The 59,655-nt window shown below is 36.9% G+C and overlaps 1 protein-coding gene across 1 annotated transcript; it reads left to right on the top strand.

Annotated features, from left to right (window-relative positions):
- The first annotated feature begins 21,015 nt into the window (after positions 1 to 21,015).
- On the top strand, positions 21,016 to 49,704 carry LOC107578526 (HMG box transcription factor BBX-like). Its single transcript, XM_016264476.1, has 15 exons — positions 21,016 to 21,328; positions 25,600 to 25,681; positions 31,607 to 31,778; positions 34,044 to 34,301; positions 34,546 to 34,747; positions 36,239 to 36,306; positions 40,271 to 40,351; positions 40,509 to 40,583; positions 40,694 to 40,771; positions 43,052 to 43,129; positions 43,978 to 44,857; positions 47,654 to 47,792; positions 48,672 to 48,820; positions 48,997 to 49,086; positions 49,472 to 49,704. The coding sequence occupies exons 3-15, from the start codon at positions 31,620 to 31,622 to the stop codon at positions 49,702 to 49,704; spliced, it is 2,490 nt and encodes an 829-aa protein (XP_016119962.1). The 5' UTR covers positions 21,016 to 21,328; positions 25,600 to 25,681; positions 31,607 to 31,619.
- Positions 49,705 to 59,655: the final 9,951 nt, after the last annotated feature.

The following is a 59,655-nucleotide window of genomic DNA, read 5'->3' as shown; positions in this document are numbered from 1 at the left end:
CATATGATTATTATTAATTAACCAATCATTATTGCCTCATTGTTTTTATATAATACAATGTAAGTCATGAAAACTAGAATATTAAGTCAGATGCGTTGTTGGTGGTGGTGAAATTATTACCGACATTAAAACAGTCAAAAAAGTTTCACAGGATTATAAACGTAGTTACCTGAAAGTGATGCACGGGCTTCATCTTGGGCTTTTTTATTTTTCTTTTCTTTGCGCCGGACTGCGCTGATGTCTTTTCCCTGATATAGGATGCGTCCGAAAAGTCTAAAATGCTTCGGAGGCAGCAATCTAAGGCAGGAAGGCATCAAGGCACGTCCGAATCCAAATTCTGCTTCACTTCCTGTCTCCGGAGGTACCTTCTTCTGATCGAATTTTGAAGGCAGCATAGATGTATCCTTCACTGCCTTTGATATCCCACAATCCTGTGCATTCCATTCCGTGACAGTTGAGCTAAAAAATAAAGATGGCGTCTGAAAGTTGTGTTTGGTGGTCAGTTTGTGTGTAAATGTATATTTCTGACTAACTTTTTGCACTTTTGATGTTATTTCTAGCGAGAAATCAGTATTATAGTAATTAAATATTCATTTAGTTATCACAAAAACTCGTTCTATTTTGTTGTAGCTCTTTAAACTGTTACACTGCCTCAGAAGCCTGTCCGAAATCAGTTTCATGAGGTGCCTTCATGCAAAAACGCTGCCTGCAAAGTCATTGCCTCATACGGCAGCAAGGCAGCAGGTCAGCTGCCTACGTTTTCGGATGCAGCCATTGTCTAGTTGTCCATTAATTATGATTATCATTTGTATTCAGCCGCAAACTGCGTACTCTGCGTATAGGGAGCGGCAGTACTGTGTGGTTGCCAGGGTGTTGCTAGGTGGTTGCTAGGGTGTTCTAGTTGGTTTCTTTCCCTGCATCTCCTTCAATGTAAGTCTATGGGTTTTTCACCACTTTTTATTGTCAAGGCAAATTTTGCAGGTTCAATCACTTTAAAGTAACTCCTCTCAACAAGCTGAATAATTTAAGGAATCATTCATGTCCATAGCACAAACTAATTACATATCAAAGTTAGGGTGACCATATTTTAGTGGACAGTGGGGGGCGGGGTTTCGCCTAATGTAGCATACATAACGTATACTTAGCAAGGTTTTTTTGTTTGTTTGCTTGTTTTGTTTTTAGAATAAAAAGAAAACAAGTCAATAGAACAGAAAAAGTATAGATAATGCTTGTGTTAGAAGGTCATTATTTATAATAAATAAAAAGAAAATAAGTAGAAAGAATAGACAAAGAATAGAGAATGCTAGTGTTAAAGGCTAATGTAACATTTTCAGTCAAATGTATTTTATGCAATATTTCAAACCTTTAACCCACTTGGGAAAATCAATCTATGGCAACAGTTTAAAAGTAGCCCAATTCTGTGGGAAAAAACGCAAACGCAGCCCTGCATCCAAAAAGAGCTGCAGTAGTCAGATTTGACTGATCACAGCCAGGTCAAGATTAAGGAGAGATGACTGACAAGACCATGAAGTATTTGCTGCTTAACAGATTCTGAGCTCACTGACAAATATCTTATCTTGCAAGATGTGCTCCCTTTACACAGAGTGAGTGTGATCACGAAATCGAAAGTGAAAGTAAACAGCGCAAACGCTCATTCAAAAGAGATTTAAATACTCCGCACACTGAGAGCGGCTCCCTGATGCTCCAAAATTATACACAATATTAGAATGTTTAAAGGAGTAGACATGAAAATCGCGGGAGCGAAACATGTTGCGGGAGCAGGCAGCAATGGTCAGAGATTCAGCGGGATTAAGAAAACATTTTGGGCGATTAAGAAATCCCAGCCAGACGCATTTTTTTAGGTCCAAAAAGAGGACATGTCTGGGAAAAAGAGGACGTATGGTCACCCTATCAAAGTAGTATAGGTCAACTGAAACTGAATCTTCCTAATATGGATCTTCTTGACCTGCTGCAACAGTGCTGACTGAGCATGCAAGCAATCATAAGACAAACTCAGTCATTCTTGAGAAGTGGGACAAAACAGGGTGCAAAATTGAAAAAATAAAACCTTGTACTCAGACAAATGAAACTACATTTATGTATCTTATATGTACTAAGCTACTGAGCTATGCTTTGATAAAACCTCCCGACTTTTCTCATTTTTAACAAAACGTGCTTTTTTACCTTGGACTGTGTAATATAATGTCAGCTTTATATTTAACAGCATGTTAATGTTTTTAACATTTCAAAACACATTCTCGTGTTAGCAAACAGATTACACTTTCACATGTGACCAATAATTCCACAACAAATATAAAATATCATAATGAAATATTATCAAAATATTCAGCTGTCGGAGGTGACAGAACTGATCTGATGGTGGTGACGAAAACCTGAATTTGTAATAATTTTAACTATCAAATACATTGAATCAGTCAATTACTGTATTAAAACAAACAACAAACAGTGAGTATGTTATTGTTTATAAAGCTTTTATTCAAGAGTCACATTTAAGTATTTTGATATATCATTGGAACACAAAATCTTATGGTGGTGACAAATTTGGCATTTCTTTCACAAAACCAATGGAGTTCATGTAGTAGCCATTTTATTTTTTTCTGTTGATGCTAGATGCTAATGGAACCTGTTTCAGGAGAATAAAATTATCTAAATATTTCCTAATATGATTGAACCCTTCTCTGTGGACACACTGTTTTAGACGTAGTGAGAGGACATTAAGAAACACCGATTTGGTATAATAATGAGAAAATTAAATTGAAGGTGATAATTGTGTTAAATACATTCTATTATTAATCCCTCATGACATTTAAAATTGAAAATATTGTTATTTTTTAAAGCTAATAGCAGTTACCCTTGCTGGACCTGTTTTGTCCCACGTCTCCAGAATGACTGAACTAACATTTTCACTTACTAACATAGACAACTCATCTCATATAAGCTAATGAGCAACTCAGCTCACACACTGAGACCACTCAGTGACGGATGCCTCACCTTCTGACATTTATAAGTCCCCAGCAGAACCGTGGGAGTGATTCGCAGTGACAGATTTTCCGCAAAGTGACATTTTTTAATCAAAACTTTCTGCTGACTGGCAGAATGACTCCATCGCCGAGTACATACTTGACAGTGGCCTTCACTTCAGATTCTGTGATGCACACTAACCAGAGTACAGAGAAACAGCAGGGAGACTTACAGCAGAGAAAACAGCCAAGTGAAAGATGTTTGCTCAGAGAACCTGTGAAAACATCTCGTTCGGATTTATTACTACAAAGCGTCTCAGTTCACTAAACAAGAAACCTAAAAGACCATCTGGGTGTCATGTTTATCAAATGTGACTCGGAGCACCCTGTTTTTCATCAGTGTAAATGTCACACCGGACCATGTAAATGATCTTTTCTGGGGCAAGTGTCTGATCTCCTGTCAGTGGTGTTTTGTTAAATGGCACTGTTGACATGGCTGTGAGCTGACCTCGGTAAAGCAGAAAGCACAGAAGCACGCATTAATGCAGGTATAGAGCTCCAGATGCCCTCCAGCTTTTACTACTGACACTCAGTAGAGATGAAAGCCGCCTGCGGTCTTGAAGAGAGAAGGGCTAATAACTGTGCCCTCTGATATCTGATCACAAAGGACAGTTTCACTCTGGCCCCTTCTGCCTTTCATTTCTGTCTCTTTCTTCTTCTTTTCTCACACTTCATGGTGCTAGAAATGAGGGCCATACCAATGGAGCACTGCACGACATCTTGAAGAAGAACGCACATCAGGAATAGTGTGAAAGGAACACTTAGCACACTTATGTAGTGTGATTTCAATGTGCCATCAGATGTTCATGTGTGTAAATAAGTAATTTAAAAATTGTTTTACACTTTTACAACAGTGCCATCTACAGGCAGTTCTAATCATTGAAACACATTCACATTTTTGAATAACACTTACTCTTTTGCTACTGCTCATACTTCCATGCTACAGTCATGAATGATATCTCAAATAATACAGCTTTTTGAAGAGAGATGTGCTTTTGGTTTTCTAATTGATCAATACTGCATGATGGACATTTTATAGACCAAAAATCCCAATGTAGGAGGGACCAGAATGATAAAAAAGACTCAAGGATAAATAAGTAAGTAAGTAAACACCTAGCAGCAACCTAGAACACCCTAGCAACCACAGGACAACATGCTAAAAATAGCATACCGCATAACAATGCCCTAGCAAACTAGCATTATGGAAGCGACTTTTACAGTCTTAAGGCCCATAGACACCAAGGATGATAACTATAATGATAATATAGTTTTAAAAATCGTTCTAAATGTAAAAGAAATGCAGAGTTCACACGACAACTATAACAATAACAGCACAGAGGAATGATATTGTTGGAATTACTTTCAGAATGATTTATTTTTTCCAGCTGATGAATGATTTAAAACATTAAAAAACAATCAGAATCTAACCTGCTTTGAAGAGCGCAAGCATTTAAAGTGGCAGGGCATGGTTATAATAAACAGAGCATTATTATTGGTGTGGACACTAATATAATTACCGTTATCTTTACAGATCCTTCTTGCTGTGAGTGGGTCTTTAAGGTGCGGTAACGTGAACAAAATTTTGGTATAATTTCGACTGTGTAGTGATGTATTAAGCACAGCTCACACAGAAATCACTTTCAATGCAAGCAGCTTTCTGTTGGTCAATGTGGCAAATTTGCCTCATGTGAAACTCAGGATCGTCTGGATTCAAATTGGAATGAATGGATTTCGCTTGTGAAATTTCGCTGAGCAATGGTAAATGTGACCACATCTTCATACTTATATTGTTACACTTCTTTTTGACATATTTTACTCTTTTCTATGTAAATTTTAAGCAATAATTCGATCACTGCACAAAATGTCTTGATAGGAACAGACGTGCTTGTTAAACCATGTGTGTGTTTGTTCGGGGCTCCTTTTGGCCTCAAACATCCCAATGTGTCACGGTGCGTCTTAACGTCTCAGGACACACTAACTCTACCCAGCTGGAAAGGAGACCACGAGGCTGGGGTGCCCCCTCTACTGCACTTCAAAGAGCTATGGTGGGTGAAAGAGACATATCTTTTCTTGCATCCCTTCTTTGAGGAGTGGGTCTTACCACAGGCTGCCTAATATATGAAGACCTGAGAGACGCTGTGTCAATAGTTAAGGTTGGGCTGCCATCTGGAAGGCTTTGGGTTTGAATTCCCCTGCTATGAAGGTGGTGTGTGTCTTTAATATATTAATATGATCATATTACACCAATTTTACAGTCTCCGCACTGGCTACCTATTAAGTTCCGTATCAGTTACAAAATATTATTACTTGCCTATAAGGCCCTTAATGGGTTAGCTCCTGCATACCTAACTAGTCTTCTACCACGCTACAATCCATCACGCTCCCTAAGGTCGCAAAATTCTGGACTTTTGGTAGTACCTAGGATAGCAAAGTCCACTAAAGGAGGTAGAGCTTTTTCGCATTTGGCTCCCAAACTCTGGAATAGCCTTCCTGATAACGTTCGGGGTTCAGACACCCTCTCTCTGTTTAAATCTAGATTAACGACACCTCTCTTTGGCCAAGCATTCAAATAATGCATCTCATAATCTTGTACTGCAGTTATATCTGATCAAATGCACATTATTATTCTTTAGTTTGGGTTAAACAAATCAATTTTGCTTGGTTGGAACAGCAGCTACGCTAATTATGTTTGTATTTGTTTCTCTGTTTTTTGCCACGGGATGTAACTAGGATTTACACTAGCTTCAGTCTGGATCCAGAACACCTGAGAAGAGATGATGCACCCCCTCAGAGGACCTCAGATGATGCCACCCCTGAAACAACATACTGAACTACCACATTTTGCTATAAGTTTGATTGCATCATATAATAATTGCTGTTAATATTATTCATCGTCTGTTTTATTACGTCTTAAATTGATTTTTCTGTACTGCTGGTTCGTCTGGTCAGAGGAGAACTGGCCCCCCGACTGAGCCTGGTTTCTCCCAAGGTTTTTTCTCCATTCTGTCACCGATGGAGTTTTGGTTCCTTGCCGCTGTCACCTCTGGCTTGCTTAGTTGGGGACACTTTATTTCCAGCGATATCGTTGACTTGATTGCAAATGATTGTAAAGATACTATTTAAACTGAACTGAGCTGGATGATGACATCACTGAATTGAATGATGAACTGTCTTTAACTGAAAAATGAGTATTTACTATTGTCATTTTGCATTATTGACACACTATATTCCTAATTAATGCTGTTCAGTTGCTTTGACACAATCTGTATTGTTAAAAGCGCTATATAAATAAAGGTGACTTGACTTGACTTGACTTTAATATACAGTATATGCAATCTTTCATAATGCTTTCCATTTTATAAACTTTAGCAAGAATACACAAAATGTGATATTTATATTCATCAGATATCATTTAGCTAGAGTGTGTGGCAACACAAAGAACGAACAAAATGAGCCATGTTGTTTGATTTGTGAACTAATGGCTATTATGAACAGGTTCTTCTTAATGAGTCAGTTAAAAAGTTTCACAAAACAGCCGCAGACTCACTTGTGGGTTAGAGCTGTTAAGTGACTCCCTCAGACCACGAGTCATTTTACGGTTATGTCCAATTCAAAATGAACAGAAACTGTTACAATAATGTAAATTTAAGTTTGCGTGACTTAAATTTGTGAGACTATAATAATACTGGTCATTGTTTAAAATAGTGAAGTCCAGTAGTAATGTTGAAATGACTAAGAGAAACTATTTGAGATTAACAATGTAAGGTGGGCTTTTCCCCCCCATCTGCCAACTCCATCTGCATTGTCCATGCAGCTGGAGGGAAGAAGTATTCCCACACAGATTACAACCTGACATCTCCGGACACACAAAGCCATTGCTAACGTCTGAGTTTGTGTGTCCTGAGGGACTTCTTAGCACTTTAACATGACTCAGCCTGCCCTATTGGTGTAGTGCAACAAAGGATCCTCTTTGGTGCATTTCCTGAGTAGCAACTCCTGTCAGCCATCAAAGTTGACCCCAAGGAGTAATGAGTGACTCAAACACATGCAGACCCTCTGGAAATTCAGAACTTCACCGATCCATTGACCTCAGATCTGGATTTTTCACACCGTTCTACAATAACAGATTTCCTTTCTTCAAGTGTCAGTCATACAAAACCTTTATACAAGACCATTATACTGTACAGTGGGAACCAAAATTCTTAAAACCACTAGAGAACGTGCATCTATTTAGCATTTTTTTCTAATTCAAACATTTTTTCTAATTCAAAAAACAGTAAAAACCGTAATACTGTCAAATATAACAATTTAAAATAGCGGTTTTCTATTTTAATATATTTTAAAATGTACATGGCAAAGCAGAATTTTCAGCAGACATTACTCCAGTCTTCAGTGTCACATGATCCTTCAGAAATCGTTATTATTGGTGCTCAGTTATTAATAATTCTTCTTATTATCAATGTTGAAAACAGTTGCTTCTTAATGTTTTTGTGTTTTTTTTTTTCAGGATTATTTGATGAATCCAAAGTTCAAGAGAACAGCTTTTATTTGAAATATAAATCTTACAAAACATTATGAATGTCTTTACAGTTACTTTTAATCAATTCAATGGTCTTTGTTGAATAAAAGTATTGATTTCTTTTTTAAATATTACTTGCCCAAAACCTTTAAATAGTCTAACATGGTCAAAAAAAGCAGCAAACACTGTTTTCAACAGTGATGATAGTAATCAAAGTTTCTTGAGCACCAAATCAGCATATTAGAATGATTTCTGAAGCATCATGCGACATTAAAGTGACGGCTGCTGAAAATTCATTAAATTACATGAAATATATTAAAATAGAAAACAGTTATTTTAAATTGTAATATTTCACAATATTGTTGTTTTTACTGTATTTTTGATCAAATAAATGCAGCTTAATCATTCACCGGTAGTGTAAATGTGCTAAAAAGGCAGAATTAGGCATGCCTGTGCTTCATACTCAGGATGCACGCATGAATGTGCACGTAAACACTAGTATTACATAAACGCAGGATCAAATCATCATAGTGCAAGTCTTTTAAAGACAGCAGGACCTTTTGATCAGTAAACACACACATACATTAGGTCAACACAATTGTCATCCCCCTCAGCGTCTTTCATTTACTCTCTTACTATTCATCATCATTAGAAATGGGATACGATACTGTGCTGAGTCCTCTTCGATGTATTGTGTTGACCCAACATAATGGCTTCCTGTTGGTTAACATAAATCTGAGTAAAGATAATGACTCTGATCAATGGGATTGTTTGGGAAAGGCCTAATCAAATCGCTCTGATGCAGTGCTTCCTCTGCAGGAGATCTGATGCTAAACACATTATCTCCCCATTTCCATCAGGCCCAAGGCTCTCCCTGCTGCACACTGTCTGCCAGACGATCAGTCTCTATAGGAGAGCAGAGAGAGAGATTTGAGAGATCTGGTCGTGTCTGTCCGTCTGATCTAAATGTCACAGGCCTGATCTTCTGTCCTTGATGCATCAGGATCTGTTACTGATGTACCTCATATGCAACAGAGTGCGAGTTCTAGAACAGGATTGATTAAAGATTCAAGCCAAGAGTTATTTTTGTACAGATACAGTCTGGGTGGGTTCATCACAGATGCAATGTGAAAAATGTATAAAGATGTGTTTGATCTTTTTTATGTTGTTTGAATGTATTCAAACTCTAAAGTTAGCATTTCAGCTTTTACATATAAATCTATGTCATCTCCATGGACACCTCAAGAATAGTGTAAAGATAAAGTATACTACCACCTGCTGGACATACACCATTACTGAATAGCCCTCTTTTAATATCTACTGTAAGTAATTGTCTGTATAGATGTAGAGCAAACGTAATTGTCCGTTGAACCCCTGTAAACTAAATTCTTTACATGCATTTATTTAAATTACATATCCCTTGATATGGTAAGTATTGTTCTACCACTTCTATAATTATTTGTATTTGTTTTATTTATGTTTTTATATTTTGTGATTATATTTTGGCATTAAAAATTTTATATTCTTTAATTTTATTATTATTTAGTTTGATTTGATATTTTAAAAAAGTATAGTTATTCAATTATTAACAAAAATAAATGTAATCATTTAGAAAAGTGTATTTCTGATGTATTGTAATTCTGCTCAATTTATTTCGCTTCATGATAAAAAAAAATAAAATGTCTTTGCAATAATATAATTTGGAATTGGCACTTCCCTTGCAACCTCAAAGATTGCCTTTAAGGATTAGTTCACTTCCAGAATAAATTTTAAAAAGTCCCCAGGGCTCTACACGATTCCAGTCGAGGAATAAGGGTCTTATCTAGTGAAACGATAGGTCATTTTCATAAAATATTTTATATTTTTTAACCACAAATGTTCGTCTTGCTCTAGCTCAACTTCACGCATTACGTAGACACGTTGGAAAGATCACGCATGACGTAGGTCGGAAGTACTGACCCAGTGTTTACAAAGCAAACGTGCAAAGAAAGTCAAATGCCCTTTACAAAAAAAAAGGCAAAACATCGATGTCGGACGATTTTGAAGTTGGAGGAGAAAATGAAATGGAGTTTTTCGCCCTACCCTACCTTTTTGAAACGAACACACGAAGAGCTAACCGCGTGAGACCTTTCCAAAGTGATAATGGGTGCATTCCAAACGGCAAGTGATAATCCCTGTGCCCTACTCCCTTCGAAGGGCAGAGCCCTTGAAGTGTGTTCTTTGAAGGGTGTAGGGCATTACTGTCTCTTATAAGCATTTGGAACTCCCTTGACGAAGGAAATGACTGAACAAATGTTACCTTGACAAAGCTGCGCATGCCTACAGCATTCAGCACTCCATCAGTTGTTGCAAATAACGTTAAATATTTCTTATTATTATTATTATTTTATTTAAATATCATCAAATTGTGTCTTATTTACTATAAAGGCACAATATGTAAGGTTTCGCCACTAGAGGTCGCATTTTCAAAACAATAACAAAGGCAAAGCTTGATGTCCTTATAATCAGTAAAGCTGTCTATACAGTTTGATGAATGAATCTCTTACATCGTATGTATATCTTCACTTTGTTGTTTATGATGAGAGAATCCTCGAGAAAGCAGAATTCAGTCAGCGAGCGTGCTCACTGAACAAGAAACGACAGTGTTTAAGCGATGACTCATCTGAACGCCTCTGATTGGCCACTGCGTTCATAAGCTCAACAGACTCGTGTGTGATTGGTTAAAATGTGCAGCGCTGGAAAAACACGTAAAAAGAATCATGATGCAACATTGAGCAGATCTAAATATTACATTAAAATGAAGACAAATTGAATTAGCCTATTCTACTTACTTTTGTATGTGAAGTCGAAATCAACCCCAACTTTGCTTTAAAAAGCATTGCAAGATCTCCTAACCAAAGATCACATGATCACAAACAGAAATCACTTCCGTGAAGTGACCATCGCATGTTCCCTTCGCTAATGGACTTCTGGAAGAGCCCTTCATGAAGGGATTCAGACAAATGAAGTGTCCTTCAAGGGGCGCAAAAAAAGCCACTTGGAATTCGCCTTATATGTAGTGCATGAATTTGCGGACGCGCATTGCGGAGGTAGTGCAAGCATTTGTGGGGTTTTTAGGGCCCTCTGGTGGGTTTTTTAGGGCCCTCTGGTGGCCACGGTGGCCCAAATTCAAAGTATCTACTCAGACAGTATGCGATTTTGGACGCACTGTTAGCTAGTGTTTTTTGAACAAATTTGTTGAATGAAAGATTCAATTGAACTTTTTTAAAGACACCTATTTTGTTCCAGAATGAATCTTTGCTTTGAACGAATCGTTTGAGTGAATGATTCGTTGAGTCGAGGTCTGTTCAGTCCCAATTGTTTGATTTAAAAAAATGTGATTTTCGCATGTGATTTGACTCTTTGGACCAATGCATAAAAAATGGTAGGCAGGCTGAATGAGCATGCCAGTTCATACTCTGGCACTTTAGCAAAATAGAATGTTCATGAGCTTTATGGTTTTGTGTAACAGTAAAAATTGAAAAGATTGAAATATGTGAATTTCATTGGTTAAGACGGCAATGTGATGGAAAAGATTGAACCTATTTGTAAAAAAATCCATCTTATGCACATTTCCGAATCTCACCGGAAATAGTAGGTCATCCGGGTACTTTTTTGCCTCCTGTTATATGAGTACAGTGAATTCGGACACACTTCTTTTGAAAGTTTCTCACCTACTATATACTGTAGTGGAGAAGCATGTGATTTCGGATGCAGCTATAGTCACTTACTAACGACATAATGCCAATCAACAATTCATATTTGAGTAGCTACCAAAACGAACCATTGTATAAATTCAAAATTTCTTTTCAAACATTTTGTGAATTTAGCGTAGGTACCATTGAAAAGCAACATCATGCTAATGCTGCGTTCAAGTCCTCCTGGGACGTTCGTACTTACGAGTTGATAAGTCGTAATTACGACGTCAGGTGCGTTCAAGTCAGTTTAGTCGGCACAAGATGGCGGTGTACCTTCTTTTAATAAATTACAAGAAAATACAACAGAGTCTGTTAACTCTGCTTATAGAAAATGAGGAGCAAATAATTCGCATCAGGTGTGTTTTGCGTTTTTAATATTTTTAAAAAGTAATTTATGAAGCCACTTTAATCTGTATCACATAAAAACTTGTTATTAATTGTTATATTACAATCCTGCCACATTCAAAAAGCTTATTTTTTGTAAATAAAAAGCCTGACAATGTCACTGCTTAATACCTATGAGTATTGTGATTTATGTTTTACTTTGGCAATCTTTATAGGACAACTAAACTATCAATTTAAACAAAAATTTACCGTCAACTACAGACGTTGCATCCATCGATTCCGCCATGTTTCTCATTGACACGCCCCCAACTCGGAAACTCGGGGCTTAAAGAAAATTTAGTTTCCCACTCGTAATAACGACTTTGTGGTGGCGTTCATGTGCGTTCAACTCGTAAATACGATCTGTCTGGCATGACTTGAACGCACCATAATACCAGAGGTGGGGACTCGAGTCACATGACTTGACTCGAGTCAGACTTAAGTCGCAAATTTTAGGACTTGAGACTTGCTTGACAAATATTCATAAAAGACTTGACTTGACTTTGACTTGGTATTCATGACTTGACTTGACTCGGACTTGAGTTAAATGACTCAAAATAACTTCTTTTGTTCAATAAATATCTGTCTGTTTTTGAACGCACCGCAACCTAACCAAGTGACCAACAGGCAAGCAGAGAGAGCTAATGTAAGAGCGTGGACACAGTGTTGCCTTCTAAGCGACTTTGTGGTTCAGGTCATACTTAGAAGGGAGAGGTTATTATGTGAGTATAGGAGACATTTTTTTATTTCTTTTATCATTTCTTTTATGTAAAGCACTTTGAATTACCATTGTGTATGAAATGTGCTATATAAATAAACTTGCCTTGCCTTGCCTAGATTTAGCGACTTTTCAGCCCCCTTTAGCGACTTTTTTTTTTTTTTTAAGCACCTAGCGACAAATCTAGCGACTTCTTGGACAACCCTTATTTAGTTTCTGAGACTCGCCGGTACTGCCGCACGAGTGCGAGGTTTTGTTTTCCCACACACCTCTCTCTGCGTCTGCTCTGTTCAGCGAGCGGCTGTTAAAAAAGATATTCTGTCCCTTCGAACTCTGTTTTACATGCAAATATAGCTGAAATCACAGCACGGCCATTGTCTTTATCTTATGTATGTGTATTTGATTTCATTAGACGACGTCGTGATTATGAATCAGGATTTTTGTGCAGATTTACATCTAACGGAGAGCTGGTATGCTTAATGGGCCGCGTTTCAGTCTATTTCATATTCATCCCGTTGTCTTACAACAGAAACAGAAAAATATACCCGTGAAAACAGTTTTATTGAGAATTTGGCTGCATTAAAATACAGTTTGTGAGCAGTGAGCACTGTCAAATTTATTTTTTTGCAAGTGCAATGCACTGTAAATGGTTATTCACTGTTTATAAGGAAATATCTGCTTCTTCTTTTTTTGCAATAGCACTTAGTATTACATCTAACGGAGAGCTGGTATGCTTAATGGGCCGCGTTTCAGTCTATTTCATATTCATCCCGTTGTCTTACAACAGAAACAGAAAAATATACCCGTGAAAACAGTTTTATTGAGAATTTGGCTGCATTAAAATACAGTTTGTGAGCAGTGAGCACTGTCAAATTTATTTTTTTGCAAGTGCAATGCACTGGTTATTCACTGTTTATAAGGAAATATCTGCTTCTTTTTTTTTTTGCAATAGCACTTAGTTTATGCATGTGTACAGGGTCTAATAACTGGTCTTCATTGTTAGACTTTGAGTGAAAAGCCTATGGATAGTTTATGGGGATGCATAAAAGAAAAAAAATCATACAGAGTTGTGAACCCAACCATGCATACACAAACAAACAAAACAATGCTGACCATGTTCTTGCTGCATAACTGACAGATCTTTACACTAGTCGGAGGGACGAATGTCTACCAGTAAGGGACTGTGTCTACTTCAGTGGCTCTGAAGCTCGTTAGTGTTAGATAAACAGGACTGCCAGGGGGGCAGCAAGAGAGACGCACACACAGAGAATCTCCATTTCAAATCTCTCTGCCCACAAGCTCTCCCCTCTCTCCTCTCCTGCCATAAATGACAGCTGCCCCCTGCTGTAAGCGATGGTGTTTATCTGCACAAGACCCACTACAGTCATTAACTAGAACTACGGCATTGCATGAATCCAATCGCACACTGGAGGACCAGATCTCACGTCCCAAACGATGAATTAGGCGGCCTTCACAGCGTGGACAATCATTCTTTTTATGTTAATAAGCAGTGCGACCCCCAGTGTGTCTTTCTATACTGCTTGACCCATCCAGAGAGAGATTAGCCTAAACGAGAGGGCCACCTGGCAGGAAGGCCCCTCAGAGCCCTTAGTACAGAAAATTATTCCTCCACAATCATCCAGAACGCCTTGACCTTCCATTCTAGCCATTTTATCCACCTTATTTTTGACATAAGAATGGGTGCAGCTCTTTGTAATGTGAACGTGCAAGTCTTTCGATGTCAATTCACTTCCACTTATTTTACCTGTACAAAAACGGTCTGTTGTGCTATTTGATATTGCGACCTGGTAGCTGCTATCATATTATTTTAAATCATTATCATAATCATAAATTGGTTTGTAGGGTAAATTGTACCGTTTACTGGACTTTGTTACTCTTCTTGTTATTTACCTAGCGGCTATTAAATCAGAAGTCAAATAGCTTAGTTCTGCTTTGCATAATAAGGTGAATAAGAGCCATGAAAAGAGTTTTAGAACTTTAATCTAGCAAACTGCACATCTCAAGCTCCACTGGATTGATACTGACTATATTCTGCCTCTCTCCCTCTCTGACAGCTCTACCCTACAGCACTAACCTAGAAATCCCCAGCCAGCCAATCACAATCAAGCATGGACTGACTTTAGTTCTGTTCGAATTCTGTAACACTGATGCTTCTTAAATGAACCAAATGTTCTTACACTCCTTCATTTCATATTTTGCCATCTCTATTTTCTCATATCTGTTCTGAATCCAGATCAATTTACAATTCTTTTTTTAATATTTGTCATTTATTAGCATAATGTATTAGCATCGTTATTTTTGTCTTATGATACATACATTTTGATTATGACAACTAAATTCATATGTAAAAACTCACTCGATCATGTCCCATACCTGCAAGGATTTTGTACTGTAACAGTTGACCAGCAGAGGGCAGCAGGTGTCACGGTACAAACAGAAGCTGTTATTTTAACCCTCACTAGAGAGTGCTAATGTACCACGGAAACGACACGAGTGGCAAATATCAACATGCTCAATACATCAGACTCAGTAATGAGACTAGACACCAGCAAGCAAATATACAGGAGGCCGTGAGGCATGCCTAACTGTGAGATGGATGGATTCTCTTCTCCTTATCTTCAGAGGCCAAAGGGCTGGACATCTCTTATGCCTCTTTGCCTTTGATCTACAGATGCGCCAGAATTCACCGGATTATCAGAATTTTCTTATCTGTGTCAAAGAACACCTGAAATAGACATACAAAATAGACATGAAAATGAAACATATGGCCATTAAAATAATAATACAATTAAATAAAACAATAAACCTAAATTTAACCTCCAATGATTTCCCCCTGTATGCATGCTGAAGCTTACAATTTCCTAGTTAAAGAAGGATATACACATTTTTTTTATTAAACCATAGCTTCTATACTGTCTTCTGTATATGTATGGCTCACTTTATAATTTAAACATTTAGCCTATTCGGGATTGAACATTTCCAGATTCCATTAATAGACATAGGATATAGATAAACAATAGATAATTAGAATTATTATTATTATGTTAAATATTTTCATAAAAATGATTGTTAATAATTCAATTAAGTAATAGATAGACATGGCAGGATCATTGTTATTAATAATAATAACTGAAAAAATATGTATAGGCCTATATATTTTAATAAAAATGGTTGTTAATAATAATAGTCATCATCATCACCATCATTATTTAATTAAGTTATAGATAGACATGGTAGGATATATTTATTACTCTCATTGTTCATAGTCAGTGTACTGTTGTAGTTTGTCCTGAGAAACGGAAAGTTATCATTTGTAAACTGAGCACTACTTTTGTCCACCAGACAATCAATGTAGTATGCATCAAGAATTTGATTTAAAGAAATGGCCTCATACTTGATTATATTTGACCCTACAGCAAATCTACAGATTAGCAGGGTTTTCAAATATAAGCTCTACATTTGATTCCCCCAAAATAATCCTTAATATATGCGGTTACAGTATTGCTGTAGTGTGTAATATAAATCCACAGTAATAGGGTCAAAAGTGAGATGTTAGAAACTGAATGTTGGGGCATTACACCTGGCAGCTTGAGTGAGCGTGTGCTTTGAAGATGGTTTGATTACAGTCAATTTTACTGCTCTCTGCTGTTTCAAGCAGGATTTGTCTTCATACAGAAACAGTACATAGGCGTGGTTTTTATAAAATTCATTCCTCCATGTAATTATAGTTTGAAACAGTGAACAGATTGTGTGGAACTCTGCCATGAACTTGTAGGTATTTGGTGGAACCACCACAAAAGATCAAGGAAGCTGGTATGTGATATTAACATTTGAGGTGTTTTATATTTGTTCTGTGATGTTTATTGCTGTTACAATCTCTGTATATTATATTATTAATATAATATTATTTTGGATTGTAGAGAAAGTGCAGAAGGTTTGTCTGTTTAAAATAAATTATTTATGGCTTCCACAAATGAAACATTAGTGTAACATACACGTTACAGAACGCCTATCTTGCTACATGCACTCTTTTTTCACAAGTGAATTTCTGAGTATTCAATGACCTTTCCATGACCATTAGGATTTAAAATAATAATAATTTTTGTTAATGAATCATTCTGACTTTTCTGTGAACTGCTTTGACTGATTCATACAAAAGAACCTACTCATAAGAATGATACAGTTTGACTTGCAAACAGTTATTACTTACAAGAAATATTTAGCCAAGTAAAGGTTTTACAGTAGAGCATAAAATGTATATTCAATACACAAAACACAGTTTTAAAATTCACTAATTTCCAGTTTTTCCAAGACTGTGGAAACTATGTACGTGGGGAAGTTTAGGTCAAGAAATACACAAATAAATTTTGCAATACTGATGCAGTGGTGATGATAATAATAACATTACATTTCAATTACTCATCTAATGCAGCATTTAAATCATTTTAAGCCCTGAACAACAGGATATAAATCAAAAGTTTACAAAGGAGCTGTTTACAGGAGACTATGGACTTCTGAAGCCCTTCTGATCTATTATCACTCAGGACGATGAAAGATGGGCTGCTGAAGGGTTAATAAAGACCACCAAAGCAAACACCTTGATTTATTTCTGAGCCACTTACATTGAAGCAATAATCTGATCAGTCTTTAATGTGATTTTCCTCATCTCACTTGCTCTCTTTCAGTCTCTCAACGGCTCAGTTTAACTAAACGACTATCAACACATACTGTTTTAATGTGATTAAGATGAAACATCAAAATACAGTTGATTTGATTTCACTTTTGTGGGAACAGAATGTCTCATCAAACTTATCTGACCAGGAGGTTAATGATTGGCAATAGATTCACTCACTGGGGCTGATTCTTTAGGTTTGACTGGTAGTTTTGTTTAGTCAGTCCAATTAAGAAAAGCAGTAATTAATAATCATTTGGTTGCATACAGAATGTCACGTTTCGCATTTGTGCGGTTGTGTTGCTGCATAACTCAGAAAAATATGATAAACACATAGTCTAAGTGACAAAGTATTAGAGTGATGCAGGTACATTCAATTTAAGTCACCCTCTCACCCTCCTAGACCTTAACATTACATTATTAAACATGACATAAATTGTAATCATTGTCCATCAGAGAAAATGGCAACAATCTTTGAAAATAAAAGTGTAACTAAATAAATAATCTAATAAATTTGTCAAATTAATAATTATTAATAATTAACCATAACAAGAGTACACATACCACATTTATAACATGCTGGGGAGGGGAAAAAAGGGATTTGCTGGTCTTGGTTGGTTTAATATGGTCTCCCAGATCGGCCAAGCTGGTTCTCAGCTAGTTAAGCTGATTTACACCAGCTAGACTAGTAGAAAAGTGCTCAAAACCCGTTTAAAACCAAAAAGCAGACTAGCTTGATCAGCCTAGGTGAAAAGACGAAGACCAGCATACCAGTTTAGGCTAGTATACGCTTTTTTTTCAGCAGGGACAGGGTTAAATTTCGAATTACACGAAAGTTTGACCGAAAAGTATGAATTTAACATAAAAAGCATCGTGTCGCTCAGACACATGATTCCGCCTCTGTTGACTCCTCTCTTCCTCTTCCTCCTCATCATCATTCATCAATATCAACGTCATAAATAATCATGAACACAAATAGCTTGTTTTATTATAGCTCGTGTGTGACCAGAGTGATATGTGAAGGTGATAATGCGATGTCCACTCTCATGTTAGCACGTAGAGCCATCGCACGAAAAACTCTAAAAGAGGGCAACGATACAGGAACACGGCGCACCAGTATGTGAGAGAACGAGGCTGACACGAATGAACACACGCATGGCTTTATATCGTCTTTTAACCAAAATGAGCTTTCAACAGTCGTATGCAAAGAGTGAATGAAGGGCAAACACATCAATGTTGTTCACTAATGTGTGTTTGCACTCGGTGACTGTTTAGTGTGTGTTGGGATTGTTCCGAAGCGTATGCCACTCGCTCTCTTTTCTCGATGGCGTTTCTATACCGATAAACTCACACCTCCTGCTGATCTAATGAATTATAGTGCACACTTCTTCTGTAACTATTGTGTGTTTTGCGTGTTACATGAATGTCCAGGACATTATGAAGATGTGGTTTTAATCTCTCTATCTCGGAACCGTGCCGAAATGTTTCGCGCAGTCTGAGTGGCTGTCTCGGGCTGTCACTCAAGCGTGCGGCCAATCACAACTGTCCTTACATGAAAACTATATTTTCGCTCACTGCATGTACAGTAGACTGTATGTTGCAAAAAAAACACACACACAAAAAAACATTATTAAAGTGAACGGAGAAAGACACCATCGAAGAGGTGCGAGAGGTGGGCAACGGACGTGTTAAGTCACTTTGGGGGCCTGTTGCAGGTAAGTGGCGACGCACATGCACTGTTAGACTTTATTTTACCAGCGCGACGCCGATCTGACACTAAAATACAACATCCAGGAAGCTCTATAGATAGTGGATCTGTGTTCAGAAAAGCATTCCCAGCATGGTGGTGCCATCCTTTTGAAGTAGGTGCTTGTAGATCAATTAAATGCAGCGCAAAAGTTAAGGTAGAATGGCTTGACTTAAACCCTGATGATAAATCCGGTTTAAAATGAAAGGTGTGTTTTCAAAAAAGGTGTCTGTCTAAGCTGCTGTACCATTTTAGACCAGCAACATACCAGCTATCAGTCGTTCATACAAGCTTAAGATGGTCAGGCAGGTTTTTGCAACATTTCTAGTCAAGTCTAAGATAATGAGACCAGCAACAACAAAGATACAGTCAGTTAGACCAGTTTAAGGTGTTCAATCATCTGTTTGCAACATTGCTAGCTATCTAAGTGGTCAATAAGCTCTTGATCCAGCAAAAAACAGCAACCGGCTGGTCATATGAGTTGGTCAAGCTGTTTTTTGGAATCTGGTGTCCAGTCAACCAGCTAATTATGAAAATGATAATATGACATGTACAGGTTCATCTCAATAAATTTGAGTGTCGTGGAAAAGTTCATTTATTTCAGTAATTCAACTCAAATTGTGAATCACGTTTATTAAATAAATTCAATGCACACACAGTGAAGTAGTTTTAAGTCTTTGGTTCTTTTAATTGTGATGATTTTGGCTCACATTTAACAAAAACCCACCACTTCACTATCTCAACAAATTAGAATACTTCATAAGACCAATAAAAAAAAAAAACATTTTTAGTGAATTGTTGGCCTTCTGGAAAGTATGTTCATTTACTGTTCATGTACTCAATCCTTGGTAGGGGCTCCTTTTGCTTTAATTACTGCCTTAATTCGGCATGGCATGGAGGTGATCAGTTTGTGGCACTGCTGAGGTGGTATGGAAGCCCAGGTTTCTTTGACAGTGGCCTTCAGCTCATCTGCATTTTTTAGTCTCTTGTTTCTCATTTTCCTCTTGACAGTACCCCATAGATTCTCTATGGGGTTCAGGTCTGGTGAGATTGCTTACTACTTCAGTCTGTGTGCATTGAATTTATTTAATACACGAGTTTCACAATTTGAGTTGAATTACTGAAATAAATGAACTTTTCCACGACATTCTAATTTATTGAGATGCACCTGTATAGTCAAGTCTGTCCACAACAGCCCCACACTGTGCACAAATTAACTAGCAGTAACTGTATTATAGCAGATGGTCAATTTTATACAAGCAACAAACCAGCTATAAGTCGTTCTTATCATCTTATGCAGGTTTTTGCAACACGGTAGCTCGTTTCTAGCTGGTCTAAGATGGTCGTTAAGCTGGTAGACCAGCAACAAACCAGCTACCGGCTGGTCATGTGAGGTGGTTTTTGGAACCTTATTACTGGGGAACCAGCTAATTATGATAATGATGATATAATCAAGTCAGTCCGAAACAGCCACAAACTGTGCACAAACTAACTAGATGTGTTTTGGAGCATGATAGCCAGTTTCTAGCTGCTATAAAATGATCATTGAACTCTATAAACAGCAACAAACCAGCTGGTAATGTGAGGTGTTTTTTTTTAGAACCTGATTACTGGTAAACCAGCTAAAACCAGCCCAAGGTGGCTGGCTGATCTTATCTGGTTTAAGGAACATGGCTTCTAGTTTCTAGCTGATATACTGTAAGATGGTCATTAAGCTCTTTAACCAGCAAGAAACTAGTTACCGGCTGGTCATGTGAGGTGATCAAGCTGGTTTTTGGAGCATGATGACTGGTAAACCAGCTAGTTGTGACGATGAAATGATATAAGTCAGTCCAGAACGGCCACAAACTGCACAAAGTAGGTGTGTTTTGGAGCAAGGTAGCTGGTTTCTGTCTGTTCTGATCTGTGATGGTCGTTAGCTGGTCAAAGCTTGTAAACCAGCAGCAAACCACCTACCAGCCAGTCAGAAGGTGGTCGAGCTTATTTCTGGTCGACCAGCTAGAACGCAGCTAACATGTTATAAAACACTGTTATAAATCACATGTATCATATTAGACTGAATTTTCCAACTGGACCCCGACTGGATGATGATGTGACACGGTAGGCCAGCGAGTCCAGCGCTGTGAACATCCACACACTGTGCACACGGGCTTCAGAACAGAGCAGTCAGTGAGAACACTTGAACGCACGGAGGGGGAGGAGGGCTGCGAGAGAAAACAAACCGAGAAAATTGTTCGCCTGAAACGAAAGAACCAATATCAAAGTGGCATTCGGGGCCCACCGTTATTCGTTTTCGGAGTGATCGGTGCGATTTTGATGTAGTTTTGTCGACTTCACGCTGCAGTGTTGCTCCTTTCCAAGCATCCGGTAAAAATAATATAAGTGTCTGTGGGGCTACTGTACGGACGGCCAGTGCAGAACTGTTCTGATGTGTCAATAAGTTTGAGGCTGGAATGAGAAGGCCCTGGCGTTTCGACCGGATTTCAGGGGTAAGTTTGCGTTCACAGATGCCGCGATGACTGAAAACTTGGACATATTTTGTGTGCGAAAAGCCCCGAGTTCCGATTGATCGGGAGCTCTCGCTTAGATAGTGCGAAATTCGTGCCAGTTTGTTGTGCTTCGGCATAAACAACTTCGGCGTTCGGCGTGTTTGGACACCTGCTCTCACCGAACATTAGGGTTTCTGTGAAATTCACGACGATTTAACATGTACGACCGACCGTGCGATTATTGCATATGGGTCTGCTAATGACACGTTCAGGCGAGCTAGAGCAATCTCGCATCACAGGGGCTAGCAGGCTAGCCAGCTACTTTTATACTATCTGACTAAACGGAGCGAAAAACCCGAGCACAAAACCGTCTCATCTGAAAAGTCTGCCCCGAAAACCCCTAGTTTAAGTAATGAAAGCTCGTGGAGGGGGGATCTGTCTCTGAAAATGCCTTGGCGGAGTTTGACAGGAGTGAGATTTATACTTCATCTTCCCCAAAGCAAGATGGACTCTCGGCTGTCTGTCTTGTCAGAGCCCAGATCGACATTTTGCACCGAGATGCAAACCCAGCACAGTTCAAATAAGGGGTCAAATGAGTTATGAAATGAGCTCGATGGCTTAAATAATCGGAAGATATCGTCGATATGGTGCTTTGTGGAGTTCTTGATTCGGTGATCGACAGTTCTGCAGACACACACACGGAGAGAGCACCGCTCTCAGGCTCTACCTGAAAACTAAACGCTGCAATACTGTATATATCGTCCATCCACTCGACGAAACTGTGTCGGTTGTGCTTTAATAAGACCTACGTGAACGAGCCGAAGTATGGCAAGCCTCTTTAACAGTTGTTACAGCTTGCATTTTTATTAATGTTACAAAGGTCGTATTGTTTGAATTCACAAGTAACTGTTCATTAGATGCAAATGCATATGTCAATAAAATGGTGTTCACACTGACAAAGACCTGCAGTGGAAGAGCAACAGGAAGTCGTTCATTCAACATGAGCGTTGATGACCATTGGTGATGGGAAAAGTTGAGAAGAAACGAGCAGCGATGCAGTGCGCCAACTACCAGTAGGAGTTTAGAGTAGGACCGCCGACTGGAAACCATTAGTACAGCGACTCGGTGACCTTCAGCGATTTAAGCGCTCTCAGTGTCAACGACCTTTCACTACTATGTTATCATGTTCAGCAAATCATCAAAGTTGAAAAAAATCGCAGTGAAATAGTAGCGACATATCTTTTCTTCCGTAATGTGACGTGCGTCACAAAAGAAAAATGTACGGACGGGGAGTTGGCTCAATCCGTCGGTTGTTTATTGAATTTTGAGATGTGGTTGTTGCGCTCAAACGGGGAGATAGATGAACATGAGCCTGCAGGGGTGGGTTTAAGCGGACTAAATGATTGGAGAAGTCCAGAATGCGTCGCCGGAAAGAAATATGCCATTTTGATGAACAATCCAGTTATGGTATTTTAATTGAACATTACGAGGTCAGAAAAAAATGAAACGTGCATATGAATTGTTTACACTAAGATCTATAACATGCATCTCGAAAGAGTGAATTTTAATTTCCTGCCGGTGTACCGACGAAACATGCTACCTATCAGATTGTGCTACCAAAAATGTATTTGCATTGTTTTAAGGGTAAGTTTAGGGTAAGCGTATGTGTGGACAGGTAGGTTTAGGGTAGGGGTAGGTATGGACATTAAAAAAAAACTCAAACCACATAAATAAGACCCTGGTAGCACAATCTGATTGGTAGTATTTTTCGCTATCGATTTGTGCTACCTATCGTTTTAATGGGAGGTAGCACAATCTGAGCGGGTAGCACAAATCGTCAGAACACCGGCTTCAATTTAATGTCTTTTGTTGGCTAGCGAGCATCAGCAAGATGGGTGCTAGTTAATCTTTGAAGACAGCAATTTTCAGATGTTTATGACCTCATACAGGGATGATTTAAAAAGTAATTTAAAAACGTATGTGTTGTATGCCAATTAATTGTGTCTGTGGACCCATATAGCCTTGCGTTTGTGGTCTTGGCACAGATTGCCGCACTGCCATATGTTAATGCACAGAAGGACTTTGAATAACATTTTAGCAGTAGTGACGTTCATTACCATGTTAGATAAACCAGAACTAAGAATGGCTACTAACAACCAGCCAGTACATCGACTTATGGAATGCAGCTACAAAGTTGTTACTTTAATCATTAGAAGTGATATATTATTCATTAGAAACTAGTCATTATTCCAATATGTAGTAGTGTCTATTTAGTTGGTCACTAATGCTTATTGCAAGTATTTTCCACTAAATTTAATGGGAATTGTGGTTTAAATATCAGCTATTTGTTTCTGACGTGTATATATTCATATTGTATTTATTCAAGCTTAACTAGTAATGATTTAGTAAGTTGTTTATTTACTAGTAGCTACTTGTCCCTGTTAGATAGTACTAGCATCTATTAATACTAGTATCTTTTAATAAGTGGCTAAATTATAGATACTATTGATTGTTGGAATAAAAACAAATGTCTAATGAATGATTCCTAATATCAAATGAATGAGTTAAATGGTTAAATTGAAAAAGATACTAGTCACTATTGGACTATTTACTAGTAATCTGAAAATTGATGTCCATTTACTTTGTTGCAAGTCATTGTGAGGGTCATTTTTGTACTAGTAACATTAAAAAATAAGTATTAGTAAATAATACACCTGCTAATGAATAAATGTTACAACAGCTTGCCATAACTGAAGTAGTTTTAATGAATTCATTGTATGCTGTGAGCTATGTCATAACTTTATGCTTCATCAACAACACCGGAGGTGCCACCTTAGTTTGAAGCTGGAGTGGTGCACGTATGCCAAACTAATCCACAGTTAAAATTAGAGCCCGACCGATATGGGTTTTTGGGGGCCGATACTGATATTAGGGAGTGAAAAAAAAAGTAAATATCGATATATCGGCCGATATCCTTTGTGTATATTATAGTATAGTACCAGTCAAAAGTTTGGACACTTTCCCATTCATGTGTCCACACATTTGACTGGTACTATACATAGAATACAGTATAAAGGCTACATAAATGGAATATAAATACATAAACACATTTTTTGCAATGATCACTCAAATGTGGTGATCAAACACTTATAATGACGTGACAGAGATACGTAATGGAGGCAGGGCATTTAACAATTTAACAATAAACTTTATTATCCAAAATGAGTCTGACGTCAGTGCACTGAACAGTAAAGTTGAAGTTTATTCAACTTTAATTCAATTTAATTCCATTCAACTTTATTCCGTTGAAGTTTATTTCACTTCGGAATATTCATTCACAGATTTGCGCTACTGTCTTCACACACAGACGAAACTTACTAGAGAAGTGTGAAGTGTGACATAATATACCTCTGTAAATAAATACAAAATAAATTCATGTCTCGCGTACTTTAATGCCCTTTGATTGTAGCGTGTACGTTCCCTTGGAACTGGAATCATGGCGGAATTTCATGTGAAGTACACTTCGCAGGGCACTTACGGTCGAATAAGACAACACTTGAATGCTGCTACCTGAACAAGTCCTTACTGAAGTGAAAGTGTTGACTGGTGTCACTATCTCGCGAACGCGCTGGCAGATCTCCGCCAAATTCAGGGGGTCCCTTCAGCTCGAGGAGCCCGCTCGAACGCCACCCTCCGCGCGTCGGTAGGCCCCCCGGGATCGCTTGATCGGTCGGCGCCGGATTGCGAATTTAACCACCCGTAACTCCCAAACCCCGGGGGCTATTGACGTCTCATTCGAAAGCGGGCCTCTAGACGTACACTCGATTTGCGTTCGAGAGGGTTCCTCGAGCTGAAGGGATCCTCCGAATTTGGTGCAGATTCGCCGCGCCATTACGGAAATATGGCCGTTCGGAGTTTCAATGGTTTTCCATAGACTTAAGCTTCAAAAGCGTTTCATCCAGGTCGCCAGTAGCAAACAGTGGAGCGCGCTCTGCTGGACAAACTAAGTAATTACACCATTTCAAGCGTTTTATCTGCATTATGTTATATATAATTTCATATCGGCGGCATATTCGCCGATACCGATATATCGGCAACAGGCTCATATCGACCGATAATATCGGCAAAATGATATATCGGTCGGGCTGTAGTTAAACTGTCACTGACCGATGATGTCGGACTCGGGGCAACATTATCTGGTGCATTTGGCTTTGCTTTCGACTATTTGTTCCTGTACTGAGGGCACAGTGTTTTTTTGTTTCACTTTGTAGGTCATCTTCATCGCATGATACAGCCTGACTGACAGATCCATCCTCATCTTTCAAATACCGTATATCCATATTCTGTGGCTCTGTAAGTACGCCTTCACTTCATGCCATGTGTTTTTCCCCTTCATCAGTTGTTATATCTATTAAATTCACAGACTAATTGGGATCTGATGCCTTAACATCACGGATCAAACACTCATTACATCACAGATTTTAAGCTTGTGTCTGTACATAATCACCTGCTTATTGGGTTGTGCTCAATCCGAGATAAAACACACATTCATTCTTCAACCTTTTATCATGCAAAGAGCCAGTCTGTTCAAACATGGTCTACTTTCCTGAATGACTGCATTAATAACAAATTGTACTTTTGATCATCATATAATGGCATATTATAGCTTTAACCCTTCTATGGTAATCTGTAAAGAATAGACTATAAATACCACATAGTTTTTGGTATTGGAACCAGGCTTGATGGCATTGTCATGAATATCTAAAACCGAATAAAAGCAAATTTTCTGATTGTAATACATTTGTTTTTATAAAAATAACTATAACTATAACAAGTGTGCTATCTGATATTTTTGACTTGTATTTAAAAAAAAAAACAGTTACAACCTTTTGGCCTTTCCGTGTGTCATGCAGATTTTGAAAAATTTTAAAAATAAAAAAATTGTAATGAATAACCAAAATTGTAGCTTTAAGTTGTATCTATTAAATTCACAGACTAATTGGGATCTGATGCCTTAACATCACGGATCAAACACTCATTACATCACAGATTTTAAGCTTGTGTCTGTACATAATCACCTGCTTATTGGGTTGTGCTCAATCCGAGATAAAACACACATTCATTCTTCAACCTTTTATCATGCAAAGAGCCAGTCTGTTCAAACATGGTCTACTTTCCTGAATGACTGCATTAATAACAAATTGTACTTTTGATCATCATATAATGGCATATTATAGCTTTAACCCTTCTATGGTAATCTGTAAAGAATAGACTATAAATACCACATAGTTTTTAGTATTGGAACCAGGCTTGATGGCATTGTCATGAATATCTAAAACCGAATAAAAGCAAATTTTCTGATTGTAATACATTTGTTTTTATAAAAATAACTATAACTATAACAAGTGTGCTATCTGATATTTTTGACTTGTATTTTTAAAAAAAAAACAGTTACAACCTTTTGGCCTTTCCGTGTGTCATGCAGATTTTGAAAAATAAAAAAAATTTAAAAATTGTAATGAATAACCAAAATTGTAGCTTTAAGTTGTTCACCGTTTATTTTCTAATATCAAATTAATAAGGAAATTGAGATATGAAATGCAAAAAGTGAATGAATTTAAGCAGCATAAGAAAAGTTCTTAGACAAATTGTAAAACTCCATCAATTTTCTAAGATTTAACAAGAAGAAAATAACAATGATTTTTCCCGTCATATATTTTAAAACCAGAAAAAAAAAAAACGTATTTAATCCATTGAACTCGAATTAAGAATTTTTGTGTTTTTAATGGTTTTCGATGCAATGTCATTTACTTTAAAACCAGAAAAAATAATTTCTTAAAGTCCCCCCATAGTGAAATTCAAGTTTTTTATGTTGTTTATTTGTCTATGTGGTGTTTTTAATATGCTTTTAGACAAACCATGTGCCAATCTATTAATCAACACCATTGCTGAGTATTTTCTCCTTAAAACTGTAGTTTCCCAATGACAGTCCCAGAAATGCTGTTTGAAACAGCCCTCGGTTTGCTACGTCACAGTCCAATAACCAATCACGTCAAGGGATCAATTCCTATCACTAGCATGCAAAATATACCAATACCAGCACAAAACCAAAAATAAATTAGAGCAAAAAAACCCATGAAGCTGTGGTTTAATGTGAATTTAGAACTGCTAACTTGCATTATAACCCGTGGCAACAGTGTAAAAGTAGCCCGGAGTCAGACCCACCTCTCCCGCATCGGCGTATGTATGCTCGCGGGCGCGAATTAAGAATCACAAACAGCTGCATTCGAGTCTTCAAGGCATTTTAAGACACAACATCGTCAAGTAAGTAACTTTAATGAATCTTACAGTATTCACTGTAGTTGTCCACTTGTAAAAACATAGTTTTATCAGTCATTATCCGTGTATGCCATTGTTTTGCGTTTACTACAGTTCAGTGGATCAAGAGGCGCTGGTTGGTGTGACTGAGTGGAGGTGGGACTAATTTGCATATTCATAGATCAGTGTATTGTAAATGAGACAAGGGTGTAGAGTTACATTCAAGCTATTTTAAGGCATGAGAAAATTATTTTCACAAGAAACATTTAAATATGTCATTTTGATGATCAAAGATAAGTTTTAAGGGATAAAATATTTGACTAAAGGGGGACTTTAATTAATGCATCTTCAGATCCATTGTACTCTATAATTAAGAATTTGTGTTTTTAATGGATTTCAATGCTTGTCAAATTGAACCTAAAGATCACAGGTTAATGCAGTTTCTTAGGACAAAAGAAGGGTTACATTGCAATTAATTTATGGATGATTGTGCTTTTCAAGTTTTTTTATTTTATTTTTTATAACAGTCTGATAATGCAAACCTTTAAGTTCACTATTGATATTTACATATGAATACCAAAACTGCTGTTGTTTTCTTAACCTTTCCTCTCAGTCAATATCAGCTGTTGTAGGTTTTCATTGCTTTCATCAAAAGTGCATCATTGAAGTTTGATTTCATCTTATTATTTCTGTTAGTAAAACATGCACACCTGAATACTGATTCAGGTAAAGCAGCCTTGTTTACATTACACCTGAAGCTTGGAGCTACATTTCTGGTCTGTATAATTACATTCTGACAGATCAACCTGTCAAATATAGACATTGCAATGAGGAACTTTGACACATTTCTGCTGTGTAAAAGTCCCATTATCCTGTTTATGATTTATCTTCACATTATGGCATTTTATTTGATCATGAATGTATATCTTTGAGTTAAAATTTGCTTTAGACAATAATGAGATTAGATATTAAGGTGCCCCAAATCAGATCTCAGGTCTTGTATCTACCTGTCATTAGCTACCCTGCTTAGATTTCTGTTTGCTATTCAAATAGAGTAGAACTAAATTTATATTAAGATTATGATTAATGTCATGCACCAGGGTTACATTCAGATAACTAATTCCTATTTGTTTAATCTTGAATGTCAGTTAAAAATACATAGATTAGAATAGATTTCATAGCTTTAAACCAATTTCTTGGACATGTAGCTTTTTTAACTGCAAACTTGTTGCAAGTCTGTGTCTTGGTTCAGTTAGGTTTTGAACTATCGTTTCATTCAAATTTGGGAAATTTAGATATAATTTGTTTATGAAAGTTGTCCCTGCATGACAAGTGCCTGAGAGTACATAAGATAGGAAGGTCAGAGAATACATGCAAACATAAAACATGTGGCAAGGGTAAAAACGTTTTATGTCTTTATTGTAATGTCAAAATGTTAAATTTAATTTCATAATGTTACCTGAACTGAAAACAAATCATTCACTTTTCATACAGATTTCCTTTGACAGTAATAATGACTTTCATTATAAACATGATTTCTGCTCAGTTTTTTATGTACTGACATTCAAGCCAAAATGAGTTTCTGTGGTAATTAACAGCATGATACTACTACATTCCATTAATAGTAATATTTTCACAACCATGACCAAGGGTAAAAACGTTTTATGTCTTTATTGTAATGTCAAAATGTTAAATTTAATTTCATAATGTTACCTGAACTGAAAACAAATCATTCACTTTTCATACAGATTTCCTTTGACAGTAATAATGACTTTCATTATAAACATGATTTCTGCTCAGTTTTTATGTACTGACATTCAAGCCAAAATGAGTTTCTGTGGTAATTAACAGCATGATACTACTACATTCCATTAATAGTAATATTTTCACAACCATGAGTCACAGTATTAGTCGTATATTTTGGTTGATTATGTTTGGGATTTTTCCTCTAAACTGATGACAATCTTAGCCATGTGAAATATTTTTTTTTCCAATGTGTTTTTTTTAATCCTCATTTGATAATGTAATGTCCATTTGATTGCACTTTATCAGGCCATCATTCACTAAGAAAGGCTATTGCCACTCAGGCTGAACACCCATTAGTGCATATAGTGACTGGTCATAAAGGCAGAACTGTTGCCCTGCAAGACTTGATTGGTTTCGTTCAAGTGGCCCATGCACAGTTGTACCTGCTGTACTTTTGGGGAACTTTGTGCTTCGTTTGTGCTTTCAGAAAAAGAATAAACACTGACAGGAATAGTTCACCCATAAATTAAACTTCGGTCATCATTTACTGACCTTCATGTTGTTCCAAACGCACAGTACAGTTTTTCTGTAGACCATAAAAGGAGATGGATGTCCTGAACTCCTTTTATACTGTCTGCTTTCGTTGAATGGAAAAGAGCAGCATGAACATCCTCAAAACATCTCCGTTTGTGTGCCAAAGAGGAAAAATGGGATTGAAATGACATGACATGACATGAAAACATTTGCTAAATTAATACATGTAAATGTACATAAGAGTGAGTAAAGTGAACACTTCATTTACTGTTGAAATCAATTAGCAACCCAATCAAATTAAATATAAGTTAACATTTACAGATTTTTTATTTTAATTTTTTTCATTTTGCTTCTTACAGAAAATAAATCATCAGTTGCAGTTATTTTATTCTATTGACTCATTTTAGTCACAAACAGTTTTTTGAGTGTTAACCTTTCCTTCTTGCCATATTATACTTCCAAGAAATGTATACTCTCTGTGGAGTTCCTCCTCGCTACACTCACATTTAGCTTAATTCATTTTAGTTTAATCAATTGTTTTTAGTACAGTGACAATATAAAAGCCAGTTATTTAATTTTGCATTTTGCAAATGGTTAATTTACCAACATATATCCATACGAAGCTTTTTTCTATATGATACTGTTTTTCTCAAACAGTATAAATGGATCTTTTTACATTGAAATATATAGCTGCTTTTAAAATAATCACATTTTTGGGTCCATGGCATGAAAACCTCTCGGTTAGCGGATATTTACATCTGCTTGTAACCTGCTCTTTTTTTTTTTAGTTCTCATATTAACAACGATGAATGAATGTGCGAGACCTTGTCTAGTGTCAGCATTTGTTCATAACAGTCCTGTAACCAAATGAACAGCAAGAGGGCAGCAGACACCAGCTATGAACAACATTTCAGAAGATGTCTGCTGCTAATGCAATGCATAGATACATTGTACTCCCAAATTCAGACCCATTCCTATGTGCGGTTGAAAATTTAACACATGATAATTGAGGCATGTGAGTTAGGAATCATTCTATGTTAAGTTTCATGGTGACGTGAGGGTCATTGTGTGTGTGTGTGTGTGTGTGTGTCTTCCTCTTCCTGTTTGTGTGCATGCAACAAACGTGTGTGAGATGTGTGCTCTGGTCCTATTGGAGAGGAGAGAGCTGGTGTATGTGAAGGTCACATGTACAGTAGAGCTGCACCGGTGCTGCAGACGCAGAACAACAGCGCTGAGATAGACAGGGAACCCTGTGTCCGCTCTCCCTCAGCGAACACTGCGCCACACTGCACTCGACAGCCTGTTTTTCATGAACTACCACTGCGCACTGGAAGAGACTGCACGTTGAATATGCTCTGAATCAAGGCTCCTTGTCCACACTGGTGCAGTTATTACTTGATTTATGACCCCATCAAAAATACATTATTATAGTGTGAGCTTTTCTTATATTCTTCTGATACCCGACAAATTATATTTGCAGTCTGTGACTGCCGTTCTGTCTTCTCAGATTGCTCTTCTTCTTTTTTTTTCTTGTTGTAACCAATTGTACATTTCAGCTTTATATTAACTACCAGGGAATGTAATTATCATTGTTATGGCCTCTTCCTGTCATATGGTCTATTATGTGTTGTTAACGAGCATTAAGGGCCATGTTTAACCTCTGAACTTTGCCCTCATCAGGGTCAGCAGCAGTATGAAGGGTGGAGGTGGAGGGAAAGAACCTCCGGTGGAGGGAGAAGTCAGCGGAAAGCGGCCCAAACGCAAGTGTCTGCAGTGGCACCCACTGCTGGCCAAGAAAGCTCCAGACTTCTCTGAGGAAGAGGAGGAGGAAGATGAAGAGGAGCTGGAGAAGGTGAATGATTGCACAAACTGGATTCACTTCAGTGCATTAACCCTAGTGTTTTGCTCATTACAGCAGGTGCTCTTCAAAGACCTGAAGTCTGTAGACTACATAAGATTAAAATGGGAGTTTTATGGCTTGTAGTTCATGTGTTTGTGTTGAGGTCATCTGTATGCTGGCGTACTTCTAAACACTGACTAACTAGTTTTTTGGAGATTTAAACATTTCACTTTTTCAGTCATTTACAATACAGTTCAAAAGTTTGGGGTCAGAAGGCTTTTTTTTTGTTTTTTGAAAGAATTCTCTTATTATTACCAAGGCTGTATTTATTTGATCAAAATACAGTAAAAATAGTAATATTTTGAAATGTTAGTACAATTTAAAAACTGTTTTCTATTTTAAAGGGGTCATATGATGCAATTTCAAATGTTCCTTTCTCTTTGGAGTGTTACAAGCTGTTCGTGCATAGATAAGATCCCTAAAGTCTCAACTAAAGTCTCAAACCCAAAGAGATATTCTTTATAAAAGTTAAGATTTGTCCACGCCCTCCTAAAACGCCTCGTTTAAACACGCCCCCACATGTCTACGTCACTATGTGGTAAGATTTGCATAACACCGCCCAAATCTTCACGCAAAGAAAGAAGGCGTAACTTTTATTCTTGCTGTAGTATTGTTGTTGCCACCGCCGCCGCCATGTTGTGGAGATGCTGTGTGTTTCATTGTGAAAGCGAAACTACTTTGTTTGGCCTTCCAAAAGAGGACGATATCCGCTTCGTCATGCCTAGAGCTGATCCGTGCTGGTCGCTGAGGAAATAGAACAACTTCGCGCTGTGGATTGCTGGATCGGCTTTCACCATGGACGAAGCGGAGTCCAGCCCGGGGTCGTCACATGTGGTTGCCGCAAGCCCGCCGGCCAGTCCTTCGTCGAATCCGCTGGCCGTGCTGTTCTCAAGCCCACCGGCCGCCGCTCACTCTAGCCCGCTGTGTGTGATGCTGTGTGTTTTGTTGTGAAAGCGAAAGTACTTTGTTTGGTCTTCCAAAAGAGGGCACGACTAGATATCAGTGGTTAAGTTGCATTTACAACACTGTTCCAGAACAGTTCAACCCGAATATTCAGATGTGTGTAGCGCATTTTTACGGAGGACTGTTTCCTGATCCTGCAGAGTAGCCTACAATGCATCTGTGCACAAAGGCTGTTTCTATAAAGTGGGGAAGTTCCAACTTTGCAAGGACAGTCTGGCGCTTCTGACTCAGCCTGTAAGTAAGTTTTTATTTTTATTTTTAAAGAATTTGCCACTGACGATTTAAACGAGAGTTTTGAGCAGTGTAGAGTAGCACTTGTTGTTTGTCATTACTCCGATCACAAATGCAGACATGGTTTTATGTTTACGTGGCGCGATACGCAACGCAATGTGTAAAAAGACAGTATAAGTCATTATAATCCGTAATTATGTCCCCACTGGATGCAACAAATGCCTCGTTAGTAATGGGTTTTATTGGTGTTGTCTCATTTTTTGATGATGATGATAGAAATCATTTATTTTAAATTGAAATCTTTTTAAGATTAAACATATTTTAAATGTCTTTACTGTTACTTTTGATAAATTTATTTAAATTCAACTTTTGAATGGAAATGTATATTGAGGGCTGTATTGACAGATATTTGTCCAATAAAATTCACTTTAGAATTTGAATAATATCAAAATAGCATGTAGCAAATCAGTTTTTTTTTTTTTTTGCATCAAATTTTTTTAATTTAATTCGAAATACCTATACTTGAAAACCAACAATAGAAACAGCATAATGTCTACTCTGAGTGATGGGTATGGAATACTGTGCCAGAAGCTAATGTCTTGCATTTTGGTCAATTATTTTGTAGAGGAAGGACAAATATCAAACTACCTCTGTAGCTTTCTTGTGGTTCATATTTTTCAGTGTTGAAGGTTTAATGCAAGGTTTCCCAAACTTCTATTTGTGGCTTATAAGGGGACTGCAGGGGGTTCATAAGATGATAAAAAGCTAATAAATAAGTAAATCACAAATATGTACAATTAAAACAAATCATTTTACATTAAAAACACAGCTGACAAATATGTTTGGGAATCACTGGGTTATTTTGAAGGGCTCCATATTGTTTCATTTTAATATCGTACTGTGGTGAAATATTGCAGCAGAAATGTGTGAATAGGCCTTGGTTTTGTCTTAGTGTAGCTTCGTCCACTGCTGCTGTTGAACTTGACCATATCTCTGTATGTGTCTTTCCACTTTTCTCCTCAGGAGCCGGTGTTATGTGCAGAGAGCGGAGCACAGGAGGGAGAGTGTGGCGGGATGGAAGATGACAGTGAGGAATACTCCTCTGAACAACGGGCTCGCCGGCCCATGAACGCCTTTCTGCTGTTCTGCAAACGGCACCGTTCGCTGGTCCGACAGGAGCATCCGCGACTAGACAACCGAGGAGCCACTAAGATCCTGGCGGACTGGTGGGCCGTACTGGACCCCAAAGAAAAACAAAAATACACAGACATGGCCAAGGAGGTAAAAGCCAATCTTAAGGGAGGCAGACCACACACAATAACCTTGTTTTTTTTTTTTTTTGTGGTGATAGTGATTAAATGTGATAGCTAACATAAAATTAACTACGCTGATGAAAAACAGAAGGAAAAAAAACTTCTAAAAATGGAATGCATATAAATAGGCTAATCAGTTGTTAGAAAGAATAAGAAAAATGTCAACAGCTGATATGAATCTATCATTTGATGGTATGTTTTGTTTTATACAGTATAAGGATGCGTTCATGAAGGCTAATCCTGGTTACAAATGGTGTCCTGCCACCAACAAGCCAGTAAAGAGTCCCTCTCACTCTATGAGTAATGCCCGCAAGAAAGTCTGGTCTCTTCCATCCAACCCAAGCAAGGATTCTTCAGTTGCCAAAAAACAGCTCAAAACTGACAGCACACCCCAGCTCAACTTCGCCATGGCTGGTAGGAACAAAACAAACACTTAAACACATACACTATTGGTCAAATGTTTGGGTTTGGTAAGGCATCTCTTATGCTCACTCAGGCTTTTTATTTGATCAAAAATACAGTACAGCTGTAATAATAGTTCACAATATTACTATTTAAAAATTTTTACTATTTAAAAAAATATTTTGTGATGCAAAGCTGAATTTTCAGTAGCCATTACACCAGTCTTCAGTGTCATGATCCTTCACAAATCATTCTGATTTGGTGCTCATGAAGCATTTCTCATTATTATTAAGGTTGAAAACAATTGTGCTGCCTAATATTTTTGTGGAAACCGTGTGTTTTGTGGATTTTTTTCAGGATTCTTTGATGAATAGAAAGTATAAAAGAACAGCATTTATTTGAAAAAGAAATAATTTGTATCAATAAATGACTTTACTGTCACTTTTAATTAATTTAATGCATCTTTGATAAATAAAAGATTTTTTTTATAATTAAAATTAAGAACTATTGAACGTGTACATATACTTCACCACACTATGTCTCTACGTCACAGGTTGTTTAGGTGATAGTGATTAAATGTGATAGCTAACATAAAATTAACTACGCTGATGAAAAACAGAAGGAAAAAAAACTTCTAAAAATGGAATGCATATAAATAGGCTAATCAGTTGTTAGAAAGAATAAGAAAAATGTCAACAGCTGATATGAATCTATCATTTGATGGTATGTTTTGTTTTATACAGTATAAGGATGCGTTCATGAAGGCTAATCCTGGTTACAAATGGTGTCCTGCCACCAACAAGCCAGTAAAGAGTCCCTCTCACTCTATGAGTAATGCCCGCAAGAAAGTCTGGTCTCTTCCATCCAACCCAAGCAAGGATTCTTCAGTTGCCAAAAAACAGCTCAAAACTGACAGCACACCCCAGCTCAACTTCGCCATGGCTGGTAGGAACAAAACAAACACTTAAACACATACACTATTGGTCAAATGTTTGGGTTTGGTAAGGCATCTCTTATGCTCACTCAGGCTTTTTATTTGATCAAAAATACAGTACAGCTGTAATAATAGTTCACAATATTACTATTTAAAAATGTTTACTATTTAAAAAAATATTTTGTGATGCAAAGCTGAATTTTCAGTAGCCATTACACCAGTCTTCAGTGTCATGATCCTTATTATTAAGGTTGAAAACAATTGTGCTGCCTAATATTTTTGTGGAAACCGTGTGTTTTGTGGATTTTTTTCAGGATTCTTTGATGAATAGAAAGTATAAAAGAACAGCATTTATTTGAAAAAGAAATAATTTGTATCAATAAATGACTTTACTGTCACTTTTAATTAATTTAATGCATCTTTGATAAATAAAAGATTTTTTTTATAATTAAAATTAAGAACTATTGAACGTGTACATATACTTCACCACACTATGTCTCTACGTCACAGGTTGTTTAACTGTATAGTTCAGCATTTCTTAACATCTTTTTCCTCTGCTGTGTTTTTAGATCCCAATAAGATGGGCGGCTTAAGCATGCTGCTGTTAGCCGGGGAGCACGCGCTGACCGCCAGAGAGGTACAGTAACATCATTTTAATGCATATGAAAATAAAAGTTTTCTGGCTAAGTACAACCGTTGATCAAATCAAGACACCCAAGACCCCTCTTTGAATCCAAACTTGAGGACTTATTAATTAATTATTACATTTATTAATGTCAAGAATGCACTGTATCATATCAATTATTGGTCAGTAGTAGAGATTTTTTTTTAATCATCTGTATTGGTTGATATTGGATATATATTAAAGGGGTCATATGATTCAATTTCAAGTTTTCCTTTCTCTTTGGAGTGTTACAAGCTGTTCATGAATAGATAAGATCCCTAAAGTTGCAAAGACTAAAGTCTCAAACCCAAAGAGATATTCTTTATCAAAGTTAAGACTCGTCCATGCCCTCCTAAAACGCCTCGTTTAAACACGCCCCCACATGTTTACGTCAGGATGTGGGAAGATTTGCAACACCGCCCAAATGTTCTCACAAAGAAAGAAGGCGTAACTTTGATTCTCGCTGTAGTATTGTTGTTGCTGCCGCCGCCATGTCGTGGAGACGCCGTGTGTTTCATTGTGAAAGCGAAACTACTTTGTTTGGCCTTCCAAAAGAGGACACAACTAGAAATCAGTGGTTAAGTTGTATTTACAACACTGTTCCCTTAAACCGCATAAACACATTTCATTACACCAAATACACAAAATAATGTTATTTTTTAGCAACGTCATATGACCCCTTTAAATGATTTTGGATAGTTTATTGTGGATGCTTATTTCTCTCTTTTTTTCATTTAAATTACCCGTGTTGTCATCTAACTTACTAAAAGTTAATCTTTAAAAAAACTAATGATTTAAAAACACTTAAGTCAAGTCAAGTCTGCTTTATTGTCAATTCTTCCACATGTACAGCACATACACACAGAGAATTGAAATTGCGTTACTCTCAGACCCTTGGTGCATACAGATAACACTAACAGTAGAACATAAATACAGATTTAAATATAAAATACAACTATACAATTATACAAATAAGGTAAAATGTAAAAAAAATATATAAAGCAGCTCAAGGCGATTGGCAGATAGAGTGCAAACCAGTGAAGTAAACAACAGTGCAGATATAATGATTGTAGTGCAAAAGAGCTTATTCAGACTGATTAAAGTGACAGTGTGTGTGTGTGTATTTGGGCGGGGGGAGTGGGGAGAGTCCATCAGAGGGTCAGAGTTCAGTGGTGCATAGGGCAAAAGCTTCCTGACAGCCTGATGGATGAAGCTGTCCTTCAGTCTGCTGTTCCTGGCCTGGAGACTCCGCAGTCTCCTCCCTGATGGCAGCAGACTGAAGTCTGCAAACTTAATAAGGAGGTTGGAGTTGTGTGACGGTGTGCAGTCGTGGGTCAGCAGAGTGAAGAGGAGGGGGCTCAGCACACATCCTTGGGGGGCCCCAGTGTTCAGTGTGATGGTGCTGGATGTGTTACTGCCGACTCGAACTGCCTGAGGTCTTCCAGTCAGAAAGTCCAACAGCCAGTTGCACAGCGAAGTGTTGAGCCCCAGCTGGACCAGTTTGTGAATGAGCTGTTGAGGGATGATTGTGTTGAATGCTGAACTGAAGTCTATGAACAGCATTCTGACGTACAAGTCTTTTTTTTGTTTTTTGTTTTTTAATGTGATCTTTAGCAATTCTCAGAAAATCAATATTCATTTTCTACATTATTTATTTGTATTTTTTATGGTTTTATTTTTAATTTAACTAGACAAAATAGTTTAGAATTTTATTATCAGCCATAACATGAAAATAATTATTGTCCTGGTAAATATTGGCTAATTAGAATAATTTAAAACAAGTTATTTTAATATCAGTGCATCCATTATATCAAAATTCTTGTAGTTCATATGCAAGACACTCATATGCAGATCAGAACAGCCTCTGAAAACCCAAATACATCACAGTAATAACATTTAGAATGGGTTACAGTGTAATTGCACATTAATAATATGCAGACTTTGCAGTAGAAACACACGTCAGTATAACCACAGTCAAGTTAAATGAGTTTTTAAACCAGGAAAAGAAGGCTCTAGATGGGAATAACAGTTATTAGTCTAGATCCATGTCCTCGTGTCTTGATGAGATTGAGACAAATCTGCATCATTCTTTACTCACGGCAGACCTCTGATATAATGAGCACATGATCAGTGCTCATGTAAATAGACTGTGACAGGCCCATCTCCACGGATACGGCAGCCGCAGCGGGCTGTGACTAAACAGACTGGGATGACAGTTTTGGGCCCCAAACTGGGTTTGTGTGCCATTAGGAGGTGCATAGACTCCATAAATTGTAGAGCTTTATGAGGCGTTGAAGACGCTAGGCCAATGTGTGTGTGTGTGTGTGTGTGTGTGTGTATGAATCAGGGATGTGTGCTGTTTGTGTGTGATCTTGTGGGTTCCTCAGACTCTCACCCCTGTTAATCCTCTGTAAATTCCATTTTCCTGCCACTAAGTGATCCTAATTGCCTTCGGCGCAGTGCATTTGTCACTGAAGAGGGCCACGAGAGGATTATACTAAACAAAAGGCAGCGCCTCGTTGTTTTGCGGACAAATCACATTACATCTTCTGTTTGGTCTTATTTGAGGAGCCAGGGCTGAATTCTTTACCTGTTGGCTGTACATAATGTTTAACCAGAAATAGTCTTCTGAATCTCTCTGTTGTCAAACACAATCTCAAACACAGGTTGATCTACAGCGACTGCACCTGGCATTAGTGCACTGCAAATCGTTTAAAGTCACTAATAAATTGAGAGTAACACCATGTTGAAGTTGCTTCATGTCGACAGTCGTCTCTTTCTAGTTTTTTGTGCTGTATAGCTAAATCATGTGTGAATTTATTCATGAATGTATTATGCATTCAAATATTTTTAAGTGTTACATAAAAGCCAATATGTGATATTTCTGGTGCCCAATGCAAGGCAGTCCTATTTTTACAGATAACTTGTTGCTGTTTTTTTTTTTGCACTGCATATTCACACTACTATTTAGAAGTTTGGGGTCACTAAGATTTTTATTTATTTTTTTTCAAGAAATTAATACTTTTTTCTGCAAAGACACATTAAATTGATCAAAAGTGACTGTAAAGACATTTAAACAAATGTTCTTCTACTTTATTTCTGGAGTAATAACTGCAAAAAATTCAGCTTTGCCATCACAGAAATAAATTACATTTTAAAATATATTACAATTGAAAACTATTTTAATTTTTCATATTTCAATTATTTTAAATTGTAATAATATTTCACGATATTACTGTTTTTACTGTAGTTACATGCAGTCTTGGTGAGCATAAGAGAAAAAACTTACAGAGCCCAAACTTTTAAATACTACAAAACAAATATTTTATTTACAAATATCAAATGTGTGACTTGATTTCTATGACTTCATTATATACAGTATTTAAATAACTTTTAACCATCATATCAAAGTCAGTTCATCATGTTTCTGGTTTTGGGCCTAAAAATATGTTTGTTTGTTTGTTTTTTATTTCTACATTTGTACATTATGTAACCATTTGTAGCATTATAAAAAATAATTAAATATATTGTAATTTAAAAGTAATATAATTATTATTATTCTTTAATTTAAAATAATTTATTTAAAATACTTATTTCTAAAATAGGTCATATAAGTGGATTTCAGTGAATACAGTGTAGCATAATTATTCACCTGTTTAACTGTTGCTTGTGTTTAGTTTCTGAGGTGATGTGCAGCGGTTTCCAGCATAGACACCTCAAGCTGTCTGTCATTTCCTGTTTAGACAGAGTAATTGATGGCTATTTTTTTATTTTATTGAACCTACCTGTTGCTTTTCCATCACGCTGTCAACAGAGGGAGGTGTTGAGTTGTAAATGTCAGTGGTCATTTCAAAGAGGATGTTGATTCACTGTTGTTTACTTTTATGGTTTTGTTCAGCTTTAATTATTTCTTCTTTTTTTTTTGCTTTCATTTTAGATTTCCTCCAGCTCTTCCCAGGCAGGAGGCACAGATGTTGCCAAGCACACTGGGAAATCAGCCCTCTTCCAGCTGGCTGAGGTGAGACCACCTGAAGACTTGTCAGTCCTTAACAACAGAGCTTTAAAACCCTCCTTAGCAGTGAGACGACTCAGATAACGATGGTTGGCTGTGTACGTCCAAATGACTTGCTTAATGAACTGAATGCATTTTGTTTGTTTTGACTCTTTCCCCTCAGATTTCTTCCAGTCCAGCACAGCCAGCTGGGGGAAGTAAGAACGCTGAGGACACAAGCTCTCTCACACATGTAGAGGTGAGGCTTTTGGACACTTTAAGTGAAGCATGTGGATATGGTCTCCATTATCTTGTGAATTTAAAATTTTATCTGAGCACTCATTTGGTTCATTTTAATGTCCTTCTTAGGCCTCTGGACCATCTCAGCCAAGTTCACCAGACCTACCCAAGAGTTGTGTTAAATCACCCTTGTTTCAGCTGGCTGAGGTTTGACTCCATTGCCCCCCTGTCCATCCCACTTTGAATGTCCTTTGACGCTCCTTACATCTCTCACAGTGCAGTTACAATCATGCTATGCTATGAAGGAATTATTCTTAAATGCATTATGGGTTGTTCATATTGACTGCATATATGTTTTGCAGACAGTGACCACAGCAGAAACCTTCAGTAACTCATAGAGTGCCAATAAAATGTCCCATTTCTTCTTTTGCTGGTGTATTACCTGCTAGAACACCAACTTCCTCTATCCAGGCAGCCATTTTGATACTCCTGCACTTCCAGTCATTCCTTTTGGTTTCAGCATTTCTCTTCATTGTCATTAACTGGCATGACCCTCTGCTGTTTTTATTTGGTTTTAAGAAGAATTTGAGCAGTTTGCGCTTTCTGTTCTTAAATTGTGGCACAAAACGTGACGGCATGTGACACGAGACTGGTTGTATTAGGCAGTTTTTTTTTTTTTTTTACTGTTAACTTAAACTACATTTTTTTCTGTAAAGTAAAACTGAAAAAAACCCTTGAGCTTAAAATACTGAGCGAAAATTAGAAATGTTGCTTTTTCAGATAACTGAATTAAGTTGAGGTACTAAAATTACTAAAACTTTATTAAAAATAAATTAAATACAGAAATATTAAATATAGAAAAACAAGAAATATTAAAATATTACAAATAAAACCAAAATTGATGAAAGCAACAAAATGACTAAAACAAACTAAGATTAAAACAGAAAAAAAGTTAATTCACTGTCTAATTAGACAGTGACCTGCAATCTCTTAATATTACTAAAACAATACTTATTAGTTCTTATTAGGGGTGCTAACTAAGGCAGCATCTCTATTGTAAGTGCTTATACCTAGAGTTTGAACAAATCTCAGTTTTGAACAAATTCTCAGTTTTATATATTTATTTATCCCACAGATTTTTAAAACAAATCCCATAGATTTTTTAATGCCCTAGCAACTACATAGTAATACGCTGGCAACCACTCATAAAGGGGTCATATGAGGCTGCTAAAAAAGAACATTATGTTGTGTATTTGGTGTAATGAAATGTGTTTATGCGGTTGAAGGTTCAAAAACCATTATTTTCAACATACTGTACATTATTGTTTCTCCTCTATGCCCCGCCTTTCTGAAACGCGTTGATTTTTACAAAGCTCATCGGTCTGAAAAGCGAGGTGTGCTCTGATTGGCCAGCTATCCAGTGCGTTGTGATTGTCCGAATACCTCAAGCATGTGACGGAAATGTTACGCCCCTTACCATACTGTGATGCTGTGTCCCGGCGCAATGAGACAAAACCAATAAAACCCATTACAAACAAGGCATTTGTAGCATCCAGTGGGGACATAATTACAGATTATAATGACTTATACTGTCTTTTTACGCGTTGCTTTGCGTTGCATCGCGCCGTGTAAACATAAAACCATGTCTGCATTTGTGATCGGAGAAATGACAAACAACAAGCGCTACCCTACACTGCTCAAAACTCACGTTTGAATCATCAGTGGCAAATCCTTTAAATATGAAAACGTACTTGCAGGCTGTGAGTCAGCATTATTTGTCAGAACACAAGCATTGTAGGCTACTCTACCAGGAAACAGTCCTCGTCCTCAGTAAAATGCGTGGCACACATCTGAATATTTGGGTTGAACTGTTCTGGAAAAGTGTTGTAAATACAACTTAGCCACTGATTTCTAGTTGTGTCCTCTTTTGGAAGGCCAAACAAAGTAGTTTCGCTTTCACAACAAAACACACAGCGTCTCCACGACATGGCGGCAGCAGCAACAATACTACAGCGAGAATAAAAGTTACGCCTTCTTTCTTTGCATGAACATGTGGGCGGTGTTATGCAAAGCTTCCCACACAGTGACGTAGACATGTGAGGGCGTGTTTAAACGAGGCGTTTTAGGAGGGCGTGGACGAGTCTTAACTTTTTATAAAGAATATCTCTTTGGGTTTGAGACTTTAGTCTTTGCAACTTTAGGGATCTTATCTATTCACGAACAGCTTGTAACACTCCAAAGAGAAAGGAAAACTTGAAATCGCATCATATGACCCCTTTAACTCCCTGCCACCATGGTGGTGAGTTTTGCATGTGCGAGCACCACTCGCATTTTCTAAGTTTTTATATTACTTATATGCCATCACAACATTGTGATTTAAATCAGAATTTTATTCCTCTCTGTGGGTGAATTTTCTAATGAATTGTCAGAATAATTTCCTATTCCTCTGTTTATCGCTTGATTTGTGTGTTTTGTGTGTCTCTGTAGCAGATCTCCTCCAGTAGGTCTCAGTCAGCGTCTGAGGGGAGGCAGTGCGGCCAGTCGGCTCTTTTCCAACTCGCTGAGGTACATCACCAACCCACATACAGCACAATCACTGCCCTGGGTTACACAAAGATACAAAACAGGAGGAGGAATGTTATGCTACATACAGTATTTGATGTTATAATGACAATGTTATGTAATAAATCCTAGGGGAGTTTTGATGTGTAGGTTTCCACCTGGTGGGTGTTTATATATCTTAGCCAATTAAATATCTTATAATTATATATAAGTTTATATATCTTAAATCTACCAATTAAACACTTGAATTCAGAAGCATTTGCTGAAAATTCGTTTTAATATTTTATGCAATTAATTTTTAATAAAATATTAATTACAATGTTAATTTTGAGTTAGGCTTGTAAGCACCCTAGCAATTGCATAGCAACAATTTGACAATCACCCATTTTAATCAAAATGGTCTAAAATAACTTGAAACAACTTGGCTTTAGAACATATAACAGATTTATTAGTATGTATAGTATTACTTCAATAAATAATATATAATAATTTTTTTCAAAAATCCTTTATTTTATTTTAATTTGCATTTAAATGTTAAAATTAATTGTATTTATTTATTTTAAAACAATCCACTAATTAAACATATTATTTGCTGAAAAGAGTTTTAATATCCTAATTGAATTAATGTATCTTTATATTAATTTTATTAATAATTGAAAGCAGGTAAAAACTCTACCAAATGAGCAAAAACCGCACACTTTTTTTTTTTTCAAAATATATTTGCTGAAAATGAGCTTTAATATCTTATGTAATGAATTCATCTTTTTAAAGGATGTTAAGATGTTTTTACTTGAAAGCCTTGTTACACGTGAGTCATTTTTCTATAACCTGATGTCCTTATGTGTATATAGATGTGTTTGGCCTCTGAGGCTGAAAAGATGGAAGTTCGATCCTCCCAGCCCTCTGGTGGTTCCTCCTCACTCTGTGCTCAGCACAGCTCAAGTAGCAGAGGCATCACAGAACATGAAGAGCAGGCAGATGCTCCTGAACTTCCTCTCATCACATCATCATCATCCTCATCATCATCCTCTACCTCCGGCTCCACCTCGTCCTCCCCTACTGATGCCACCCCATCTGATCTCAGCCCGTGTAAGACGCTGAAGAAGAAGAAAAAGAAGAAGGAAAATAAAGACTCAGACGAAAATCCTGCATCGCCCAAAAAGGCAAAGAAGCGCCATTCGCCAGAGTCGGATCTGGACAGCGTGATGTTCACCATCGAAGCAGTAGCAAAAGGTGCTTGGGGCTCAGAAGAAACACCCAGGAAGAAACCTCATCCCTCAGGGAGTGAGAGCAGCCCCACCATGGACCAATCTCCAGCTGTGAAAAAGAAAACAAAACCGAAACCGAAAAAACAGCTGAAATTAAAAGATGACAGCGTGGAGGAAGAGGAAGAAGGGGACGTAGAGACCAATAAACCGCAGGACGTAGAGATGAAAACTGAGGAAGCTCCTCTGACCCCTAAAGCTGAGTGTGAAAATGAGCCAGACATGAAGGTGGAGCCCCCTAGTGGCGTGGAGGACACGGCACCACACTGCTCTCCTCAACCTACAGAACTGGAGGAGAAAGACACAGACACCAAAACACCTCAAACCAGACAAGAAGATAAAGAGCCAGAGGTTAAGCAGGAGACCTGTGGGTCTAGGAAGTCTGAGAGAAGCTGTAAAGGAGCACTTTATAAGACTCTGGTGTCCGAAGGGATGCTTACATCACTGAGAGCAAATGTGGACAGAGGTAACGCACACGCACACACACACACCTCCCACAGGTTCCTTTCCCGTTTGTTGATCTTGTCATAGGTGCTGTATGACTGGATTTGAACTTCATTACACTTTAGTTCTAACTGATTATAGCCACTTTCATACAGAAATTCCAGAAAATACACGGATAATGTGTCCCGGGATCGTTTGATTGTGGTTCATTCACACTGCCAGTGATTTTCCGGAATCTGTGTGTGCGTTCACACACATCCCGTAAAGACATGTGACATTATGATGTGACGTGTACTGTAACGCGTTCTGTTTCATTTAAGCTGGCGAACGATCTCAGCTTCAGCGCGGATAGTGAAGAGCTACCTGATCTCTGCTTCATTACAGTTTGCACATATTTTTTAGTTGCGAACGTTGATCTGCCTTCAAAACACCCGGTAAAAGAGTCACACGATAACGTGCGTCATCACTACGACACACCCTTTACGGCATTGGTTCTGGCTTTTGTTCACACAGAGCTCGTTCCGGGACTGAACGCGGCAATGTTACTAGGTCCCCAACCCGGAATCAATCCCGGGACGTGTTTGCGATCACACAGAAGGCACTCCGCCAATTTTCCGGGACCAACGTGCAGTGTGAAAGAAGCTTATGTGGAGCAAATAGTAGCATCAATCAAAGAACAAAAGAAAATGTGATATAAATCAACCTCATGTAACCTCAGTTTATATTTTATTTGCCTGTTGTTCGGCGCTGACTAATACAGATGCATCTCAATAAATTAGAATGTCGTGGAAAAGTTCATTTATTTCAGTAATTCAACTCAAATTGTGAAACTTGTGAAACTTGTGAAAGACAGTAGCGCACACAAAATAGTATCTGTTCCGTGCTCCGGCGCGGTTAGCGCTCACACTGCATGCATACCGAGCCCAACCAAACCGTGCCCTGGCCCACCTCTTCCAACCGGGCCAGGGCCGGCTAAACGAACGGAGCGCTCACACTAGTCAAACGAACCGGGCTTTGGGGGTCAAACACGCTCAGGCGCACAGTTCAAAAGGCCTAGTGTGAGTACACCCTTTGTTTCATATTAAAAGTACCAAAGCACAATGCTTATTGCGATTTATTGGATGGGAGGTGTGCTTCAATGTTCCATCCATTAACTGAAAACAGGCTAGACTAATCGATTCTTGGTATTTAAAAATCGATATCGTTTCGTAAAAATGAGAATCGATTATAATCGAGATATCGATATTTTTTACCCAACCCTACTTGGTTATAAACGGGCCAAAAGAGACCTCCGAACTACCAGAAATAAAATTAAAATACCTTACCGTTTTGGCTCCGAATTCGTTTAATTCCTGATTTTAGTAATACATGATATACTTTATATCAAATACATAGCTTGACTACAAGTTTAAAAACAACGCTTTGTTATAATCAAGGGAATTAAACTTACCATCCTGAAATGCGATAATGCCAAAAAGAAAGAGAAACATCGGAAAATAGGCATATTTTATTCAAGACATATTAGGCTACATATGTGAAATCAACATGCATTTATCATTCTTTACAATCACGGCCTGAAAGTCCAACTTCACCATGATGAACTTAAAATTGGGCTCTATTATTTTTCCTCACAAATGTATTTTTTTTTCCTCGCGGGCCCGCGATAACCTCTCCGTGCTCAGGTGCGTCGAAAGACTTTAATCATGTATGGACAGCCAGAGATATTGTCAAATCATCAAATATTGGCAGTATTAAGGGCATTTCCAATTAATGTAGGGCTGTTACATTCTTATTATTATTAGGCCTATTATTATTGGGTTACTTTTATTATTAAATTAATATTACAATTAATTTGCCCCGCAATAATTTCATAGCGCATCACCGCATAACTAGCGCGCTGAGGATAATAAAAGATTAGGCTTTTAGCTTACTCCTCATTGAAAATGTTTTTAAAAAAGGTCCTTCAAAACAGGTTTATTATACAATGAATTATAAGCCTATAATTAAAATTATTAACACTGCAGTTACAATGAAAATTTAGAGCAGCTTTATTTCAAGCAATGAGCATTTCTTCTCATTTTTTCATTATGTTCGGGCCACAAGAGAAATATTAAGGGAGTAAATTAAAACAGTTATATACCATTATCAGCATATTAAGTAGATTCGTCTCTCGTCGTCTCTGAAAGAATATGCGCCGTTAATGCAGCGTCAGATGCCGAAAGCTCCGTCAATTTTTACTTTCACTTTCTGGTGAATTCACTAAGATTAAGACGTTCACCTGCATAAGTTTGCACGTTGCTTGTGTGATATCCATTGGCTCACCTACATGGTTTAAAACAAATATTTACAATATTGCGATGTATCCCAACCCCGACTTGCGGTTCGTGGGGGGGACCAGCGGATATGCCCTAGGCTACTCCACTGAACATGGTGTGTGTTTATGGTGCATGTCGGCAATGTGGTCTCGGTGGAGGTGGGGCTTTGGTAGACGATATTATCGGATATCGTGATGTTTTTTAAGGCGATTATCGATAAGATATTTTTACATATCGCCCAGCCCTACTTCCTAGCATTTTCTAAGAAAGTATTTTCCAATGTAATTGGATCTTTGTACTCCACTGTAGGCTGAAGTACAATTTCAACAACATGAAACCTGAAATGTGTTCATTTTAACTTATATTATACTGAATATCATTTAGCATTTTCACTTTGATTCAATTGGCCTTTATCTCAAATTCAATTCAATTCACATATAAACTAAAATCAGTTGATACAGTAAATGAAAAAAGTGCTGTTTGGTCTTCTGGTCGTGTTCTAGGGAAAAGAGGTTCCATGCGAGGCAGTGTGTCCGATCATGAAGGAAGCTGGAATGACGAGAGCTGGGGATTTTCTCAAGCTGCTACCAGCAACCCAAAAAAGCTCAAGAAGTCCAAGTCTAAAGAGGAAACCACCACAGGGTGAGCTGTGATTTCTCCCATCACAGCACTGAATCTACAGGGAAACAGTGATTCTTCTCCTGCAGAGGAGTTTGTTTTATTTGGGCTGCAACTAACAACTATTTTTATAATGGAATATTTTTTTATTCTTGATAAATCAGGTTTAAAAAAAAAATTAATTTTCTGCATTTTATTGAAAAATTTACATCTTTCCCAATGTTCCTTCAAACAACAAGCAAATTTAAGGCTATAAAAACACAGAAATATAATAATGAATGAATGCTATACATGGGTTTTAAATATAAATTATGCTCTATAAACTATGCATTTGTTATTTAAACTGCATGTTTTTTTTATATTATCTAAAAGTACAGTTTAAATAGTTTTTAAGTGTATCAAAACAACAAACAAAAATTTGTCCATCATTTAAAAGTAGCAAAACCGTTTGAATAATTACAAGTTTGTTGTCGACTTTTTCTGTTTTTGATTTTTAGTTTTTAATTCATTAGTTGCAGCCGAATTCAACATTGATTATTGATTGATATCAGTTGAATTAGTATATTTGACATTGAGGCTAACTTTTGGGTTTGCTGTTTTTTTTATTAGGTTAATTGGAGAGTGTTAATGGTCTAAAAAGACTTAAAACATTTCTCAAAAGCTGTCAGTTTCTGTGCATTAGGTTAGCTTGGTAAATATTGGTAAATTGTGTACATTTCAAGCATGTATCATACTCATATTTGCCATCCCATGATCATAGTTTATCAGTATAACATTTTTTAAGAACATTCCATCGTGTTTCATTGTGCAAGATTGAAGTCAGTTAATCTAGAAGACGTTGAATCCAGGTGAGCAGACTTTGCACACAGATGGCTAATGTTTTACTGTGTATAAAACTCACAGACTAGGAAAGCTTGAGGAGGAGTTCGAGAAAAAGTTCAACAGCTTACCGCAGTACAGCCCACTGACTTTTGACAAAAAGAGCGTGGCGGTCACCAAGAAGAAAAAAAACAGTACGTCCAGCCCTCCTGAACCGCCCAAACCCTGCAAGGGTGAGTTCACAGCATGCATGGAAACTGACATCACATCCTCCTGGCCCCCACACTCATTTCCCCATTTGCTTACTTTCTTAGGAAGTAGCCATCTCATGTTCAGAATGACATGACTTCCACCTAACATAGCATGCTGTGTTGTATTTTTTGTTCTGTTTTATTGCTTTTTAAATTAGGTTCATCTTCATCTCAGAAAAAGACCTTATTCCACAAGATAGTGAACAAGTACAAACACAGGAAGGAGAAATCCAGTGCCGCAGACAAAGGTGACGCCCCCACAGCCATTAGAAACTGTTCTGATATCAGCTTCATTCTGTTCAGATGGCAAGACTGTGTGAACGAGTGCTGGAAACTCTGCTTGCATGGTGTTGGTTGTTTGTCCGGGGTTTAGCCCAGTGTGCCTCAGTGTTTCCTGCTGCATAGCAGGGAACGCTGTCATATCTAGGTCACTGTATACTCTGGTTATCTTTAAAGGGGCACACGAGTCACAGTTATGTAAATACTTTGATGCAGCCTGGTGTGGTGTAGTATTAGTGGCGCAAGCTAAATGCAATATAACATCATAAAGCATCATTCATTGTCAGGCACCTGCATTAGGACTTCCAGGTCTCATTTTGACTTATTTCACATGTCCCCACTCTGTTCTTTTAGATATCGTCCCAACTGACCCAGTGAATACAGAATCAAGTCCAGTGAAGTCGTGCAGCCCGTGTGTGCCTCCCTCTCCTGAAACCCAGAAGGTTCTGGACACACCTGTGGGCAGTCAGAAGAGGAAGGCCAGGAAGAGTAAAATCACACATTTGGTGCGCACTGCTGATGGCAGAGTGTCACCTGCAGAGGGTGAGCTGAACCCACAGTTTCCTGTTGCAAAGTCTTATTTATGATTTCTAAACCGATAATGTCTTGCAGAAACGCTCTACACCCATGTTCTACTTTTCTTTCTTTTTTTCAATGTACCTTGCCGTTCAAAATTTAAGACATTTTAATGGTTTTGTTTTTTTAAAGTGTCTTTTGCTCACTGAGGATGAATTTAATTGATCCAAAAAAAAATTAGTTATATTATTACAAAATAAGTAATTGTATTAATTGTAATTGTAATAATAGTTTAATATATTTTCAATTGTAATTCCTGTTTTTCCTGAGATGTCAAAAGCTGAATTTTCAGCAGCCATCACGCCAGTCTTCAGCGTCATATGATTCTTTATAAATCATTCTAATATGCTGATTTGGTAATCAAAAATTATTTGATTAATTGATCACATTTGAACAATTGAACATATTTGATTTAATGTCAGTTTTTATCAATTGAATTCATCCTTGCTGAATATTAATTTCTTTAAAAAAATTATATTACCTTTGAATAATAGTGTAGTATTATTATTATATTAGTATTTATTGTTTTTTTCATATATATATATATATATGTATGTATATATACAGTATGTATATAAAAAGAAACAATTTACACCGAATGTACAACAACACAGCATCATGAAGCATCATGCAAAAAAAAAAGTTAGCCACTGATGCCACGTGCCAATTTCATATATGTATATTTATAATTTTTCCACACATTTTTTATAATGTGAAATAAGCTAATTGAAAAAAAAATTTCAATTCATTAACCGTTGGAAGTTGTTAAGAGTTAATTTTAGACCCTGCCTACGAGTGTTTCTGACTGAATCATCACATGGAAAGCCAGTCAAACCTTTTGGTAACACTTTACAATAAGGTTCCATTAGTTAATGCTAGTTAATGTATTAACTAACGAACAATACATTTATTACAGTATTTATTAATCTTTGTTAATGTTAGTTAATGAAAATACAGTCGTTCATTGTTAGTTCATGTTAATTCACAGTGCATTAACTAATGTTAACAAGCGCAACTTTTGATTTTAATAATGCATTAGTAAATGTTAAAATTAACATTAGCTTAGATTAATAAATACTGTAGAAGTATTGTACATGCTCAGTTCATGAAATTTAAGGGGGTCTGAATACTTTCCGTACCCACTGTAGTTTAATAATAGACACTGCACTCATTTTTAGCTACCGTAGACAATGCTTTTAGTTGTCGTTGGCTTTCGTTATAATAGCAAGTTTTGGTTTGTTTTTGTTTTAGTCTCAAGTTAGCTTTTGTATCATCACTGAGATGCTCAGCCCTCATATTTTCCTGTACCTGAGGCTGAAGACGCCATTCCAACTCAAAGTTTTGCTGATTCTGTCCATTCCTTCAAGCACACAATGGGAGAGTTAGAAGGGAAAATCAAACAGGGATTGACATGGAAGAGAAAGGCGTTTCTCTCACTCTCTCACAGACACACTCGCACACACACACACAAACACATGTTCTCCTGCAACGTGCACATCCTGTGTTTTAGGCACTTGTGAGTCAGACCCTTGCAGGGTCACATTCTGGTCTTCAAACCAGATTGTGTGCTGTGTGTCAAACAACACATTGCAAAAAAAAATCATGTTCTTTTTAGGATTTATTTTTTTTATTTTTTTGTAATAAAATTATCTAAAAATAAATCCTTCAAACAAGATCAGTTCATTTGAGAAGCAAAATTGTGTGTTTGGCACACAATTTTAAACACAATTCTTACTACGTTCGGCTGAAAAAGCAAGAGAAATAAGATTAATTCAAGATAACTAGTGGGGTTTTGATTTAGGTGAATCAATTTTTGAATGAGTTTACTAAAAAGATTAATTTACTGATCCGTTCAGTGACCTTTTCTGCCGACTGCATCATTATTCCAGTAAGTGGTGACAAGCCAGTGTCATTTAGTGAGTTATGAGGAAGTTCTGAATCGTTAAAAACCACAGGGTGGTTCATGATCAAAACAAGCCTTTATTAAAATGTGAGTGCCTACAAATTGGAGAAAGGTTTTATGTCTTGGAAGCCATGGAACATAATTAATAATTTTCTGCTTAACCGATTCATTCAAAAACAGATTTGTTCGGTTTATTCTTGTATTATTTTGCACAGTTTTGCTTCTCAAGTAATTTAATTGTGTTTTAAGGATGTTTAGATATTTTAGTGGAAAACGTTTTCTGCTTCGAAAAAGATTTTTGCAGTGCACATCAGCTCCCTGTGTTCTTGGGCTGGTTCGAACCTGCTTCCTGAAACCCTCCCGAGGTCGTAGGGAGCCTAGATTCGATAAATGAAGGAATTCTATAAGCCAGATCACAGGTTTAAAAGCCGCACATTCTTTCACTGTTCAAGTCAATCTTTTTTCCTTTTTAATAAGTCGATTGATGTTCTTTTGTCTGTTTTGCTTTGAAAGTCACCGATTTTTCTTCTATAAATGATATTGTCTGTGAATTTATGAATTTATAACTAAGGTTTTTTTTCTACTTCGAAATACTGTATTTAATTTGTTCTCCTTAGAACACCTGTTTTTCCTTGCTTCGTTCGTAACATTTAATTTAGACACCTCAGCCTTTCCTGAGGTGTGCTCTACTGGATCGAGAGTGTTGTCAAAAGCTCATGTACAAATATCTGTGTATATATATATATATATATATATATATATATACTCATTGTATGGAAAAATGCAGCATGGACATTCTTCAAAATGTCTTCTTTCTTTTTTTATGCCATAAAGTAAATCCTACTGAATTAGAATGACATGAGGGTGCATAAATGGTGCCAAAAATTACATTTTTGTGTGAATTACCCCTATAAAGATTGATCCCATCTCGCCAGTGTCCCCTCATGATTGTCATTCTTTAACGTGACCCCTGCATATCCAGGGGGTGAAATATGTGTGTTTTAACAAATTGTCATTGCTAGCGAGAATTATAATGCGTTGAATGATAACATGGCTTATTTGAACGTCCCTGCATGATGCATCTTTAGAATCTGATCCCATCCCATGATGCCCCCATCATGAAGTTCACCCTTCTTTTTTCTATTTAGAAGATGCCTCTTAGCGAATTGCCTCTATGAAACAGAAATTCCTATATTAGCTATAAAGATTATGATATTACCCTTTTGTGCTAGATTGTCTCTTGAATGTAATGGATTTTGTACCTGTATTTTTCTAATTCCAATCCAGTCTTTCTGTATGTGGTGGCTTTATATGGAGGAATTCTAGGCTGCTTCCTTACGTGAAAAATTTGTAAAAACTTCCAGTCATCCTCGAGACACAAACCATGACCTCCAAAATGTGCAGTGCAACTGCCACCATCATATCTGACATCAAATAGTTTTTCACTTTTACGCATTTAGACCCGAACATGCAATAGCAGCGATCACGGATATCAGTTGCCAAACCTTTCCACGTTTCACCTTCTCTACTCGTTTCGAGTCTTAATAACCTTGAATATGCACCCTATCAACGATGAGGATTTTGTCTGTACAAGAATGTACGTTCATGGCTTTAGATGCAGTTGTGGCGCTGTCTTTTTAAACGCTTACCCGAGATCCTGTTCTTGATTCCTCTAAGGAGTTTATACTTGTGTGCTTGATCTGATTATTGTCACTAGTACTGTTTGATGCAATGTATGGATCTGATTGTTACAGCCCAGTTGTTGATGCAGCCTTGCCTTACTGATCCCCTGCGTAGAGAGGGACCCCTTTGCCATTGCCCTTCTCACTGAGTCTTATGTCATAACACTGTCTGCTGACGCAAATGTTATTCTTTACACACCTATTAAAGTAACAAACATATGAATATGTCTGGCTGCAGTCTTGCTTTCAGATCATGAAAGTCACTGATAGACTCGTACATGGAGGGTTTAATCTGACAAGACAAGAATCCTTTTCATTCAGGAAAAGTAGATTGGGATAATAGATTTTTGATTAGTTAACCATTATTATTATGATTTATTTTTATTTTGTATTGTTTTTTACATTCATTTATCTAATGCAGTTTATTTCATTTTTTAACTTGGCATTAAAATTCATAGTTATATTTTATTCATTCAAAATTATTATTATTTAAAATATGAATGAAATCAGACAATAATATTTACAATGATGATGTGATCTCATTTTTGATAAAACTAGCAATTAAATTAACTTCAACTTGGCAACAAAATACCGTTTTATTTAAATAATACTATTAATAATAATTATTATTATTAAATTAATATACTTTTTTGTTCTACATTTGAGGGCTGTAAATAATTCATAATAATAACAATATAATAACTAATACAAATAATATTTATCACTGTTGTTACCCATATTAAAGTTAAAGTTAAAGTTAGAAACCCATAACACAAAAAAAGTTGTTGCGAAAATAAGTTCTGTGGTTCACTTATTTAGGCTAGTGCAGTTGGTGGTAGAGCACATCATGATATATAGGTACCGCCTTCATTCATTTTGAATTAACATGTTAGACGTGGAGGAACCAAAAGTGTACATCTGAAGTACAGACTCTGCATACAGTGATTACAATGATGTCTTTACTGTCTCTTAGCCACCTGATTCTTACTATCTTCAGCTTCACGCTGTGTGTATGTGAGGGTAAGTAACTGATATTTGTGGTGAATTTTATTATTATTATTAATGATAATAATAGAAAATTATTTGATTTAATGTGAAGCTGGCTACTGTAGAACCTAAAAGTGTTTACAGTCTGATGCTATTAGATTTCTATTAAAGACTATTTTAATGTTTATTATTTACTTGGTGCGCATTGAATGAAAAAATAATAAACATTTTTCTTCTGTTATATATTTTTTAACTGGGGGAAAAAATACAAAATAATTTCTATTTTTAAAAAAAGAGTTGCGCTGAATTACCTTTTTATTTCATTTTGCAGGTGTGTTGGTTTTCAGAGCAGTGAAAGGAGAAACTGTTAATCTGCCCTGCCACTCACCCTCTAACAACAGTGAACTAATTTCTGTACAGTGGAGAAAAAATAGAGCAGATGATATTTGTAAATGTATTATTGGTAATATTGCTGGATCTCTTACTAGAGACTGCAATCCTCGTTTTACGTTCAACAGAAAGTCTTTTACACTAAGCATAGAAAACATTCAGCTCAGTGACTCCGGTAATTACAGCTGTGAAACAACAAGAATAGTACCACCACCATCTTTGCACAAAAGCTCGTGTCTAATACTTCAAGGTGATTGTAACTTTCATAAATATTTATTTATTTGAAATGTCTGATTGTTGTAAACCATCACCTACACTGTAAAAAATGACGGTAAAAGACTGTAAAAATGCTACAGTAAAAACCTGTTAAATGGTTAACGGTAAATTCCCCTACTATATACGGTGAAAAACTGTATTGGACATTAATTTTACGGTAGTATACCGTTTTTGGAAGTGAAAAAGACCGTATAATTTGCAGTGAATAACCGTAAATTGACATTCCCAGAATTCCCTGCGTTACATTTCAAATTTGATGTTTTTTTGTTGAACTGTTTCTTCTTAGTTTTTTCTTATCAGTTTTGTATGTTAGCGTTGTGTGTTACACCTAATGTTGTTAAATGAATGTTTATTGCATTATTTATTTCAGTTTCATGTGTGTTACCATGATGGTGTTTAGTGTTTGTGTGAATGACACGGTTTTTTACAGTAAAATTCCAGCAACCACAGCTGCTGGTTTTTTACCGTAAATTTTATGAAATTATTTTTTTACAGTGTAGATGTCCCTATGCGCAATAGTAATGTAGTAACCATGTCACACTATGCATACCTGAGCTCATGCTGGTGTTGTTCATTTCCCTCCGCTGCAGTTCGTCCACATCTGTCATTGCAGAAACTGAACAGCAGTAATGACACCTGTGTTCATCTGCTCTGTTTATTGGAGAGTCTGAAGCCTGAGCAGGTGAACTTCACCTGGAGCCGGGGTGAAAGGTCACTTCATCCATTCACATCTTATGCCATGAACAGCGAGCTGCATCTTTGTAAACCTGACTGGAGTGAAGGAGACACAATCACCTGTTACGCCAGCTACTCAAGCACACAAACACTGTACAGCAGAAACATTACACTGGACTTCAGTCATGAGGGTGAGTGATTTTAAAATAAGAAAGAAGAAAATAATTATTCATTTGGCAGCACAGATCAGAACTCACTACATTCCAAACTCGATAGAGCACAAAGGGCACTGTAGAATGATGTGTGGTGCGTCTAATTTTCCTTGGACTTTGATTAAATGTAATTAAATTAAACATTAAGAAACCCATTTAAAAATAAACAAACCAGAAAAATGTCAATTAAAAAATATAACTAACATATCAACCAATCCATCAGGCCAAACTGAGATCCGTCTTCCGGTTTGTGCGGTCCTTTTCAGCATCTTCATCATCAGCATCGTTTTCATCTGGATGTTGTTCTTCATATTCAAATGTAAGACAAACTTCTAATATATGCAAAATTTGACAGTTCAAAAATAAGACCTATATATTTATTTCCATTTAGAAAAAATAGTGAGCAATTCCTTTAGAATCTCTGGTCTCTTTGATCTGAAAGTGAGCAGAAGTTATTAAACACAAATCTGTTTTTATTGAACCTATGGATGAGAAATTCATCTTTATTGGTGAAACATTTCACAAAACATTACAGATTCCTTTAGCTTTGAACTAATTAATGTTTGCAAAACACTCATGTCTCATCCTCCAGATAAGAGTGTGACCTGCTGCCATAGACTAGCGACATGAGCGCATCAGAAGAACTTCTGTCTTTCTCTTACTGTAATATTTTTTAAAAGTATTGTCTTTAGTTTTCAATTTTTCACTATGTGCTTTAATGAATATATTGAAAACATATGTGGTATGATGTATCATAAACTGCGAATATGGCCTACTGCTCTGTAGTTTATGTAATCAGCATCACTAAAGAAAAATATTTTGATAGTCAAATAATTTTTCTGCGAGCTGCATCTGTGTAAACCTGACTGGAGTGAAGGAGACATGGTTACCTGTTACACCAGTTACTCAAGCACACAAACCCAAAGAAGTATAACTCACCTTAAAATATGCTTCTGACACAGGTGGGTCATTTTAACTACCTATCACTTTAACCAGGACAAACTAGAGTACGGTGTACCAGTTCAGCAAAGCTGTTCAATGGCCTTTAAACTTTCAAAGGAAATTCAAATGATTTAATTATTATAAACCTGCTGCCATGAACCATCAACATAAGAGCATCAGAAGAGGGGAGACGCGCAAAACAATAAGATCCTACATGATTGTTAACCGAGTTACTGTAATATATATATATTTTTTTTTTAAATGATAGTTTTTTTATGGCTGTTTTTTGTTTCCTAGACATTTAATGTGAACAAATTTTCCTTGATTGTTGTTAAAATTCAAAATATTTCTGTTTTATGTACTCAGTATTACTTGTAAATAAATGGCTAATATACAAAGAATTTTCTTGTCCAGCGATTGCATAAAACCAAACCTTTTTAATAAAATGAAAGCTGAAGGTGACGTATGACTCTAAATATGGTATCCCGTCTCGTTTAAAGGAATAGTTCCCAAAAATGAAAATTCTGTCATAATTTCCTCACCATGGAATTGTTGCAAAACTGTAAGAATTCATGTCTTTTGTAGAACATTAAAGAAAATAGTTTGCGCAATTAAAATTATTATGCATGTAGTAAAAGTCAATGATCACCAAAACAATTCTTCAAAATTTATTTTCTTTATGTTCCGTAGAAGAGGGGGGAAACTATATACAGATTTAGAATGACATGAGGGTGGGTAAATGATGACAGAATTTTTCCATTTTGGGTGAACTAATAATACTTTAGTGCAGCAAATTCAATGCCATTTTGACAATATTTGTCATTTTAATTGTCATTGTACAGAACAGATGAGTTTTTGCAGGTGTTTGTGTGTCATTTTTTTAAACAATTCATTAATTTGTCAGAACAAGACTACAGAAGAGTTGTATTTAATGAGATTTTCTATCATACAGTGCTGTGAAAAGGTTTTTGCCCCCTTCGTGTTTTTAAATTTGTTTGCATATTTGTCACACTTAAAAGATTCAGATCATTAAACAAATTTTAATATTACACAAAGATAATGCAAGTAAATACAAAATGCAGTTTTTAAATGATGATTTCATTTATTAATGGAAAAAAGCTGTCCAAACCTACCTGGCCCTACGTGAAAAATTAATTGCCCCCTCCTGTTAAATCATGAAAGTACTGCAATTAACCACATTATTTTAGAAAGCTGAGTTAAATTTCACTAGCCACACCCAGGCCTGATTACTGCCAGACCTGTTGAATCAAGAAATCACTTAAATAGAACCTGTCTGACAAAGTGAAGCATGCTTAAAGAGCAACACATCATGCCGCGATCTAAAGAAATTCAAGAACAGATGAGAATCAAAACAGTTGATATGTATCAGTCTGGAAAGGATTATAAAGCCATTTCTAAGGCTTTGGGACTCCAGCGAACCACGGTCAGAGCCATTATCCTCCAATTGAGAAAACTTGGAACAATGGTAAACCTTCCCAGGAGTTGCCGGCCAACCAAAATTACTCCAAGAGTACATTGACGGCTCATCCAGGAGGTCGTAAAAGAACCCAGAATAACATCTAAAGAACTGCAGGCCTCACTTGCCTCAATGAGTCCATTCATGCTCGAAAACCCTCCAATGTGGCTGAATTAAAACAATTCTGCAAAGAAGAGTGGGCCAAAATTCCTCCACAGCGATGTGAAAGACTCATTGCCAGTTATCGCAAACACTTGATTGCAGTTGTTGCTGCAAAGCGTGGCACAACCAGTTATTAGATTTAGGGGGCAATTACTTTTTCACGTAGGGCCAGGCAGGTTTGGTTTTTTTTTTCCCCTTAATAAAAGAAATCATCATTTAAAAACTGCATTTTGTATTTACTTGCATTATCTTTGTGTAATATTAAAATTTGTTTGATGATCTGAATCTTTTAAGTGGGACAAATGATCTGAATCTTTTAAGTGTTTAATTTTAAACCTATCTGTTCAAAGAAATCGGCAGGCCCGGATGGAATTTCTCCCTATATTGTTAAGTGTTGTGCAGATGAATTGACTCCAGCTTGGCTTCCTATATTTCAACAATCTTTGGATTCAGGTATTGTTCCCAGTTTGTGGAAAAGAACATTGATTATACCTGTTCCTAAGATAGCTAGGCCTTTAGAGAATAATGATTTTAGACCGGTTGCATTAACATCTGTGATTATGAAATGTTTTGAAAAGTGTGTTGTATCTATGTTGAAAGCAGAGGTTGCTAGTAATCTAGATCCCTTACAGTTCGCCTTTAGACAAGGGAGAGGAACTGAAGATGCTATTAACAGCATTATGCACTTGATTTTGAAGCATTTAGAAGATCCTAAAGCTTATGCTCGCTTACTGTTTGTTGATTTTAGCTCTGCTTTTAACACGATTCAACCGCATTTGTTAATTGATAAAATGAAGCAGCTGAGTGTAAACCCATGTATTAAGTGGTACTATTCTTTTTTCTTTTTTTTTTCTTCTTCTTTTTTTTAATAGATAGAACTCAATGTGTAAAGGTAAATAATCTTTTCATATCAAAAGAGTAGTTGTACAGGTGTTCCACAAGGCTGCGTCAGTTCACCTATTCTTTTTACACTTTTTACAAATGAATGCTTAAGTAGGCATTCACAATTTTATTTTTAAATCTTCAGATGACACAGCCATACTAAGTCTACTCCATGTGCATGACAATATTAGCACTATTTACCAGTCAGAGATAAGTCAGTTTGTTGACTGGTGTGATAAAAATGAGCTAATAATAAATACAAAGAAAACGAAAGAGATTGTATTTGATCCAAAATGTATAGGTGACCATCGCCAAGTGGTTATACATGATCATAATATTATTCAGTCACAGACCTATAAGTACTTGGGTGTTTA

The sequence above is a fragment of the Sinocyclocheilus grahami genome, unplaced genomic scaffold (assembly GCF_001515645.1).
Source record: "Sinocyclocheilus grahami isolate Dianchi unplaced genomic scaffold, SAMN03320097.WGS_v1.1 scaffold32.1, whole genome shotgun sequence".
Lineage (NCBI taxonomy): Eukaryota > Metazoa > Chordata > Actinopteri > Cypriniformes > Cyprinidae > Sinocyclocheilus > Sinocyclocheilus grahami.
This window is presented reverse-complemented; position numbering and strand designations above follow the sequence as displayed.

What these genes read in the sequence shown, in the direction of transcription:
- LOC107578526 (XM_016264476.1), top strand. Translation starts at nt 31,620, where the DNA reads ATGAAGGGTGGAGGTGGAGGGAAAGAACCTCCGGTGGAGGGAGAAGTC. An exon ending in ACACAGACATGGCCAAGGAG is followed by an intron (nt 34,302 to 34,545) that starts GTAAAAGCCAAT and finishes TGTTTTATACAG; the next exon opens with TATAAGGATGCGTTCATGAA. An exon ending in CCTTGTTTCAGCTGGCTGAG is followed by an intron (nt 40,772 to 43,051) that starts GTTTGACTCCAT and finishes GTGTCTCTGTAG; the next exon opens with CAGATCTCCTCCAGTAGGTC.